The 72089-nt window shown below is 38.0% G+C and overlaps 3 protein-coding genes, 1 non-coding gene and 1 pseudogene across 4 annotated transcripts; 1 reads left to right on the top strand and 4 right to left on the bottom strand.

Annotated features, from left to right (window-relative positions):
• Positions 1–1741: 1741 nt before the first annotated feature.
• Positions 1742–1847, bottom strand: LOC118487051. The gene has a single exon (XR_004880218.1). It is a non-coding gene; the product is annotated as a small nucleolar RNA R71 (small nucleolar RNA).
• A 40648-nt stretch (positions 1848–42495) lies between these two features.
• LOC110908615 lies at positions 42496–47987 on the top strand (annotated as a pseudogene).
• Positions 47988–48845: 858 nt separating this feature from the next.
• Positions 48846–50644, bottom strand: LOC110908614 (UDP-glycosyltransferase 75C1). Its single transcript, XM_022153553.2, has one exon. It carries the CDS (start codon positions 50539–50541, stop codon positions 49126–49128), a length of 1416 nt encoding a protein of 471 aa, XP_022009245.1. The 5' UTR covers positions 50542–50644; the 3' UTR covers positions 48846–49125.
• Positions 50645–59343: 8699 nt separating this feature from the next.
• LOC110908612 (UDP-glycosyltransferase 75C1-like) lies at positions 59344–60968 on the bottom strand. Its single transcript, XM_022153552.2, has one exon. It carries the CDS (start codon positions 60938–60940, stop codon positions 59504–59506), a length of 1437 nt encoding a protein of 478 aa, XP_022009244.1. The 5' UTR covers positions 60941–60968; the 3' UTR covers positions 59344–59503.
• Positions 60969–63859: 2891 nt separating this feature from the next.
• Positions 63860–65631, bottom strand: LOC110908611 (UDP-glycosyltransferase 75C1-like). Its single transcript, XM_022153551.2, has one exon. The coding sequence runs from the start codon at positions 65450–65452 to the stop codon at positions 64109–64111; it is 1344 nt and encodes a 447-aa protein (XP_022009243.1). The 5' UTR covers positions 65453–65631; the 3' UTR covers positions 63860–64108.
• Positions 65632–72089: the final 6458 nt, after the last annotated feature.

Here is a 72089-nt window from a genome sequence, read left to right as displayed (position 1 = left end):
ACCCACCCGGCCACCATAGCTAAAAGTGGCAAACCGATCATCATACACTTCTAAAACAATCCTAATAGACTCAATTAACACCTTAAGATTCAAATTAGGGACAATTAACGAAGTGGGTGTACCTTTGTTAAATTGATGACGCAAGATTCAATCTTGAACGTGTTATTGATGAGGTCATCGGACATTTGTGAAATGTTGAAGAAATTGGCGAAGATTGAGTTAATGGTTGGTGGGTTTTCATGGGTGAGGTTGAGGGCGACGGTGAGGAGGACGGATGGTGAAGCGACGACGTTTTGGAGGAGGTTGGAGAACTTGTCGTTGTTGTAGTGGGAGAGGATTAAGGTTTTGAGTTGGGGTTTTGTGAGGGGTGTGGTGGAGATACGGTGGTGGGTTGAGTGGAGGGCAGGTGGGATGGACGGAGGTGGGCGGTGGTGGTGGTGGTTGTAGAAGTTGTATGTAGAGAGAATGAGAGTACAGGGGAGAGAGAGAGTACATGGGAGATGATGATGGTTTAGGTTTATAATTTTTAAGAAGTTTTTAAATTTTGACACTCTTTTTTGTATTAAATGACTGTTTTGCCCTCACATGGGTTGCACATGATCTTAACTGAAAGTTTTAACCAGGCTAGAGTCAAAGGACCTAAGGTGTAATAGGTTTTACAAATAAAGGACTATGACTATAATTATTAAAGTTAAAGGTCATCCATTGCAACTCGCTACAAACATAATGGATTAAAAGTGTAATTTCCCCTTAACTCTTTTTTTCTATCTTTTGTAGTGATTCAATCTCCACTACAACGTTGTCCGTGGATGAGAGAGGATGTAGAAGAGAGAAAAGGGTGAGTTTTTACTTTGCTTAATAGCAAAATAAGATGAGATATATAAGGGAGGAGGGACGATGAAGGATTTAGCAGTCTTTTCTTTTAAAAACCTAGTGATTTATCTTGTTTTCTTTTTTCTATCTTTAGTTTAATCATCGTTCCTTATATGAATTAGAAACTGATTAGTACGTAGGGTTGTGTTCTTCATAGTTGTTTTGGTCAAAAATCAGTTTAAGGATAATGTAACCAAATCTGATTTGTGAGGTAGAGTGCTTGAATGATGAACAATGAAAAATATAAATGCTTGATGTATGAAATGATGAACATAACGATTTGTACGAGAAAAAGCCCTTGATCACTAGTAGATTGCCAGCATAAAAACTTCGGATAGTGAGAACTATAACTATCAACTATATTGAACAATAAAAATTACAACTTTGGATGTTGATCAAGTGTTTTACAAACGATTTTTTAGAGTATTGTATGTGTTCTATGGTTGGTAATGTGTGTATGCGAAATATGAATTGTGAATTATCTCTACCAACACTTGATCAACCCATTTTTAACTAAACAATTTCTCAGAGTGTTGTGTCTGTTCGTCAGCCATAGTTACACCAGTTGGGGAGAATGGTAGAGCTTTTGAGGTGATGCCTAATATTTGGGCCATCTTCCAGAATTTTATGGCAAAAGGACCGAAGAACCGTACTTGCACATTGCAAGTTTTGACTCAATTTGTCAAACTATTGGGGGGGGGGGGGTTAGGTTTTACAAAGGATGAAGTGAAGTTGATGTTGTTCCAGTTCACTCTGAAAGATAAAGCACGACAGTGGTTTGCGACATTGCCTCCAGGTAGTATCTATACTTGGCAAGAGATGCAGCATATATTCTTGGAAGAGTATTACACCATGGATAGAACTAGTGAAGCTCAGGATGCAATCAGGGCATTCCAACAACATTCAGGGGAAACTTTCCATGAGGCTTTCACGTGGTTTAAGGAGTTGCTTAGGAAATGCCCCCATCGTGGCATTCAGACATAGGAGTTGATTAAAGACATTGTTAGGGTAGATTACACTTTTCGTCCTTTATGTTTGTAGCGAGTTGCAATGGATGACCTTAGGGCTAAACAGGTTTTTAAAAAAAAATAGAATGACATAAATATAAAGAAAACTGATTGGGTGGCGGGTCTGATTTGGCAAGTTTGCGATGTTTTAGAATATGGTTCTATCCATCGGTAAAAGACCTTGTTATTTATCTTAGGGTAAATTACACTTTTCGTCATTTATATTTGTAGCGAGTTGCAATGGATTAACCTTTAACTTTAATAATTACAGTCACAGTCTTTTATTCGCAAAACCTGTTACACCTTAGGCTCTTTAATCCTAACCTGTTTAAAACTTGAGGTCATGTGCAACTCATGTGAGGGCATGTTGGTGCAGTCATCTGTCGTCTTCGTCTTATGTCGAGTCTCGGGTTCGTTGCAGATCTGATCAAGCAGGATGTCATCTTATACAATGATGACATCATCAAAGTGACATCATCATTGAAAGATTGTTACACAATTCAGAATATATGTTCATGTGAAAGTCAAGACAAATGAAGACAAAAGATAGTTTGGTCCAATGAGAGCTAACCGTTTGAATGGTCAAATAGGATGCTTCCATTTGAAGTCACATCGTTTGAGAGAGTTGGCCGTTTGAAATTGTTGTTAGTTTGAGTAGTGACCGTTTGAAACCTTTAGTTTGAAAAGGTGACCGTTTGAAAGGTTTCAGACGGAAGGGTTTTGTACTATAAATAGGATTCAAACGATGTCATTTGTAATGGTTAGGCAAAGTGATACCGAAGTGCTGCCGGTATTTCCTCTCATTGTAAACATTGTTAATTGAATATACAAGAGGTTTAAAGTGTATTTCAAGCTGTTTTTCACATCCGTTTCTTTGTTTCCGCCTCTGAAACGGACTAGAGCTCTTCCGAATGACTCATTCAGGTCGAAATCGATCCTACAAGTGGTATCAGAGCTCAGGAGGAGGAGTTCTTGCCATATTCAGCTTGAAAATCTGATTTTCTACACCTTCTGTTCAAAACCGATAAATTTTACGGTTAAAATCGGCTCAAATCTTCACACTGTGTTCGGATTTGACAATTAACAAAGCCTTAAAAGTTTCAGACTGAAACTCGAACTAAAACTTGATAAAAGTATGGTTTCCGTTTGAAATTGTTCGACAAATGATGATGTCATAGATCTTTCCGTTTGAAACCGGATCCTATCGTTTGAAAATATGCATTCTGTTAGAACTATCGTTTGAATGATCTCTTCCGTTTGAAGATACCGTTTGAATTGTCACCTGTCCGTTTGAAATGTGACATGACTGTTTGAAAATTGCCATGACCGTTTGAAAATTTTGAGTTAATCGTTTGAAGCTGAATTGATCGTTTGAAACATAATTGTCATTTGAAAATGATTCAGCATTTTATGTGATACGTGTCTTAATCTGATCAAATGTCATCATTGGGTTTGAATTAAAGTCAGTTTACATGTGATAGATATTAATGAAAAGTTGTTTGCCCAAGGTTTTGCATGTGAACATGAGTGAGGTCAAATGAAAACATGAATATATAAAGATGTCTGCCCAAGTGCATTGAGTTGTGAAGTTGTGTAATTGGCGGCCCAATGAGACTCATTGGAAATTGAGTTGTCAGTCCACTAAGATCATTCGGCCCAATCAACCTATATTTTGGTGTGCGGCCCTATCAAATAACATCAAGTGTCGGCTATTAAGTCTTGGATATCATGTTATAGAATCAGTTTGCATGTGATCTGTCATGTATCAGTTATATCGGCCCAATCATATAAAGGAACCGACCCATTGAATTGAATTGCATGTGCAATAATTAAATGTGTTAAGAAATTTGGTTCAATCAGCTTGATCATAATATCGGCCCAATCAAGGATTTCTTTTAAAGGTTGACGGCCCAATCATAGAATCATTTGGTGATATAATTTCATCGGCAAATATTGATTTGATTAAATACATTGATTGCCTCAATAAAGTTTGAATGATATTAATGATGTCAGCTAGAATTAGAATTTTGGGTCCAATCAAAAAGTGTTAATAGAGTTTAAAGGTCCATATATTCAGCCCAATCACAAAATAAAATTGTCTGGTGTCGTCAGCCCATATATTCAGTTCAAGTCATAGTATCAGCCCAAGTTCAAAGCTTAACAAGTTTTTGGACTTTGAAACTGGTTTTAGAATTTGTGAAGTATTGTAAAGGTGAATTCTGGTTCACTCGGTTTGAATTCGATTCCAGTTCATAAGAGAGGTGGTTCATTTCTTTTGAATTCAAATTTGTTCAAGGTCGTGTGGTTTAGCCAGGTCTGGTTGTGTGAATTTGATACGGGTTATAGCACTTCGTATAGTTTGACAATTTAGATCTCAGTTCGCATCAAGTTCAGTCCGTATAGTGTGTCAATCTTCAGTCTGCACAGTCTGTCAACCCTCAGTCTGCACAGAATATTCACCAGTTCGAATACCAGTTAGTTTCTAATAATTGATAAGTCTTTAATCTGATCATTTTGTTTGTGTGTTTTCAGGTATTTCCCGAAGTATCATCTGATTCTTGAAACATGGATACTGAGTTTTACAACGCGTTCGCTACAACTCCTGCTAGTCCGTCTGACATTGCTAAGAACATGACAATGGAGAATGAAACCGGAACAATGCAAAAACCCCCCGAAACTTATGGGAATTGAAGATTATCATGGATGGAAGAAACGTTTCGAGAATTGGGTGCAGGCGAATCATCTAAAAGCTTGGGAGAGCATCGAAACTGAATATGTTAGACCATAAAACGCTATGAGAGTTGATAAAATCATTTCTGAATTCAGTGAACAAGAGAGGGAAAGTTACAAAGCAGAAAAAATGATGATCAATTTGCTACAGCAAGCTGTTAAGGAGGATATATTTGTGTTGCTTCAACACGATGAAAATGCTTATTCTATCTGGGAAGCTCTTAAGAAGAAGTTTGAGGGAAGTACGGAGATGCTACAGAGTAAAGCAGCTTTACTAAAGAAAGAGTTTGAATTGTTTACATGCATGCCTGGTGAAATGACAAAGACTCTCATTGAGAGATACTGTCATCTTGTACGCACTATGTCACAGCTGAAGATAACAAAAACTCCGGCAGAGTGGGTAGAAAAGCTTGCTGATGCGTTACCGCAAAAGGAATGGGGTACATATCTGATGATATTAAAGAATTCCGGACAATTTAGCAGGTTATCGATTGCACAGTTTATAGAAAAGTTGGAGGCACAGGATCTGGAGCAGCAGAAAATTGCTAGAATGAACAGTTCAACTCATCAACAAGATATCAAATTGTACTATAAAGGAAATGTTCAAACTGCTGAAGCTAGTCCAAAGATACAAACTGCATTTAGTGCTGGAAATCAGTCTTCGCCTAGCAGTCAAGGATCAGTCAACACTAGTGGATTCTCAACGGTAAATCCTCCAAGTGTTCAAAGTGCATCTGCTGGAAATGGGCATTCGATTCAGTGTAATGTAGCTCTACATCTTCAAAATGGTCAAAATTATTCTGAAGAAGTTGTAAAGCATCATATGGGGTTACTGGTCACTGCATTAGAGTCTTATGAAGGGTTGATTGCCGGAAAAATTGGTAATCCAATGCTGACAAAAGAAGATTATGACCAGATCGATGCAGAGGAGCTAGAATCGATGGACATCAAGTGGGCCTTGGCGAGTGTTTTGAGGAGAGCTGAAAAGTTTAGATTGATTACAGGGAGAACTGATTTCTTGGATGCAAACCTTTCTAACTTAGGATTTGATAAATCTAAAGTTGTTTGTTTTCGTTGCAGGGAGAAAGGTCACTTTAAAAGAGAGTGCAAGAATCAGCAGCCAAGAGGAGAAAAGGAATCGTCTGGGAAAGATGATTATTATAGGAAGACCATTTATCAGCAAATCACTCATCAACCGCATCAACAAAAAGAACCTCAAACGGCACATGGAAGAATGCTCGAGGATGCAAACAGGAAAGCTTATTATGGCATCATTGATCAAGATGATGAGAAAATGGCTGAAGGTTTTAGCTGAGACAAGTTTATTCCAGCTGATTCAAATGTTAAAGCGTTCATTACACATATTACTCGAAAGCCAGAAATGCTGAAGGAATGGATGGAAGTGTTATCTGATGAAGAGAAGAGTGAAGATGAAGGATCTGTTTCTTCTGAAAACAGTTCATCAGAAACAAGTGATAGTGATGAAGAAATTGAACAGATTAATATTGGAAAAACTCACTTATCTTCTGATAGTTTTGAATTTTATTTTGCAGAAAAACTGAAGAAACTGAAAGAGAGGAAAACTGCAAAGGAAAGAAAGAAGTCAAAGTGATTGAGAAGATTGTGGAAGTTGAAAAAAGAGTTGAAGTCGAGAAGATCGTTGAAGTCACAAAACCCTGTCTTACATGTTTAGAGTCTTGTAAACAATGTATAGAAAAAGATGAGAGGTTTAGTGAGTTAGAAAAGTTGAAAGAACAATTGTTGTTTGATGTAAAGAACTTGAAAAAGTCATATGATGTATTGAATAGGCATGTGAATGGTCTGGAGAAGACTAACTCAGAAAGAGAAAAAGCTTTGAAGATGATGAATGCTACAATGATGACAAAGCAGAAAGAGATCAACTTGTACATTGAAGAATGTGCAAAATGGAAGAAAGAGTTGGATAGTGAAGCAGCTGAGAACGAAAGAATCAGAAGACTGCTGCAAAGTTACAAAGGCTGTGACTACATAATTGATAGAATTTATCCAACAGTTGAAGGATTTGAAGCATTTAAAGGTGAAGAAACGAAGCCAAAGAAGAAGAAGGATACTGGTAAGAAATAGGGTGTCTGTTATAATAAGTGTCCGCCTCCGATTTAGGAAGGGTACTCGCCTAGAAAACCTAACGAGGAAGAACTAAAACAGGCGGTCAATATTAAGTTAGAATCCGAGATAACCGATGTTTTACCAGACAATATTGATGTCACGTTCACAGGGTCCGACACAGATCATGAGTCTGAACTGATAAAACGAGTGGTCGATCAGGTGTTAGATAAGGATGAGGAGTCAGAGTCAAAGTCCGAGTCCGAAAGTTCGTGTCAGTCAGTCGGGAGTTCAAATTCGTCCGAAAAGAGTTCAAAATCATCGAAAAAACGGGTTTACAGTAAAGAGTTTTTATTGTCAAAATCTAATTTGAATGACGAAATGTTTGAAGTTGCATATACTTTGAATGATTTTGACAAATTATATTTTGATAAAGAGTTTCCAATAAGAGGTGTCAAAACTGATTTGATAAGAAAGGTTTTCAAACTAACAGAAATTAATATTTCTGAAATAAAAGATTTAAATCTTAATAGTAAACCTAAATTTTACACCTCAAGAGTACAACAAAGATTAAACAAGAAAAAAGGTTACAATTTTGGTTCTGGTTTTCAAAAGAAACCAAACCAAAATCGTAGCTACAAAAAGAAAGGACTTGGTTTTACTCCACCAGAAAACTATAAAAATGGAAAATTTTCTAAAACAAATACAAAATTTGTTTCAGGTACAAGCTCGGAAGAAGAAGCAAAAAGCTCATTCTGGAAACAAACAAATCAAGAATTTCTTGCCGAGAAGAGAAAGAATGGAGCTTATGTGAAGAAAGAAACCAGAACCTGTTTCCGATGCAATGAAACTGGTCACATTGCATGGAACTGTCCGAAAGCGACGAACACAAAACAGGGAGTTTCTGGAAAATTGAAAGAAGTTATTGTTGATAAAACCGAACCACCAACTGAAAAATTTAAAGTTTTCAAAAATTCAACATTTGAAGTTGGTGAGTGTTCGAAGAGATTTTACAGGCGAAGTGTGAAACTTGACAACCAAAAATGGGTTGTTAAGAAATCTGAGGTAAAATCTGGTGATGAATCTGATTCCACAAAATCAGAGGAGCCACAGTTTGATGAGAGTGTTGAAAACTCAGTTCCTTCAATGGATGACGAGAACTTTCCACCATTGAGGACTGAGAATTTTAAAAGAAAAATTGGAAAGTCTGATATCTCAAATCAGAGTTTTTCTGAAAAAGATAACTTTGATGTTGAGAAAGCATTTAATGGTAAAGTGAAGAAAATTTTTGGAAAATTGGTTGATGGAAAGGTGAAAGGGGTAAAAGATTTCTACGCTAAAAAGAAAGCAACTTACACCTCAACTAAATCCGAATTGAAATCACCCAAGGCTGGTCAGGCTTGGGTGAACATTTTCTTTGCTTGAAAAACCTGACTTGCCGGAGATCCCAAGTTTGTAATCGTGGATCAGGAATCGGCATCATTCATGTATTATGAGTTTGTATGAAAAATTCTTAAAATTGTTAAAACTTTACAGATTGAATGACTACGCCGGAGCTTCCAGGTTGGTAAGTGCGAAGCAGGAATCGGCATTCTGATTGGTAAAATGGTTTGTGTAGAGGTGACATACCTACAAGTGGTATTGTTTGGTTATTCTTACAAGTGGTACAGGTTGCTTGATTGCAAACAGTGAATCAAGGACATTAAGTTGTAATTGATTTACTACATTTGATAAAACTGACAAGATGATGAACCATATCCCCGTACTTAAACTAGTGGTAAACTTACAAGAGGTGAAAACAAACTCATTTTCCAAAAAAAATCATTTTGATTAAAACAAACTTAAGTGTTTTGAAATCTAAATGAGAAAATGGTTTGTGAAAGGGGGAGTTCAGATTGTTTACGCCTAAGTGAATGGCGAATTGAGGCGATTTGATATCGGTTGTCATGTTTCTGTACAGTTTGTTTTGAATTTTCTTCAAGTGGGTCAAGAGCTTAGTTAGTTTTCAAATTTCTTTAATGTGTTTGCATTTTAGGGGGAGTAGATATTTTCTGAAAATCCAAAAACATTAGAAATTTTGAAAAAGACAAAAACATGATAAAATCCAAAAATGAGTTTGTTGTGAAAAAGAGGAAATCATAGTACATCAATAGACTGTCACAACATGCTAAAGAATTGGAAAGTTAAAATGTGTTAAACAATCTCACTGCGGATATGCCAGTAGATTTTTGCACATTTAGTAGATTGTGACGAGATATAAACCTAAAAAATCAAACTTGCTTATTCTGTGGGTTAACAAAACTGTTTGGATATATAGGTAACCCCTGAAATCTTGTTTGAAAGGTCCCTTATTCTGAGATACTAGGTCTTTATGCTCAGTGATATCTGGGGTATTATCCCGGGACTTCTGCTGTATGGAAGTACTGACCTAGTCCCCGGATAATGCTTTCCGCAAATGCTTGAAACATAGCATCGCCCTCAGCAAGCTGATGAAACAATAAAGTTGATAGTCGCTGCTGTTGAAACTAAAAGATCCTCTAAAGGGGACACACCGAAAAGTCAAAGCCGTCATCTCTCTGCGTATACGGAAGTATCGACCTGAGCTCTCACGGCCCTCGCATCTAACCCCTATACAGATATCAGCTGTGGTATACTCACCTGTAAGACTGAATATTGGGATCTGGATACGGGAGTATATTCAAGTAGTGGGACACACGGATAAGTTTAAGTTCTTAAAACATTAATATCGTATCTCGGAACAATTGAACTTTGTGTGAAAATTTAAGTGGACAAATATACTGACAATCTAGGTGAATTGTTTAGAACTTAAAATGAAATGAAGCTTAACGGTGTTGGTGATTTGTCTCAAAAACTGATATGATCCTCTTACACGAACTCACAAAATAGTGTATGTAAATATTTCTTCTTTGCATTTCATTTCTTTACATTCAAAAATCCAAAAAGATTTTAGTGTGTTTAAGCATAAATTTTTGATATATACAAAAAGATTTTCGACAACTAATATTGAAGGGCTAATTTTCAAAATTCTGAATGCTAAACATGATGAACAGATGGTTTGGGAGAGTGTGTTGTTTTGATAATAAAAATTATATATCTGCAAATGGTTTATCAAAAATTAACATTGTAAAATCATTCTTTGAATGTATACTGTCTGCAAGTGATTCATTAGATGATGAGATTATTTTTTACATGTTATCATCAGAGAATTTATTTTTGGGTAGAGAATGTGCAGGATATCTGAAGATAGAGTGCCAGGTTCCGATACCTGAAGACTTTGTGATTTCAAGATGCCAGACTGCGATCCCAGCATATCGAAAGGGGGAGTCTGAAGACATCCAAGTAGAGATTGTTCGTAGAGAGTCTGTTGGTGATGATGAAAAGAGAAGAGAAAGATTTGAGGATGCTTACACTGTGAGATATTTCAGAGAGTGTTCAGACTGATAAAGACTGAAGTCGTTGAAGACTCGACACTTAAGACTCGTCAACATCTGAGGGGGAGTCTGTTGGTGCAGTCATCTGTCGTCTTCGTCTTATGTCGAGTCTCGGGTTCGTTGCAGATCTGATCAAGCAGGATGTCATCTTATACAATGATGACATCATCAAAGTGACATCATCATTGAAAGATTGTTACACAATTCAGAATATATGTTCATGTGAAAGTCAAGACAAATGAAGACAAAAGATAGTTTGGTCCAATGAGAGCTAACCGTTTGAATGGTCAAATAGGATGCTTCCATTTGAAGTCACATCGTTTGAGAGAGTTGGCCGTTTGAAATTGTTGTTAGTTTGAGTAGTGACCGTTTGAAACCTTTAGTTTGAAAAGGTAACCGTTTGAAAGGTTTCAAACGGAAGGGTCTTGTACTATAAATAGGATTCAAACGATGTCATTTGTAACGGTTAGGCAAAGTGATACCAAAGTGCTGCCGGTATTTCCTCTCATTGTAAACATTGTTAATTAAATATACAAGAGGTTTAAAGTGTATTTCAAGCTGTTTTTCACATCCATTTCTTTGTTTCCGCCTCTGAAATGGACTAGAGCTCTTCCGAACGACTCATTCAGGTCGAAATCGATCCTACAGGGCAAAACAGTCATTTAATACAAAAAAAGAATGTCAAAATTTAAAAACTTATATAAAAATTATAAATCTAAACCATCGTCATCATCATCATCATCATCTCCCCTATACCCTCTCTCTCTCTCTCTCTCTCTCTCTCTCTCTCTCTCTCTCTCTCTCTCTATACATACCACTTCTACAACAATCATCCACTTCTACAACCATCATCATCCGGCCACCACCACCTACACCACCGCCCACCTCCGTCCATCCCGCCCGTACCAAATTCCTTATTCCTAAATGAAACATCAAAACATAACTTATTCACATTCTTTACACCAAATTCCTTAGTCCTAAATGAAACATCAAACCACCAAGTCGAGTCTTCGATGTTTCTAAGGTGCCGAATCGCGGTCGCTTGACCCATACCCACCCGGCCACCGTAGCTAAAAGTGGCAAACCAATCATCATACATAACTTCTATTTTTATGTCATTCTATTTTTTAACACCACAAACTCCAAATCAACCGCCACCCAATCAGTTTTCTTTATATTTATGTCATTCTATTTTTTAAACCCCTTCCTTATACGAATTAGAAACTAATTAGTACGTAGGGTTGTGTTCTTCACAGTGTATATAAGATTAGGTTGTGTTACTTATCAATCGATAATTCTTTTAGATTCATTATTGTAAAGTATGTTTATAGGTCAAAGTGTCCTTATGTTAACTTTGGAGAGCGGTGACCCTGGATTGGGCCAATGTTTGAAGGAAACAACCTGCAAAATAGTTGGCAGCTATACATTTATAAGGGAAACAACTTATAGAACAATTGGCAACTATATATGTATAAGGGATTTTTCACCCTGAATGGCTCGGCGAACCCGAGCCTTGGTTGCGAAAGCAGTTTTGGCAGGTTCTACGACATGTGAGCTGTGTTTCCAAAGTTGAATGGATAAAATTTCTAGATGGTACCATAAGTTCAAAAGTAATAATTCATAGGTTTAATAATCTCTTGACGATTTTGAAGTTAGATTGTAATTATGAGTGGAGTTATTATCAGCTATAACCGAAATGAGGAACATATATGTTCTTTACGTAACTTCAAAAACTGAAAAGTTGGAACCGATAATTTCTAACGATCAAACAACACAAAAACTCAATAGATTTGAAACATACTCATCTTGATGTTACCAACTTCTTTAATGGCAGCGACGATGTTGTCTTGATCGGAAAGTTGCGTTCGATCTAATCCTACAGCCAAGATCACCACATCTAAAATTTTATCAGACTCTCTTGGTCATACAGATCGCCCTGCCAAAATTTTAAAAGCCTCAACTCGCTCATGTTATAACTTATAACATTAGTAAACTGCTAGTAACAACCTAATAGATTGATTATTACTGACAGTAGCGGGACATATAAAAACAAACTGTAACACTTAGTATTTTAGTGATAAAAACTCTTACAAATTATTTGTATCGACTAATGAGTAGGAATTAATCATAAAGGTTTAGTAAAAATTACAACTCACAATGAACTGCTTTAATCTACTAAAGTATATATCGTTACAAAGAATTTTAAATTCTTGATGAGTACAGATTCTAATAATTGAAAACAATAAAAGTCGGTATAAGCAAGTCAAATACGTAAAGGAAGATAGAAAAAATAACTTTCTTCCTTTTCTTTGGGTGATATTTATAAAAGAAAATATGACCACGTACCAGCGAATGTATGCTTCCCAAATCCCAACCGTCCACAAATGAGTCCCATTCGTTAAGGTGGATCCAACTTTGACAAAAATGTAAATAAAATGTATCCAGATGCACCTGTCAGTTCAATTAATAAAATGTAAATAAATATAATCTAAGTTACAAAAGTAAGAAAAATAGACAAAAAGTGTAGCAAATTTTGAGTGAGTCCACTACACATATAAACATATCTAAATATATTGTTGGTGAATTTAAATCAGAACGTATTGCTGTAAATTCATAATTGCACTTGAAACTTCTTGGTTAGCTTATGCTATAAACAGCTATAGGCCAGTCCTTACGCATAACACATTATTGAAGTATGATGTATATGAAGCAATGGTTCCTGAACCATAATATTTGATTAAAAAAAACAAAAAATAAAACACTAATCAAACTATTAGATACGATTGAAATCCCAAAAAATTATTCCAAAAATTGAAATTGAAATAGGATTTAAAAGAAAAACATTACTCACCTAATCAGTGAACATGAACTCACATACAACACAAAACATGGTTGAAGCAAGAATCAAATCAAAACTGTATACAATAAATAGGTATGGAACATACTAACTCTAATCTGAATGTGAATCGAAGTGCCATGTGAACTTCAAAAAGAACAACTGGTGAAGAGTTATGGTTTGATAACTCACCAAATTGATATATGAGATTATGAATCGATCAAATCCAAACAGAAAATCATGATTCTCCACAACCACAGAGACATCCTACACAATTATTGGGACTGTATGAACATACACATCTCCTCAGGAGTAGAGAATTTATAATCAACATGAAAAGTAAAAGAACAAAATGCTGAAAGTTTAGTTGAAATCAATGTTGATTAACGGAGCCAGAAACATACCTTGAAGATAATGGTAGAGCACAAAAGCAGAATGTCTAATGTGGCGGCGTCGATTATCGGAACCAAAACGCACCTTGAAGAGAATGGCGTCCATAGAAGATTAGGGTTTGAAAGAGTATGGTTATAAATCTTGAAAAAAATGAGCAATAATAAAGGTGTACCTGATGGTTGAATCGATTTGATTGCAGAGGTTGATGGAATACAGAGCTTGAAGGAGAAGGATGAAGAAATGGAAATCTAGGGTTTTGTTATCGAAGCGTACGTGAGAAGAGAAGAGGAGTACATGAAGGAGATACAAATCTAGGGTTTTACAAAAGAAACTTATATGCGTACGGGTCATAAAAACAGAATACGAATCCCGTGTCAACCCATCCAATTTCCCGCCAAAACCACATCTAAGAAGCCCTAATATTGCGACATGTGTCCCATATTTTTTCGTTTATTATATATAACTAGCGGTAAGACCCGTGTGCAAACACGGGTCATTTCTTAGAAAACCATGCATAACATATATTGACAGAGAGTAAAAAAATAATTACTGCAGACTTACAAAATTGATATAAATTAATGATTAATAGCTTTATTCAACAGCAATTCCATTATGTTGAGAACAAACTACTTTACAAAATTACTTTAATGATAGGGTGACTTGGGATTTTTAAAAATGTTTGTTTTTGTACTACTTTACAAAATTACATAGAATTCAAGAAAACGAAACAACAAATTAAACAGATATTGAGTTATTCAAAGTTCTGTTGAATACTAAATGAGATGTTGACCAAAATTAAAACAGATGTTGACCAAAAGTCAATCAGATGTTGACCAATAGTCAAACAGATGTTGACCTTAAATAGATGTTTGGTTTAACGCTACAGATCTGTTTATGGCCAAACATCTGTTTAAGTCTAAATATCTGATATAGAAGGCCAAACATCTGTTTAAGGAAAAACATATGTTCAAGGTGAAACATCTGTTTATGACCAAACATATGTTTAAGCACAAACATCTGTTTAAGTCCAAACCTTTGATATAAAAAGGCCAAACATCTGTTAAAGGCCAAACATCTGTTAAAGGCCAAACATCTGTTAAAGGCCAAACATCTGTTAAAGGCCAAACATCTGTTTAAGGCCAAACATCTGTTTAAATCTGAACAGATGTTTAACTTAATCAGATCTACTGTCTTCTCACACTGTTTTCCTCTTCAAAACAGATGTTCAAACCACTGTTTGTTCTTGTATTTCCATTAGCTATTGACCAAAAGTCAAACAGATGTTCAAACCCTGGTTTTGACAACATGAAACACAACATCATCATGCCAAATACAGTCATATACATCCATCCATTATTCTGAATTCATAAACCCATAAATGCAGAAGAATGTCACATTTGCGATTAATAAACCAAGTTTCTACTAATTGCAGTTACTATTAGCAAAAAGAAGCATGATATCATCTATATATAAAACATAAAGTGCTAATAACAGTGTTTTGTCATGTTAGCTATACATAGCAGCAAAACATCAAGTTAATAATTTAAAAAAAAACATACAATTTCACCATCAAAAAATTCATAATTATAATATCTGATATAAGAACATACTTAAATGTCGTTGTTAAACTAAGGTAACTTGATTTAATATGATCTTCTGTTCCGAAGACACATATGTGAAGTGCAACATATCACCAAATCTCAACTTATTCTCAGTCATAAACTTTCGCCAACCGTCCAACGCATAACGTGGCTTCAAATCATTTAACTCCGACTTAACATCATAAACCTCCACAACTCCAACCATGTTTTGAACTTTCAAAGGATGGAGATCAACAGAAAGACCTGCTCATCTGGCAACTTCAACAGGAAGACGCTACATGTATTGTGTGGAAAAAAATATTAGTCAGACAAATAAACATAAATCATTAGTTTGTTATAAAAAAGGGTATACCAGCCTATAGTCTCCTTTGCGATCAAAATGAAAGAACTCAGGGTCGAGAAGATGTCCAGAATGTTTTTTTGCAGTCTTTATAATCTTATTTCTACAGATAAGCTTTTTCTGAACATTGGTGGCTCTCTTCCCCATGATGAAAAAGTAAACATATACATGTGAATTAAAGAAATGTTGAATATATGAACAAAAAAAACAGTTTATATGAGATACCTTAACTTTGTGGGCAGATGAAGAACATCCAATATGATCACATGTGTCGACAGGTAAGGCAACATTTCCCTTAGTCATATTCTTGACCGTCTCCTTTCTCTCAGAAGTAACTTTACATTTCTTCTTAACCTGTTGTCATATAGTGACTTTAATAACCATAGTAATATAACAATCTTTAACACGGTAAACTTACATCTTGTGTTTTATTCAATCGTGAAGACATGCGTCTCTTCGACGTGCATTCGGCATTCGTTCGTAACTTCTTCTAAATAATACATTATTGGATAAATGTAACATCAGTAAACAACATTACTAATAGTTGTAAAAACATTTAATTCTTATATGTGTTAAATTAAAAATAAATCATTTTAATAATTTAGTAAGTACCTGAGTAACAGTTCTTCCTTCACCTACAGACACAACTTCTTCATCCTCATAGATGTCCTGGTCAACATTAATGAAATAATTAATATAATGCTAAAATAATTAAAACTTTTACTGCTAATGCTAAATACATACGTACCTTGAATGCATTCTCAACATAATCAGCCTTCGATATCTCAAGTACACTATCATCGTCAGATTCAGCTTTCTTCGAAAAGCAAATCTCAATCTCATCTCTATAAACTACTACCTCAAAAACAACATCATCAATTCTGCTAAACACAAGCAAATCATCCTCAAGTATCCCAACATCCTTGCACATTTCAGGCCATCCTCTAGAAAATACAAAGTTTGTATCAACCTTAGACACCTCAACATTCCAATAGGAACCCTTATAACAGATTTGAAATTTGCCACTTGGTGGGCTGTTTACATAAAACTGTTTAATGAAGCAGTCTTCGATTACCTGCATAAAATTAAAAATAATGAATACTATATGTGAAGTATGTAACTTATGAGAATAAGTTCTGACACGTTTAAGATGCAAAAGGATTGAAGTTAAGATCAATAGTCATACCGTAAAACCAAATCTTGCATAACGATTAAACGTGAAATAAGATTCACCACACATCCCATCAACAAAACATGAAAGTTCAAACCCAAAATCACCTAACGCTTTGAAAACCAACAAAGTATCCCTCGGCAGATTGAGATCTTTAACAACATTATCCCAACCGTCAGTTATTATTGGTGTTGAATTTTCTGTTCTGACCTTCATAACCCATTTTTTACCAGACTCATGATAGATTCGCAACTTATTTTTTTGCCAACAATCTCCCCACTTTTGATTAGCAAAGGCTATAGGTACATCCTGTATATAATTTTTAAGTAGTGTAAGAAAATATAAACCATAACAACTGTTAAATATATATCTCAATAAAAATAAATTATGTATATAAAAACATTTCATACCAGTTTCAAAGATTCTGGGTTATCAAGAAACTTGACAAATGTAGTATACATGACAAAACCTGAATCAGTAAAGATGTTAAAACATTGAAATTAAAAAGTTGGCTTCGAAGATGAACATTAACTTTTTGTATTAACAGAGTATCTACTGAAATTAATCATAGAAACAGAGTATGAGTTAAAAATTTTCTGCAAATAATAACTATTTTAATATGTTATCAACAAATGATTCAAACACCTAACTAAACCCTTCTTGAATGTATAGCAACAAACTTAAAATCGTATTTGTAGCAAGATAGGATTTGAATTTTTTTTTTTTTTTTTGAATTAAAATTGGTTAAACAATATAAAGTATTACAATATGAATTTACATACCAGTTGTTGAAGAAAAAACAACAAAACCTCCCGTGATTCAAGTGTAGAAGACGGAGAATAAGAAAGTTGAAACCCTAGAAAATGACTGGGAAGAAGAGATTTTTGAAAGAAGTCAGATGATAGATGTTTGATGTGTAATAATGCTAAAGAAATAATGACAGTTGTGTTTTCGTTTTCGCATATTTTCAACAAATGAAAAATATTTACACATAGACCCCTCATTGAATTTGTTATTACATTTACAAACTTAATAAAAGATGTCTAACAAAATGTGTTTGGAAACCTCTGTTGGTCGTTGGAAATAGTGTAAGTCAAACAGTTGTTAGATAAACAGAAGTTATGACAACAGATGATAACTTTCAGCAGTTATTTGATTTTTAGCTAACATCTGTCCACGTCAGAACCTTTGTTATCATAATGCATGACAGTCAGCAGTCAGCACTATAGTAAATGAACAGTCATTAGGAAAAACAGAAATTATGATAACAGACGGTACCATTTAGCAGTGGATGTGTTTTTAGGCAAGCATAAGTTTCAAAAACAGTTGTTTTCAATCAGTGTAATTCAACAGTGGTAAGTCTAACATCTGCTATTAGCCCAACCACTGTTAGGAATGACTGAAATAATTAAAATGAAGATGCGACAACAAAGATTAATACTATTTAAATTAATGTCATTTAGTCAACAGTGGTAAATCAAACAGTCGTTAGCATACACAGTTGTTTCATCATCAGCAGATTCTTCAAAAAACTACTATCAATGATCAAATTCTGAACATTTGTTTTATTTTTGCACTCATCTGTTCACCATCAAACCAACCCCTGATGCTATTAAACCTCTGTTGACTTACCAAGCAGATGTTCAGACAGAATTCAACATCAACATAATCTGTTAACCATCAAACCAACCGTTGATACTATTAGACCTCTGTTTACTTACCAAACAGATGTTCAGATACAATAAAACATCGACATTATATCTTCGCCATCAAACCAACCCTTCATATTATTAAACTTCTGTTGACTTACCAATAATTAAACTAATTCAAACTAAAAAAAATAAATAAATAAAACTAAAAGGCAACATAGATTCATAAGTTTAAAATTTATTCATTTATTCATGACATTAAAAGTCCAAAAATTACATCACATAATGAACAACATTAAACTTCAAATCTAACAATAACAGCAAGAATGAAGAAACTTTAGCTTCAACTCCATCGATTGCTGAACCTCTCGATGTATGTCCTTCAGCATCGCCATGAACTCCACGTCCTTTATCACCGCACTCTATATTGTTAACAACACAAAGCTCACGAACGGAAGTTGAAGGCATACGCATAAGATCTCTGGAAACCTGCTCTCTAGTGAGCAGGCCAACCTGCAATCCATCAAAACATCTCTTCAACTCTTGAAGAGTAGCCCTGTTTTCATACACCTGTTCCTCGATTTGCCTGACAAAACGCTGCTTGAAATCATCCGATTTTGCATCTGTGAATGAGGCCATTTGAATAAACTATATAACTTGACTTTCCTGAAAGTATGATATCTTCTTAGGAAAACGTGATGAAAAAACAGGTGAAGTGACTATGAGTTTATATACTGAACTTTGTAATTATGAAAACGTGTATAATATATATAAACATGATCTGCTTCATTAAACAGTCTTTTAATGCAAAAACCTTTTTGTTGGTGCACTACATCTGTCGACTTCGTCTTGTATCGAGTCTTACATTGTATTGTATAGTTTAGGGCACGTTTTACTAGAGAATAAGAAGTGTATGTGTATAGGAAGCGGGTTTCGCTCATAGGGCCATTGTCATGGGGTTTCGCTTATTAGTACATGTTGGTTTCGCTTTTTTGTACACATGAGGTTTCGCTCATGTGGTCATGTCACTTGGAGCGAAACCTCAGCAGCTATATATAGGGGTTCATTTGAGCGAAACCATAGAACACAGCCTTGTATTCCATGCCGAAGTGTTGCCGGTGTGAAGAACTGCATGTAATCAAGTGTTAATCAATACAATTAGCAGTTTTAGTGAAGAATCAGTTGTTTCTACCTCCGTTTCTTGTAATTCCGCACCTGAAACGAAGTTGAACGCCTCTGAACGACTCAATCGGGTCAGAACACGATCCTACAAGTGGTATCAGACCTCAGGAGGAGGAGTTCTGCAGAGATTAGCTGGAATTCATCAAGATTTCTTACTTCTACACCTTCTTTCATCATTTCAGAAAGTTTTACCGGTTGAAATTCGCTCAAAATTTCACAGATCATAGAAAATTGGACATTAACAAACCCTGGAAAGTTTCAGACCTAAATACGGACTAAAAATGGATCAAATTACCTTCGGACTAGGTTTCGCTTATTCAGACATTAGGAAGGGGTTTCACTTATTTGTACACTTGGTTTCGCTCTTGTGTCACAAATTGAGGGGTTTCGCTCTTAGTTCACACTAGGTTTCGCTCCAGTGGACATTATTGGTTGAGGTTTCGCTCTTAGGTACAACACAGGTTTCGCTTTTAGTGCACATTTGAGGTTTCGCTTTTAGGACATCAGGGGTTTCGCTCTTGTGAACTTCTGGGATTTCGCTCTTAGTGTACAATCACTTGATTTCGCTTATTTGTCACTGATCTTGGAAAACGTGCTAAGTCATCATGGATACCGAGTTCTACAACGCGTTTGCAACACCGTCTGGTCCAGCTGCTATTGCACAAGCTATGAATTTAGAAAACGAGACGGGAACCACCCAAAAACCCCCTAAACTAATGAGTATCGAGGAATACTATGGGTGGAAGGATAGATTCAAGAACTGGGTTCAGCTAAACCATCTTAGGTCGTGGGAATGTATCTTAAAGAAATATGTGTTACCTCGAACAGATTTACAGGTTTTAAAAGAGTTATCTGAGTTCACGGATCAGGAACGGGTTATGTACAAAGCAGAGAAAATGATGATCAGTCTGTTGCAACAAGCTATCAAGGAAGATATCTTTATACTACTACAGCACGACAAAACTGCAAAGTCGATCTGGGATGCACTTAAAGTCAAATTTGAGGGCAGTGAGAATATGATAAAGAGCAAGAAAGCATTGCTAAAGAAAGAGTTTGATCTGTTCAGTAGTCTACCGGGTGAGGATACGAAAAAGCTGATCGAACGTTACTGCCACCCTGTACGATCAATGTCAATGTTGAGTATTACTAAAGATCGTGAAGAGTGGGTAGATAAATTGGCTGATGCGCTACCACAGAAAGAGTGGGGAACATATCTGATGATTCTGAAGAACACGGGTGTTTATGATGGGTTGACTATATCTCAGTTTATTGAAAAAATCGAGAGTCAGGATCTGGAACAACGGAAGATTGCTAGGATGAACTGTTCGAGTGGTCAACAGGATGTAAAGATGTATTACAAGGGTAGTATTCCAGTTCCAGAATCTGAGAGAAGTCTGAAAATTCAAACTGCATTCAGTGCTGGAGATTCATCAGAAAAAGCTGATCAGAGTTCTAACAAAAGCAGCAGTGGATTTTCATCATTCCCAAGTGTCATTCCTAAAGAGTCAAATACAAGCTTTCAGTCTCAAAACACAAAGACAGGAAATAGTTATGTGATTCAGTGCAACATCGCTCTAAATCTTCCAGAAGGTCAAAGTTTTCCTGAGGAAACTGCGAAAGACCACATGGCTTTACTTGGATCTGTGTTACTTTCATATGAGGGTCTTGTTACTGGTCGGATAGGAAATCCTATGCTCACAAAGGAGGATTACGATCAGATAGACGCCGAAGAAATGGAATTAATGGATATCAAATGGTGTCTAGCTAGTTTTCTTAGGCGTGCTGAAAAGTTCAAAACAATTACCGGGAGAAATGACTTTCTTGATGCTCATGTATCTACTTTAGGTTTTGATAAATCTAAAGTTACTTGTTTCGATACAGGGAGAAAGGCCATTTCAAACGGGAATGCAAAAACAGGGAAGCTAGTGGAGCTCAGAATCCATTTGGTAAAGATGATTACTACCGGAAAGCCATTTATCAGCAGGTTGGTCAAACACAAGACTCACAGACGGCTCATGGTAAAAATATTGAGGATTCAAAGAGAGCGTGTTTAGTAGATTTCAACTAGAGCAATTACATATCTCCTGATAGCAAAGCCTGTATAGTTGATCAAGATGATGAACAACTACCTGAAGGATTCAGCTGGGATATGTTTGTTGATGAAAAGGGTGATTTCAAAGCTTTCATTGCAAAGATTGTTAGAGAACCATACATGTTCGCCACATGGATGAAGTCTATCGGTGAGACAGTGAAAAGTGTGGAGGAACAGTCTGTTACATCTGAAGAAAGCTCAGAAAGTGTTGATATAGGTTCACAAAGTGCTGATGAGAGTGTACAGAATGATGTTACTTCAGAAAAAGAAGTTGTATTTGATCAAACACCGTTAGATTCTGATGTATCAGATGCTAGTTCTGAAAAATCTGTACAGTTTGATCAGTCACCTCCAGATGATAGCAGTAGTGATGATGAGGAGGAAAAGCATATTAACATTGCTAAATCTCATCTTTCTCCTGAAAGTTTTCATTTCTATTTTGCAGATCGCATGGAGAAGCTAAAGGAGAAAAGAGCTGCTAAAGAACAACAACAACAGAAATCTGAAGATGTTGTTCAGAATGAGAATGTTGAATGTGTTGCTGAGAAGATGGTTGATACTGAGCAAGAAAAGGTAGAAGAAAAGGTGAAAGAAGAAAAAAAAGGTGGTTGAAGTGATAAAGACAGTCAAAGTTGAAAAGATTGTTGAAGTTGTCAAGCCTTGCGAAAAGTGTTTTGAAGATTGCCAGGAATGTGCAGCAAAGAATGAGATAATTGCTGAGTATGAGAAGAAGAAGGAGCAGTTATTGTTCAACCTCAGCTATGTTAAAGAATCCTATGATGTCTTGAACAAAACAGTAACTGGTCTCCAAAAGACAAATTCTGAAAGAGAACAAGCACTAACGATGATGAATGCAGTCATGATGACAAAGCAGAAAGCAATAAATTTTTACATCGAAGAAAGTGCTAAATGGAAGCAAGAGTTGGAGACAGAAAAGATCGAGAATGAGAGAATTAGACGTTTGTTACAAAGCTATTCTAGTTCTGATTATCTCATTGATCGTATTTACCCAACTGTTGCAGGTATGGAAGCTTTTCAAGATGAGAACCGAAGAAGAAGAAAAATTGTGGTAAGAAACCGACTGTTAGCTATAACAAGTGTCTGCCTCCAATTTGGGAAGGGTATTCTCCTAGAAAACCAAACGAGGAGCAACTTGAAAAAGCTGTCAATATAAAGCTAAAAACCGACACAACTGATGATTACCATAAAATATTGACGTCACGTTTACCTCGTCCGATACTGATCATGAGTCTGAGTTAATCAAAAAGGTGGTCGATCAGGTGTTGGATACTGATGAGGATGAGTCAAAGTCTGAGTCTGGAGGGTCAAATTCGTCAGTCAACAGTCAAAATTCGTCGGTTAAACGGTCTTACAATAAAGAATTTTTGTTATCGAAAGCAAATTTGGATGATGAAACATTTGAAGTCGCATACACTTTAAATGATTCGGACAAATTATACTCTGACAAAGATTTTCCAATAAGAATTGTTCGTTTTGACATGATCAAAAAAGTTTACAAAATGACAGAAATTAAAATTTCTGAAATAAAAGATTTAAATCTTACTGAAAAACCTAAAAAATACACTTCAAGAGTTCAACAATGTTTAAACAAGAAAAAGGGTTACAATTCTGGTTCTGGATTTCAAAAGAAACCTAACCAAAATCCTAGCTACAAAAAGAAAGGTTTAGGATTTATTCCACCAGAAAACCATAGAAATGATAAAAATTCTAAAACAAAAACAGAATTTGTGTCAGGTGGTAGCTCAGAAGAGGAACAGAAGAAACCGTTCTGGAGACAGTCAAACCAGGAGTTTCTTGCTGAGAAGAGGAAGAATGGATCTGAAGTGTCATATCCAAAGGAAACTTGCACCTGTTACAGATGCAATGAAGTCGGACACATTGCATGGAACTGTCAGAAATATGCCAAAACAAAACAGGGAGTTTCTAAGAAATTGAAAGAAAAAGTTGTTGATGTTGAACCACCAACTGAAAAACTGAAAGTTTTTGAAAACTCAACATATGAGGTTGGTGAGTGTTCGAAAAAGAGTTTTTACAAAAAGAAAGAAAAAGATAATCAAATGTTGGTTGTTAAAAAGGTTGATGTGAATGTCGGCGATGAATCTGGTTCCACAAAGCCAGAAGAGTCACAGGTTGAGGTGAAAATTTCAGTAAATGATGATGAGTTTCCATCACTGAAATTTGAAGAGGTTAAAAATAAAGTTGGTAAAGTTGATATCTCAAATCAGTTTTACAAAGGGAAAAATGAATTTGATGTCGAGAAAACATTCAACGGAAGTGTTAAGAAAATTTTTGGAAAAACGTTGAATGGGAAAGCAAAGGGGGTTAAAGATTTCTATGCGACTAAAAAGGCAACTTACAACCCCACTGCGCAAGAATTAAAGCCATCAAGTCTGAAAAGACTTGGATGGAAGTTTGTTTCCCTTGATAGTCTTAGGACTACGCCGGAGATCCCAAGTTTATATCGTGGATCAGGAATCGGCATCATTCTAGTGTTTGAAAAGTTGCTTGAAAAGTTTTGAATGAAGTTTAAAATTTTACAGGTGAAAGGACTACGCCGGAGCTTCCAGGTTGGTAAGTGAGAAGCAGGAATCGGCATCCTGATTGGTAAAATGATGCATGTAGACGTAACATTCCTACAGTTGGTATTGGTTACTTATACCTACAAGTGGTATTGCGTGTGATTTTACAAGTAGTACAGAGGTTGCTTAAATGCAAATGGTAAATCAGGGACATTAAGTTGTACTTGATTTGCTACATATCTGATTGATAAACAAGATGATGAACCATAACCCCGAATCTTATGACAATTCTACAAGTGGTAAAAACAAACTCTTTTTCCGGAAAAATTATTTTGATTAAAACAAACTTAAGAGTTTTGAGATCTAAATGAGAAAATGGTTTGTTGAAAGGGGGAGTTCTGATTGTTTATGCCTAGTGAATGGCGATTTGATGCGATTTGATGTCAGTTGTCAAAGTTTCTGTACAGTTTGTTTTTAGTTTTGTTTTCAAGTAGGTCAAGAGTTTTAGTTAATTTTCAAATTTCCTTTGAAATGTGTTTGCATTTTAGGGGGAGTAAGAAAATTTCAGAAAATCCAAAAACATTAGAAAATTTGAAAAATCCAAAAACATGATAAAATCAAAAATGAGTTTTGTTGTGAAAAGAGGAAATGATAGTACATCAGTAGACTGTCACAACATGCTAAAGAAATGTAAAGATAAAATGTGATAAACAATCTCACTACGGATGTGTCAGTAGGTTTTTTACACATTTAGTAAATTGTGACGAGATATAAACGTAAAAATTCAAACTTGCTTGTTCTGTGGGTTAACAACGTCTTGGATATATAGGTAACCCCTGAAATCTTGTTTGAAAGGTCCCTTATTCTGAGATACTAGGTCTTTATGCTCAGTGATATCTGGGGTATTATCCCGGGACTTCTGCTGTATGGAAGTACTGACCTAGTCCCCGGATAATGCTCTCTGCAAAAGCTTGAAACATAGCTTCGCCCTCAGCATGCTGATGACACAATAAAATTGATAGTCGCTGCTGTTGTAATCAAAAGATCCTCTAAAGGGGACACACCAAAAGTCGAAGCCGTCAGCTCTCTGCGTATACGGAAGTATCGACCTGAGCTTTCACGGCCCTCGCATCTAACCCCTGACAGATATCATCTGTGGTATACTCACCTGTAAGACTGAATATTGGGATCTGGATACGGGAGTATATTCAAGTAGTAGGACACACAAATGAGTTCAAGTGTTTAAAACATTAATATCATATCTCGGATCAATTGAACTTTGTGTGAAAATTTAAGTGGACAAATATACTGACAATCTAGGTGAATTGTTTAGAGCTTAAAATGTAATCAAGCTTAACGGTGTTGGTGACAGGTCTCATAACTGATATGATCCTCTTACACAAACTCACAAAAATATTGTCTGTAAATATTTCATTTCTGCATCTTGTTGTTTCTACAATTGATGTTAGTTTGCATCTTTACAAGTGGTGTCAGTTACTTTCTTTCAGAAAATCCAAAAAGATTTTGTGTGTGTTTTAGCATAAACTTTCGAAAAAGTCAAAAAGATTTTCGACAACTGATGTTGGAAAGCTGATTTTCAAAGTTCCAAGTGCTAGACATGATGACATTGTTGTGTGGGGGAGTATGTCTTAATTGTCAAAACATGTTTTAAATCAACAAGTGGTTCATCATATGTGTATGATCTGAGGGAGAGTGATTGTTGGTGAATATGTTATGAGAGGGAGTCATCTGACTAGGTCAAAACTGGTGCACTACAAATTGTTAAATTTAGTAAATTTACTTCTGGGTTATTTATTTTTTTATTTATCTCTTTTATTAAATAGATAATAATAATATTAAAAATCAATTTAACTAAATCTATTTTATTTATCTCTTTTGTTTTCATAATAATCTGAAATTGATTTTTTTTTAACTCAAAAGTTTCAATCAGGTTTAGTCAGGTTTCGATCTTGGATCTAAAGACAAAGAGCCAGGTCACAATATCTGTGGACTCTGATTGAAGAAAGCCAAGTTTCGATCCTGAAAATTAAGGATTCTGCAAGATAGAGACTGAGCCAGGTATCAATCCTGGATCATGAAAGCCAGTCAATGATCCTGAAGCAGATATTGCTGAAGAACAAAGAAATACCAGCAAATCGAGAGGGGGAGCCTGAAGATATTCAAGCAGATATGGTTAAAGGGAGTATGTTGATGAAGATAGAAAGAGAGAAAAGCCCAGAGACTGATCAAGACTAAAGATGTGAAGACACAGCATTGTTGTGACTCGATAGTCGACTCGTCAACATCTAAGGGGGAGTCTGTTGGTGCACTACATCTGTCGACTTCGTCTTGTATCGAGTCTTACATTGTATTGTATAGTTTAGGGCACGTTTTACGAGAGAATAAGAAGTGTATGTGTATAGGAAGCAGGTTTCGCTCATAGGGTCATTGTCATGGGGTTTCGCTTATTAGTACATGTTGGTTTCGCTTTTTTGTACACATGAGGTTTCGCTCATGTGGTCATGTCACTTGGAGCGAAACCTCAGCAGCTATATATAGGGGTTCATTTAAGCGAAAGCATAGAACACAGCCTTGTATTCCATGCCGAAGTGCTGCCGGTGTGAAGAACTGCATCTAATCAAGTGTTAATCAATACAATTAGCAGTTTTAGTGAAGAATCAGCTGTTTCTACCTCCGTTTCTTGTAATTCCGCACCTGAAACGAAGTTGAACGCCTTTGAACGACTCAATCGGGTCAGAACACGATCCTACACTTTTCAAAACCCCAACATTTATGGGAAATCCGTAAAATTAAATACCAAGAAACCCAAGGGATAAAATATCGAAATTCAAAGAACAAAAGCAGATTATGAAAATTACAATTAAGCGATTCATTTTCCATGTAAACGCGTTTTTTAAACTCTATAAAAAACCGATGATTCGTTTTGATTCAAAACATCAACAACTCGTCCTATAAATCACTTTCTGTAAAAAATAGTTCCAAATCAGAAAACCTACAAAAAATCTACATGGCAAAGTTCAGTTTCTACCACTGGTCAGACACCAGCGATCTTAAAACACAATTCTCGATGTGGTCACTCAAAAAACAAAGAACAAACCAAGAAGTAAACAGGAAAGTCGACATAATCAACAACACTAATAACAACAAAACCTTGAACAGCATAGCATTGCTCGATGAAGTCCTCCACTCTCCTCCATCAGACTTCCAGAAGAATGCAGAAGAGTTTCTTACACAACTTCTAGAACAGGATCAGAAAATCTGCAACATGCTAACTGACCTGAAATTAAAAAGAGAGCATGAAATCACATGGAGAAAGGCTAGAGTCTACGAAATCTTAGCAAGTGTTAATCCTAGCGTGTAATACTTTATAAATATTTCATTCAAATTCAATATTTTTCTCTGTAGTAGTTCATTTTAATAATATAAACATGCATCTTAACAGTTAATAAAAAATAAGAAACAAACCTAAAATGCAGAGGTCTCTTCTCAACTGGTGTAGCACAACTGACCTTTTCACGATAGAAGATACATATCGTCGGTTGAAGTTGCAACTCTCCCATCAAAGAATGTAACACATGCAACTTTTCATGATGTTGCAACAATTATATTGCAACATCGACATTGAAAGATTGATGTGTGATGGCCAACATCATTGATACGACGATGTTGGAACAATGATACCGGAACGATAACATGTAAACAGAATCATCAAGCATTCGAACAAAATTATGTAATCGAAGAATAGCGGCTAAATCACGAGAGTCAAGAAAGATGCATTTGAGAGAGAGAGAGAGGGAGACACGCTTGCAGATATCAGCGAGAGAGATTTGAATGTGCAGCCAGATAATTATGTCTTATTTATAGAATTTGAATATGGTTTGAATTTTGAATTTTGAATGTGGAGCCAGAATTTGAATTGGAGAAGATGTTGATTAGAGAGAGTAATTGATTGAAGAAGATGATATGTTATATATCTGGAGCCACTGTAATTTTGAATTTTGAATTTGGAGCCATAATATTGAATCGTCAGAGGTTTTGAAGTTTGAATTTTTAATCATCAGTGGTTTGGTTACAGTGGTTTGATTACATTCGTTTGAATGGGCAGACCTTTGAATGGGTAATGGTTTTGATTACAGTGGCTTGAATGGACAGTGGTTCGTATGAGATTTTGAATGGGCAGACCTTTGGAGTCTAAATGTGGGCCAACTTTGAATTTTAAAGTCTTTTAATATTAGGCTTTATGATGTAATAATGAGATAAGAAAAGCCTTGTTGGACACCCTCTCCTGCTGACACATCAGCTTTTCTTATGTCACTTGGATTTCTTCTTTTACAGAAAGTATAGATAGATAATAGATAATAGATTTTTTTTGCAGGATGACAATGTGCTTCTATTTCCTGAATCTAAAGGGCCAATGCTAAAGTGTTATACAGCTATAATCAAGGCATCTCTATTTGGATAATCATTACCATATTCTGAAGTATAAACCACCAAAAAGGCCATAAATTTTAAATATTTACTATGGGCATCAAAATTTATTGACTTGACCCAATTTAGTCTTTTTTGCAGTGTGGGCGTAGGAAGAAGGAGATGGGTGCCCTAGGATCTTTATGGATCAGAGAATACATTACTCTAGTAGAGGGTAAAAAGCGTTTACACAAACTGTATACTAATAATAGATAAAGTGAATGAACAGTATATTTGTTTTAAACTAATAATAGATAAAGTGAATGAAGAGTATATTTGTTTTAAAGGTTTTTTATATGTGTTATTTAGTGGTTTTTTACATGTGTTATGTGGTTCTTTTATATATCTTATGTAACTTGCGTTTGTTTTTTATCGATGTAATTTATGTGTCAGTATTGTTTGATCATATCAAGAATTTTTTTCTCTATGGGTTGCTGTAACGAGTGTAGGTGACGTAATAAAACAAACCGATACCGATCAAATTCCCATCGTGTTAGTATATTTTTGGTCATACCATGATTTTTTTTCTCTATTGGTTGCTATAACGAGTGTCAGTACCGTAATTAAACGAACTGATACCCACCCACCGCGCAACGCGCGGATTTAACAACACTAGTTTAGTTAAATTATCATTATTCAGTTCTTGTTGTGTAACACCCCGTGTTTCCGAAAGTCAAAGTCAGGATTGAAGTCAAAGGAAGAAAAGATCACTAATTGTGATCTGTCTCTCCTTGCTCAATCCCTGTTTGACTTCTTTGACGGTAGTTAGCCTATTTTATGTTTACGTTAGTTGTATTATGTGGAGTAATTAAGTGCAATCGAATTAATCGAAGTTTATTTATCAATGCGAACCGCTTTACGACTGTGAATGATAGGAAGTAACAATGCGATAAAGTCAATTAATCAATAATCGAGCTAATCTAATCATCATCGAACTCGAGACTCGAATTACGCGAATTTTGTTGTTAATATACGTGTGTGTGTGCCTTATGTGTTACTTGTGTGTGTCTACTTTATGTTATGGGTGGTAATCAATCGGAACTCGACTCGAAATCGAAACTCAATCGAACTCAATCGAAATCGAATCATGATAATTGGTGGAGAAGAGATAGCGCGAGATATAGATGATTGTATGTTAGATATAGTGGTTGGGATTAAAAGTAATTTGAATAGGAAACTCTATCGTACTCGCATCATCCTCAATCGAAATCGAAATATCAAAAATCGTCGCACCGAACACTCGAATCGTGCAGCTGAACGATCAGGCTACCAGCCGATCGAACAGCCAGCCAGCCGATCGGACTGCTGTCCGATCGGACAGGCTGTCCGATCGAGCTGTCTGGCCGATCGGCCAGCACTTTCCTCGTATGGCATCCTATAAATACCCCTTGTCACTCTCAAACTTTCTACTTTTGGAAACCTCTGACCGAGCAGCTCGTGCTCCCCTCTTTTTGTCAGATTCCTCCCGATTCCGGTAAGATTTCATCCTAAATCTTGTACTTTCTTGATCTACACGCACTCCTACACCTTTTTATCTTTCAAATCTTGATTTCTAACCGTGAAATCATCAAGATTCAAGTGTTCTAGGATGATGTCATCATGGTGTTCTTGAAGAACTTCATGTTTTGGCTTCAGTCCACCAAGAATCACTTGGATCTAGCCGATTTCCACATGGATCTAAACATTTACACGGTGAAAAGGATTGAAAGATGGTTTTTCCAACTTTCTTTCAACTCTTTTACACTCAATGCCTTCAAACCGGTAGAAACGGAGCTTGTGCCGATTTGCTAATCATTCCGGTGGTTGCATGACTCAAGATCCGAATTCTATCCACGAGGTTCATCGATTTCGGGTTAAATGTTAAACTCTGTTCCGAACAGTTCATCGGCCGGATTTGGGTGATTCCTGTCCGAGCAGGAGAAACCAGTAGGAACGAGGGTTCTATGGTTCGACTCGTTGTCAAAATACCTCGATATAACGACAAACAAACCAGAACAGCCAAGTGGTAGACGAACAGGCTGACCAGGTCAAGATGCTGACCGATCGGACTGATGTCCGAACGGACAGCCAGCCGATCGGACAGTCAGCCGATCGACCAGGCCAGCCGATCGGCTAGCACATGGTCCCACACTTAAACAATTCATTGAAGTCTGGTATTGAACGAACTGATGTACGATCGGAATGCCGTCCGATTGGATTACTCTTCGGATCATGAGATACTATGCTTCAACACTTAGTCGATTTTCAACATGTTCAACGCGTTTGGAGTGCCACCCGATCGAAAAGCCGTCCGATCAGGTGACATCCTGCTGAGAACCTATTTACTGAAGTACCTAACCGATTGGATAGCCGGCCGATCGAACGACCGTTCGATCGACCGACCTGAAAGGTAAAGATACTTCAATCTTTTCAAATGCTACAACGAAAACTTCAAAAGTCAGACCATCATACACAAACACATCCTTCTCAAAGGAAGAAACCATCCACTCGAACAGCCATCTGATCGGCCTACCGACCGACCGGACAGCTGTCCGAACGAACTATCAAGCCGAATGGTCAGCCGTCCGATCGGACAACCGTCCGATTGACCAGCTGTCCGACCCTCCAACACTTGTTTTCCGTTTTAATCGTTGCTTATCGTTATACTATCGAACTATTCGGGCTAACCCTACTCTCAAGTGCTCCCTTTAATCCATCAATCGCTGTGAGTATACTCGAACCCCTTTTTGCTTTAGCACTTTTGGGTGTTACATACGCTACTTATTCTAAATCACAATCGAACACACTACTCAGTTACTTTAAACGCTAACCTCTACCGCATGTATTACATGACTAAATGAATGCTTGTTGTTATGTTTACACGTGGAATGCTGTCTACCTGCCTTAACGACGATAGTACTATAGTTTGGACTCAGTACCTATTCACACGGGGGTTGTTAAGGACAATTACTTGCATGGATTACGGTGGTAATCATGTATTGGGAACTGCCTCGGGCAGTCAACCCGCAGTCATTGGTATCGATAGATCCATGTCGATAATTAATATGCTTCGTTTTCCTCTGTGTACGTGCTGGTTATGCGTAAACTATTTCGAACTATATATGCTATTATCAAACTTGTATGCTCACCTTTACATTTTATGTATTGACTTTATTTTAACATATGTGACAGGTGTTTAAGATGCTTACCTGCTAGGAAAGCGAGGCTAGAATAAAGCTCTAGAGCCCAACAAATAGTTGTCTGTAGTGGTCAAATTATGGGTCTCTAGAAGCAGATAAACAATTGCTGTGTTTATATTTAAATCTGAGTTGTCAGAACAGAATACTTGACTAGATTTTATCTGTAATAATTTTTTGCTATTTGAGGTACGGTATGGGACGTATTATATAAATTGAATAATAATGATAGTTGTTATGGAAACTTCTGGACAATCTGTTTCGCTCAATGCCATGCCCTGATGATTCCGCCATCGGTTGGGGTGTGACAGATTGGTATCAGAGCCATAACTATAGGGAATTAGGCAAGACTCGACCTAGTCCGGGTCGATGTCTTAGAGACCTAGACTATAGTTAGGAACCAGCAGACCGAGCTTACGTGCTATATATATCCTGCTATTTCTCGCTTACACTACACTATCACCGCACTCGAATTTTCAATAATGAGAAGGCAATTTAGTCAAGATTAGGTGTGAAAACCGCAAACTCTCGACTAAATTGCTGGATCAAAGCTGTTTATCAACTTATCAATGATCCTTTAATTTTGCTTTTCAATGACGAACGCCTGTTCAACGGGAGAATTATACCAAATCAGGAGTGAAATCCATATTTTGATGAATAATCTCCTCAATTTTATTAAGAACAAGGAAGAAGTTGCTAAGCTAGGGGTGAAACCCTAACCTTGGCAATTTATTCCGACTTCTGCTTATCTCACCAAAGCCTCGACGGACTCCAGCGACCTGAACTCACGAGTATGACCTAGGGAATGCGTGCTGAATGCCCAAGAATCGAGGCAGAAACACGATCCCGAAAGTCGAAATGTGACGACAAGTCTATTGAGAATAGTCAGATCGCTTTGGGTAGTCGATGTCTAATAGCCGCAGACAATCTATTTCTCGATTTTTATGTGTTTCGATTCTGAGCCCGCAACTGCTGACTCTGATAATTCGTCGATTTTATGAATGTTATGTGTATTTATCTGTTTACATGTTTAAATTTTGGAAAATTATTCGATTTTGCTATCACTTCGATCGACACACACGACTCACATTGCTCTTCTATCTCAATACGCTATCAAGTCGCTGCAAATCTAGACTATATTATGCTATGATATACGCTTATACTATACTCGATATGCTATACACGACCGATATATATGAACGACACGCGAGCTTTGAATGATAGGTTTCTGTATTCTGACTGCATCTGTGATTAAATGTGTATGTGCTTCTGTGTTTATGTGTCTCTGTGCTCTACGTGCCTACGTGCTTATGTGCTTCTGTGACTACGTGAATCTGTGATTATGTGCCTATGTGTTTATATGATACGTGCTTCAACGTGCTCCTGAGTTTTAGTAAGTGGTAGACGTGTGAGGTGAGATTCGATTTTGATGTGTCTGAGACCTACGACGATGTCTGTTGCAGACAATGTTGTCATCTGGACACCGAACCCCACTTACTCGCCAAGAAAAGAGAGACAGACGTCTTTCTGCTATCATCGCCAAACAAGTAGCAAAAGCTGTGAGCGACGTCTATGAAAACGTCAGTAAATCATCTGAGGAGTCGAGAACTGAAGCTCCCAAAGATGCTACTAGGACTGTTTTTAGCTTTAAACAGTTCAAGGCATGCGGACCAAAGGAATTCACCGGTGAAGATGGCCCAACAGTTAAGTTTCAATGGTTTGATTCTATCGAAGTCACTCTACGCCAAAGCGGCTGTCCAGAAAATCTATGTACCCTAAACGCAACCGGCGTCTTCCAGTCCTGAGCTCTAGACTGGTGGACGGCCGAGCGAAACAAACGCGGGAATGATGCAGCTTATGAGCTGACATGGAAAGAGCTGAAAGCCAATATGATGGACGAATTCTGCCCTCCCCATAAACGCCAAAAGCTGGAGGACGAGTTTTGGAACATTAAGCAGAAGGATGGAGACAACGCTGCCTTGACTGCTCGCTTTAAACAGCTTAGCATCATCTGTCCCGATCAAGTCAAGACATCAGACATGGCCATCAAGAAGTACATTCGAGCTCTACCCGATTGTATTGCCGATTTTGTTCACGCCGCAAAGACATCATCAATCGAAGAGACTTCTTGCTTGCCGCCGAGATCAACGACAAGCGAGTAAAAGCTGGTTTCTGGGATAAGCCCTCCAAGTCTCTTCATCAAGCCACCACTGCACCGACCGCCGAAACCGCCACTGCTCAACCATCCAAGTCATCACGCCGCAAGAAGAAGCACAACAACAGCAGCTCCAGCAACAAGAACTGTGCTGTCACTACCACTGCTGCCCCTCCGCAAGCCGTACCGGCTCAGCAGCAGTCTCATCATCGACCAGCACCAGTTACTCAAGCGCCGCCAGCAAAGCGTGCTTACACAGGTCCCCACCCGCTCTGCCCGACATGCTCATATCATCATCCGGTGGGTCTTGCCTGTCGTTTCTGCGCTCATTGCAACTTATACGGTCATTTCACTGCTAACTGTCACTATGGTCCCCGTAACACCGCAGTTCCTGCCACTGCTCATCAAGCTCTACTCCCAGCCCCGCAAGGCCAACACGCAGCTCAGGCACCCGCGATCAATGCTCGAGTCTGCTTTGCATGTGGTGACCCTAACCACTTTGCAAACATGTGCCCGAACAGGGTGGTGAAGCAAGAGCCCCAGCAGCAGCCTCAGCAGCAACAACAAGCAGCACGCGCCAGAACCTTCAACATTAATGCTCGTCAAGCCCAGGTTGACAACGTGGTTAATGGTACGTTCCTTGTGAATGGTATTTATGCATCGTGTTTGTTTGATACTGGAGCCGATAACTGCTTTGTGTCGTTTGAATTTGAGAAGCTCCTTAGTCGTAAACGCTCTTATCTCCCCTCATCATTCTAAGTTGAAGTCGCCACTGGAAGAACTGTCGCCGTTAATTCTGTTTTTCGTGATTGTACCCTCGAGCTCAACAATCACATCTTCCCAATCGACCTCATTCCGATGCAACTCGGAAGTTTTGACATCATAGTAGGCATGGATTTTCTTCGTGAAAACCATGCTGAAATTGTGTGCTTCGACAAGATGAGTCGATTCTCGCTCGCGAATGGTGATTTACTATGTGTCTATGGCGAAACTGCTTCGAAAGGTCTCAAGCTCATGTCGTGTGTCCAAGCTAGCAAGTATCTCCGCAAGGAATACAGAGCTTTCTTGGCTAACATTGTAGTAGCAGAGAAGGAAAAGAAAGAAATGGCGGTAGACCAGGTACCTGTTGTTTGTGAATTCTCTCACGTGTTTCCTGATGATCTCCCAGGACACCCGCCAAGTCGTGAAATCGACTTCCGTATCGACCTCATTCCTGGAGCTAACCCCGTAGCCAAAGCCCCTTATCGACTCGCGTCATCCGAAATGCGGGAACTCTCAAACCAACTCCAGGAATTACTTGAAAAAGGTTTTATTCGCCCGAGCACCTCTCCTTGGGGTGCGCCAGTCCACTTCGTTAAAAAGAAGGATGGGTCGTTCAGGATGTGTATCGATTACCGGAATTGAATAAGTTAACCATTAAGAACCGTTATCCCCTACCTCGCATCGACGATTTATTTGACCAACTGCAAGGTGCTACGTGTTTCTCGAAGATCGATCTACGCTCAGGCTATCATCAGCTACGCATTCAGGAAGAAGATATACCCAAAACCGCCGTTCGCACTCGTTACGGCCACTATGAGTTCGTTGTTATGCCTTTTGGTTTAACCAACACACCCGCGGTTTTCATGGATCCGATGAATCACGTGTGTAAGCTGTATCTTGACCGTTTCGTCATCGTGTTCATCGACTGTGTCTTGATCTATTCCAAATCGAAAGCCGAACATGCGCAACATCTACGTTTGGTCCTCGAGTTACTCCAGGGGAACCAACTCTATGCCAAGTTCTCCAAGTGCGAATTCTGGTTAGAAGAAGTTCAGTTTCTGGGTCACATCGTGAATAGTCAAGGTATCCATGTCGATCCTGCGAAGATTGAAGCAGTTAAGAGCTGGGTTACGCCAAAGAACCCGTCTGAAGTCCATTCTTTTCTCGGATTAGCGGGCTATTATCGACGATTTATCGAAGGATTCTCCAAGATCGCTGTGCCGCTTACCGCTCTTACGCATAAAGACAAGTCTTTTGTTTGGGGGACTGAACAAGAGTCTGCTTTCCAAACCCTCAAGCATAAGCTTTGCAATGCTCCGGTTCTCACACTGCCCGATGGGAACGACGGTTTCATTGTCTATTGTGATGCTTCCAACCTTGGTCTTGGTTGTGTTCTCATGCAACGGGACAAGGTTATAGCTTACGCTTCTCGACAGCTCAAAATCCACGAGAAGAACTATACAACCCATGATCTTGAGCTAAGCGCAGTTGTTTTTGCATTAAAGATTTGGCGACACTACCTGTACGGTACCAAGTGTACGATCTTCACCGATCACAGGAGTTTACAACACATCTTTAATCAGAGAGAACTTAACATGCGTCAACGCCGATGGGTAGAACTTCTTAACGATTACGACTGTGAGATTCGTTATCACCCAGGTAAAGCAAATGTCGTTGCCGACGCGCTCAGCAGACGGAGTTATTTGCTCAGGATTCGTAATACCCAAGCCCAACACGATCTCGAAACCCTCATCCGCGAAGCCCAACATGCTTGCTTTAATGAACACACCTTGAAGAAGGAGAGAATCTATCACGATGGAGCTCAGCTTGTCAGCAAATCGAATGGGATCTTCTATTTTCTGGACCGAATTTGGATCCCTAAGCGGACCGAATTGCGAAAGATTTTAATGGACGAAGCCCACAAGTCCCGGTATTCTATTCATCCCGGTACCGATAAAATGTACCAGGATCTTCGCTACAAGTACTGGTGGCCGGGCATGAAAAGGGATATCGCTCTCTATGTCGGAAGATGCCTGACTTGTGCAAAGGTCAAGGCTGAACATCAAAGACCCTCTGGCTTACTCGAACAACCACCAATCCCTATATGGAAATAGGAGAGTATAGCTATGGATTTCATAACCAAACTTCTGCCCACGTCATCAGGTCACGACAGCATCTGGGTTATCGTTGACCGTTTGACCAAATCAGCCCACTTTTTGCCAATACGGGAAGACTACAAGGTAGAACGATTAGCCCGAATCTACACCGACGAGATCATTTGTAATCATGGTACGCCTCGTGACGTCATTTCTGACCGTGATGCTCGGTTTAACTCGCGATTATGGGAAACGTTTCAAGCAGCTCTCGGTACGTCGCTTAACTTAAGTACCGCATTCCATCCTCAAACCGATGGACAAACTGAAAGAACGATCTGTACTCTTGAAGACATGCTCCATGCATGTGTCATAGACTTCGGTGGCAATTGGAATAAATACCTGCCGCTAGTCGAATTCTTGTACAATAACAGTTATCATACCAGCATCCAGATGGCACCATTCGAGGCCCTATATGGAAGGAGATGTCGATCGCCTATTGTGTGGCACGAGATCGGTCACTAGCAATTAACCGGTCCTGAGCTATTGCAAGAAACGACTGACAAAGTCCTCCAAATTCGAGACAACTTGTTGAAAGCTCGAAGAAGACAGAAAAGTTACGCCGATAGAAGACGCAAGCCCCTTGAATTTGACGTTGGCGACTACGTACTCCTAAAGGTATCCCCTTGGAAGGGTGTGGTCAGATTCGGCAAGAAAGGGAAACTAGCGCCTCGATATGTTGGACCTTTTAAGATTCTGGAAAGGATCGGAAAAGTCGCCTACAAACTCGAACTACCGGAGGAACTTAGTAACGTCCACCCGACTTTCCATGTGTCAAACCTCCGAAAATACCTGGCTGAGCATGATTTGATTGTACCTCTCGATGACCTTCAAATAAACGAAACGCTACACTTCGTGGAGAAGCCTGCCGAAATCATGGATCGCTAAACCAAGCAACTCAAACGCTCGCGCATACCTATCGTGAAAGTCTGATGGGAAGGCAAACGAGGCGCAGAGTTCAATTGGGAACTCGAAAGCGACATGAAGGTGAAGTATCCGCAGTTGTTTAAGTGTAAGGCTAGAGAGAGAAAGTAGCAAAAGGTGATTCACGGTGTTGTGCAGCTTTCAACCTAATTTCGGGATGAAATTCCCTAAACAAGGGGAGGCTGTAACACCCCGTGTTTCCGAAAGTCAAAGTCAAAGTCAAGATTGAAGTCAAAGGAAGAAAAGATCACTAATTGTGATCTGTCTCTCCTTGCTCAATCCCTGTTTGACTTCATTGACGGTAGTTAGCCTATTTTATGTTTACGTTAGTTGTATTATGTGGAGTAATTAAGTGCAATCGAAATAATCGAAGTTTATTTATCAATGCGAACCGCTTTACGACTGTGAATGATATGAAGTAACAATGCGATAAAGTCAATTAATCAATAATCGAGCTAATCTAATCATCATCGAACTCGAGACTCGAATTACGTGAATTTTGGTGTTAATATACGTGTGTGTGTGCCTTATGTGTTACTTGTGCGTGTCTACTTTATGTTATGGGTGGTAATCAATCGAAACTCGACTCGAAATTGAAACTCAATCGAAATCGAATCATGATAATTGGTGGAGAAGAGATAGCGCGAGATATAGATGATTGTATGTTAGATCTAGTGGTTGGAATTAAAAGTAATTTGAATAGGAAACTCTATCGTACTCGCATCGTCCTCAATCGAAATCGAAATATCAAAAATCGTCGCACCGAACACTCGAATCGTGCAGCTGAACGATCAGGCTACCAGCCGATCGGACTGCTGTCCGATCGGACAGGCTGTCCGATAGAGCTGCCTGGCCGATCCGCCAGCACTTTCCTCTTATGGCATCCTATAAATACCCCTTGTCACACGCACTCCTACACCTTTTCATCCTAAATCTTGTACTTTCTTGATCTACACGCACTCCTACACCTTTTTACCTTTCAAATCTTGATTTCTAACCGTGAAATCATCAAGATTCAAGTGTTCTAGGATGATGTCATCATGGTGTTCTTGAAGAACTTCATGTTTTGGCTTCAATCCACCAAGAATCACTTGGATCTAGCCGATTTCCACATAAACAAACAAAGATCTTTCATGGATCTAAACATTTACATGGTGAAAAGGATTGAAAGATGGTTTTTCCAACTTTCTTTCAACTCTTTTACACTCAATGCCTTCAAACCGGTAGAAACGGAGCTTGTGCCGATTTGCTAATCATTCCGGTGGTTGCATGACTCAAGATCCAGATTCTATCCACGAGGTTCATCGATTTCAGGTTAAACGCTAAACTCTGTTCCGAACAGTTCACCGGCCGGATTTGGGTGGTTCCTGTCCGAGCAGGAGAAACCAGTAAGAACGAGGGTTCTATGGTTCGACTCGTTGTCAAAATACGTCGATATAACGACAAACAAACCAGAACAGACAAGTGGTAGACGAACAGGCCGACCAGGTCAGGATACTGACCGATCGGACTGCTGTCCGAATGGAAAGCCAGCCGATCGGACAGTCAGCAGATCGACCAGGCCAGTCGATCGGCTAGCACATGGTCCCACACTTGAACAATTCATTGAAGTCTGGTATTGAGCGAACTGCTATTCGATCGGACTGTCGTCCGATTGGATTACTCTTCGGATCATGAGATACTATGCTTCAACACTTAGTCGATTTTCAACATGTTCAACGCGTTTGGAGTGCCACCCGATCGAACAGCCGTCCGATCAGGTGACATCCTGCTGAGAACCTATTTATTGAAGTACCTAACCGATCGGATAGCCGGCTGATCGAACGACCGTTCGATCGACTGACCTGAAAGGTAAAGATACTTCAATGTTTTCAAATGCTACAACGAAAACTTCAAAAGTCAAACCATCATACACAAACACATCCTTCTCAAAGGAAGAAACAATCCACTCGAACAGCCATCCGCTCGGCCTACCGACCGACCGGACAGCTGTCCGAACGAACTATCAAGCCGAATGGTCAGCCGTCCGATCGACCAGCTGTCCGACCCTCCAACACTTGTTTTCCGTTTTACGCGTTGCTTATCGTTATACTATCGAACTATTCATGCTAACCCTACTCTCAAGTGCTCCCTTCAATCCATCAATCGTTGTGAGTATACTCGAACCCTTTTTGCTTTAGCACTTTTGGGTGTTACATACGTTATTTATTCTAAATCACAATCGAACACACTACTCAGTTACTTTAAACGCTAACCGCTACCGCGTGTATTACGTGACTAAATGAATGCTTGTTGTTATGTTTACACGTGGAATGTTGTCTACCTGCCTTAACGACGATAGTACTATAGTTTGGACTCAGCACCCGTTCACACGGGGGTTGTTAAGGACAATTACTTGCATGGATTACCGTGGTAATCATGTATTGCGAACTGCCTCGGGCAGTCAACCCGCAGTCATTGGTATCGATAGATCCATGTCGATAATTAACATGCTTCGTTTTCTTCTGTGTACGTGCTGGTTATGCGTAAACTATTTCGAACTCTATATGCTATTATCAAACTTGTATGCTCACCTTTACATTTTATATATTGACTTTATTTTAACGTATGTGACAGGTGTTTAAGATGCTTACCTGCTAGGAAAGCGAGGCTAGAATAAAGCTCTAGAGCCCAACAAATAGTTGTCTGTAGTGGTCAAATTATGGGTCTCTAGAAGCAGATAAACAATTGTTGTATTTATATTTAAATCTGAGTTGTCGGAACAGAATATTTGACTAGATTTTATCTGTAATAATTTGTTTGCTATTTGAGGTACGGTATGGGACGTATTATATAAATTGAATATTAATGATAGTTGTTATGGAAACTTCTGGACAATCTGTTTCGCTCAGTGCCATGCCCCGATAATTCCGCCATCGGTTGGGGTGTGACATGTTGTATGTTTAAATTACAAAGATATCTTTTATACTTGGTATTTGCAGGCATAATTCCATGACAAGATCATCATATTTGACAAAATTTTATTGAAAAACGAAAGAAAGATGCATTTTATTACAAGAATTTTATTGAATGTATAGGATCAGCACTATCGCTAACCCGCGTGTCATGATGACGGGTGCACAAGAGAGAAGTGACAACTATGAGGTTTGTATTCTCTCTCTTTTAGTAGAAAAAAAGTCTATATTTTCATGTGTTGAAGACTATTAATGGGCAATTTAAATGAATTAGTTTATATTGAGTTAGTTTGTTTGTAATGTTCTATAACTGTGGGTGTAATAAGTTTTATTAGGTTATATCTGGTTATAATATGTTATGACGTTTCATAACTTACTAGGTGTCATAATGGAAGTTAACGGGTTATTTTTGCTTTTGATGTCATAATCTAAATTTAACGAATAATATTTAAGAAAGCATTCTTAAATTCACAACATGTAGGGGATTTTTTAGTGAAAAATGCTCGGATAGTCTCCGTGGTTTGCCCATTTTTCACCTTTAGTCCCTAACTTTCTAAAATTACACCTATAGTCCCCAAGTTTTTGAATTTTGTTCCCAGATAGTCCCTGGCATGGATGGGGGTTAGTTTTTGGTATTAGGTGTTTGTGAAATGACAAAAATACCCTTGCTGTCAAATTAATAACTAAAAAGTTAAAAGAGATATAATTAATATTTTACAATTTATGTGGGACCCACCACCCACCCTACCCACTACATCTTCCCGACTCCACACCACCACCACCATCTCCACCTTCGACCACCACCACCATCTCCCCCCCCCACTTCACCGTAACCACCACTGCCATAACCATCCCCGCCACAACCACCACCGCCGCCATCATCACCGCTGCCTCAACCACAGATTTTTTTGGGTGCATATGGAGGAGCATTGGAGTTATTAGTCAAGAGGAAGATATTTCTAAGGGAATGTTGTTGCAGTAGCAGCTAGTTGCTCTGTTTTTTATGGTGCACAAAATATGCTTAGCTTTTCTGAACCCAATAGTCAATTGACCAATGCATTGCCTTATTATGCAAGAAAGAATGTTGGCATTGTGAACATTCTCTTTCATTTTTTTGTTTTATAAACAGTTTTAGAAGACAAAAGTTAGGAAATGTTGAAGAAACCCCCTGTTCTGTTTTGTTCTGTTTGTTTTAAATCTGCGATTTTGGAGATGGGTTCTCTGAATGGTCACGTTGGGTCTCAAGTTAAACAAAATTAGTGGATTATGTTTGGGAATTTAAAGAAAAGTTTAAGAAAAAGTTGAATAATAATAAATACCATTGTTTTTCTTTTCTTTGCTCTGTTTTTCAATTTTTGAGCATAATAATAACCCCAATAACCGTTGTTACGGCATGGCGATCTTCAGCGGTGATGATGGCGGCGGTGGTGGTTGTGGCGGGGATGGTTGTGGCAGTGGTGGTTACGGTGAAGTGGGGTTTGGGGGGGGGGGGGTAGATGGTGGTGGTTGAAGGTGGAGATGGTGTTGGTGTTGGAGTGGGGAAGATGAAGTAGGTAGGATGGGTGGTAGCTCCCACATAAATTGTAAAATATTAATTATATTTCTTTTAATTTTTTAGTTATTAATTTGACAGTAAGGGTATTTTTGCCATTTCACACGCACCTAACCCCAAAAACTAACCCCCCATCCACGTCAGGGACTATTCGGGAACGAAATTCAAAAACTTGAGGACTATAGGTGTAATTTTAGAAAGTTAGGAACTAAAGATGAAAAATAGACAAACCACGGGGACTATCCGAGCATTTTTCTCTTAAAAATCCCCTACATGTTGTGAATTTAAGAATGCTTTCTTAAATATTATCGTTAAATTTACGAAGCACCAATGAGAATATATAGTGCTTTTATAATACAATTTGAAAACATATTTGGGTGCAAATCATTATATGTAATAAGTGTGAATATAAACCATGCTGTATTTATATGCACCGATGCAAATCTAAGATAAACCATCCGCCATGGAAGCTCTAAGAACTGTCTCCACTGTTGCTCCACCTTCTTCACCTATCAGAGCTCACTTGTCCAAACCCATTTTCAGTCTTTCATTTTCTCAGAAAAAACCAAAATCACTCTTAACAAACTTAACCCAACTACCAAAATCCAAATTCACTAAGTTGCATGTCAATTCTCCATCTATATCAACCAAACCAACATCCTCACCCGAGCCCGAAGAAGAAACCGGAAGCCTTGATCAAGGTGAGAGGTTTGACTGGTTTTCTCACTGGTATCCAGTCGTGCCTGTGTGTGATCTGGACAAGAGTGTTCCCCGTGGGATCAAGGTGGTGGGTCTTGATATTGTGGTTTGGTGGGATAAGAACGATAACGAATGGAAGGTGTTCGACGATCGATGTCCACACAGATTGGCTCCACTTTCTGAAGGAAGAATTGATCAATGGGGTAGGTTGCAGTGTGTATACCATGGCTGGTGTTTTAGTGGCTCTGGTGACTGCAAATTAATTCCTCAAGCTCCCCTTTGAAATCATAATCTCCTCACATCCTATAAGTATTAGGGTTTGTTATGTAATTAGTTAATAGTTAGTTTTATTAGAATTAGATTAGTGATAGAAGTGCGGGGACTAGATATGACAACTTGAAAGTTAATAACCTACAACATCAAAGAATCGACACATCTAGGGGACACACCCCTTCACTGATCGACGGCAGGAAACAAGTACACAGGGACGCAACTTTTCAAATTGATTGAGAGCCACAAGATCAAAAGACATACCTGTTCGCGAAGAGACACGTCTATTGGATTCGCACCTCTTCAATTAGTATAAATAGGGTTAGATTTCTATTGTAAAAACATCATTCACTTGTACATACATTCAAGATTTGTATTCTTTCAATCAAGGTTAGTTTGTGTTTATTTCATTCGTTGTTATATTCATTGTTTGTCAAGAAGATTCTGGGCAACAGTGGTATCAGAGCCTAGGGCTCAAATTCGTTTCGGAAAACAATCATCAGGCGGGTGGTTGAATTCCCCTAACAATTCTGATCACGCAGGAGGCGTGGATTAGGTTGTTTTTTTAAGTTTTAACACCAATCGCATCAAGCGGGTACGATTGTTGTTCGTTCGTTAATCGTTCATCAGGAGGGTGTTCGATTTTTATCTGATCATCACTGAGGGTGTTCAAATTCTGAATTTTTTTGTTAATTCAAATCACAGCAAGAGGCTACGATTCGGGTTAAGAAGACGGAAGCAAATCTGAGAAATTTGTATTTCGGTTTTGAAGAAGCAATCGCAAATCTGAGAAGTTTGGGTTATTTGAAATTTGCAAAAGGCACAAAATCTGAGAAGTTTTGTGATATCAAAGCATCAAGAGGGTGTTCGGTTGAGAAGTTTAGTCGCAAATCAAGCGGGTTTGGGGCTGATTTTTTGGTTTGTGTTTAGAGAGTCGCGAATCAAGAAGGAAGAAAAAAACGCAGCCAAGAGGGTTGCTAAGAAAAGTCAGAAAACCGTGCGGAGAATCACGATAAGAGAAGTCGGTCGGTTCGCAAATTCCAGGTTCTACGTTCTATTTTTCTGGAATTTATATATGGTTTAGAAATTAGTTTGATTCCACGTTAGAAAGTTAGTGTGAATTTTTGGAATCATAGACTTCGGTTTTAGGAGAAAACCAAAGTTTTGAAAGTGAAAATTGTTGGAAAAGAAATTATGGCGGATTCAGGAGGAGCCTCTCCGTCAAACACGGTAGTGATTAAAGATGATAGTTCATTCTCCCAGTTTCAGTGTCCTATTTTAAAGTCTACAAATTATACGGTATGGGCAATCCGTATAAAAACCATTTTGAGGGTAAACGGATTATGGGAAATGATAGAACCAAAAGAAAATACGCAAGCGGATGAAAAGAAGGATATGATGGCGACCGCTTACTTATATCAAGCACTATCGGAAGATATGATAATACAAGTTGCAAGTTGCAAGAGTGCAAAAGAAATTTAGGATGCCTTAAAGACTAGGCACGTCGGTGCAGATCGAGTGCAAAAGGCACGTCTTCAAACGCTCAAAACAGAGTTTGAGATGTTAAAGATGAAGGAGGAAGACACTATCGATTCGTTCACTGCAAGACTAAATAGTATTGTCACGAGGGCAAGTAGTCTTGGATCAACTTTTGATCAACCGACTTTAGTACGGAAACTTCTAAGTTCTGTACCAAGAAGGTTCGTTCAAATTGTTGCAACCATTGAACAATTCGCCGATCTAGAAACAACGACGCTAGATGAAACAATTGGAAGATTGAAAGCCTATGAAGAAAGGACCGGTTTGATGGATGAAAACCTGGTATATAATCAAGAGAAACTTATGTATACGCGACGCGACAAGAACTATGGTCGTGGAAGGCGTTTTGGGAAGAATGGACAAGGAAGGTTCAACTCATCGCAAGACAAATGGCGTGATGGAAAGTTCAAACAAGAAGATGATGATGAAGATTCATCACATGATGCTTACAAGAATAGAAGCAACCAAAGGAAGTTCGGGAAGGATTTAAGCAAGATTAAATGCTACAATTGCCAAAAGTTTGGTCATTATGCCTCAGATTGTCCTGAGTAAAACCAAAGAGAAGAAGAAACAAATCTGGTACAGGAAGACGAGGAACCAACTCTCCTAATGGCAATCAAAGAAGACTGCAATGATCTACTTCAACAAGCACACGATGGCAAGCAAGATATGGAGAAAGATCAAGGTGCAACTTAAGGATGTTCGAGATTAGGGGGTGAATGAAATCATAATCTCCTCACATCCTATAAGTATTAGGGTTTGTTATGTAATTAGTTAATAGTTAGTTTTATTAGAATTAGATTAGTGATAGAAGTGCGGGGACTAGATATGACAACTTGAAAGTTAATAACCTACAACATCAAAGAATCGACACATCTAGGGGACACACCCCTTCACTGATCGACGGCAGGAAACAAGTACACAGGGACGCAACTTTTCAAATCGATTGAGAGCCACAAGATCAAAAGACATACCTGTTCGCGAAGAGACACGTCTATTGGATTCGCACCTCTTCAATTAGTATAAATAGGGTTAGATTTCTATTGTAAAAACATCATTCACTTGTACATACATTCAAGATTTGTATTCTTTCAATCAAGGTTAGTTTGTGTTTATTTCATTAGTTGTTATATTCATTGTTTGGTCAAGAAGATTCTGGGCAACACCCTTGATGGACCTCCGATAAGTTATAAGATTACTTGCACGCCTGTCTCTGAGAATGTTAAAAAAAATAAAATTTGGGCCGTTGGCGAGATAAAAAAACCAAGCCTTACCCGCCCTATAATATAAACTCATCAATCACATATATAAAAAAGTAAAAAGGTAAAAAACTTATGAGATAATTGTTATAAAACAAATAATACTAAAATAGTTATTTGGTTTGGTTTAAATTCTGGGCTTTCTAAAATTTTATATATATATAATATATAAAATAATAGTACAAATTTTGCAGCACCCTGAGGTTTTTGGCTCTGTGCCATCGGCCACCCGCCCATACTCAGGGCTGGCCCTGTTCACTTGGGATCTTCTTTCCAACAATTATTATGATTTTAGTGATAAACTAATAAAAATCTACCTGCAGGTTCATTCTTTCCCGAAAGCGTGTGTTGCTGTTTATCCAAGCACCGTGCAATACGGAATTCTTTGGTTTTGGCCCAACACTGATGCGAAATATAGAGATATCCTCACCAAAAAGAAACCGCCATACGTCGCTGAACTTGAAGATCCTTCGTTCTCATTCCAAACGTTCAACAGAGATATACCATACGGGTATGAAAGTTGCTACATTTTGCTTCAATTCAACGGCTTTATTTACTACAAAATTATTATACCAAATCATGTGTTTTGTTGATACTTATAGGTATGAATTCCTGATTGAAAATCTCATGGACCTTTCTCATGTTCCATATGCACATCACGGGCTATTGAAGACACCAGAGCCCAGATAAGTATATTCTTTTTATGTATTCCAGTGGGCCCGGGTAAGAGCAGATTTATAGCTGTTGTCCCAAAAAACAATTGGGACGGTCTATTTTATTCAAGATGGAAGCACCATATGATCCAAAATTTGATTGTTGATTCGGATTTGCACCTTCTTCGCATTCAGGTAAGCTAACTATCCCAACTGTGAGTATGATTCATACTCTTCTATTTTAATATTTGAAAGATTATTCAACTTGCAGGAAATGAATTTGATGGAGGTAGGCCCGTTGAACTGGCAAAAAGCCTGTTTTGTGCCGACCAAAGCGGATACTAATGTGGTGGCATGTAGAAAGTGGCTAAAGAAATATGCAGGTGGTCAACTCGATTGGGGAACTAAATTTAATGGATCGCTTCCACCCACCCCTTCTAGAGAACAACTCATGGACAGGTTATTTGCATAAATACCAACCACATTCCGATTATAAATTAATATATAACTAGAAATAACCCCTCCCCCTTCCCGTTGTGGCGGGGCATAAAACCGTTCTAATGTGAAGAAATTAGACCGAAACATAAAACATAGACAATAATAACTAAGTCGATCTAGTGTGTGGCGACAAAGACGATGTAAACACATTGAACAACACACGCACCTTGCGCCATGTTAACTTGCAAAATTTAGAACGAAACGTAAAACGAAAAATTTTCGAAAGATGAAAAGTATAAGGGACCAAAGTTGAAAGTAAAAAAGTTGTGATGTTAAATTGCAAAAGATGAAAAGTTTTAAGGTTAAAAGTAAAACATCAAATAATTTTAGCTTAAAAGTAAAAAAAAAAGCGACAATTTTGAAAACCTCCTAAAGCATGAGGTACAACACCACCTGTATGCCTAGAAATGTTGTAAATTAATAGTAAGTAAATATAAGTGTATTTGATTTTTAACTGATTTGTTGTTTAGGTACTGGAGTCATGTGGTGAATTGCAGCAGCTGCAGTGGTGCATATAAAGGTTTTAATGCACTTCAGATCTCTCTTCAGGTGTTTTCAGTTGCTTTAGTGGCTATTATGGCTGCAACCAAACAAGGGATGTTACCCGTTGCTGCAAGAAATACACTTGCAGTTGCTGCAATTTCGTGTTTTGTGGGATCAAAATGGCTGGCACATTTCATTTACAAAAACTTCCATTTTCATGATTACAATCACGCCTTTAAATGAGGTTGTTTTTACCTACTTTATTTAATATTTAATAATCATGCCGTATTTGGTGACGGATAATTCAAAATATGTGCATGTGACCGTTGGAAGCTGCCAGGTCAAGCAAGAAGAAGTCAAATGTGGGAGTGTGTCTTTCGCTTAGTTTGTTACCAAAATAAATTTGTTGTTTGTTTTCCTAGTTTGTTGTTAAATTTACTTGTAATTTTGCCTATTTAAAGGCCTTTTACTTCAATAAAGAATATAAGCTTTTGATAAAATGCCGTTTATTGCGTGTTCCTATTCTGGTAACTCTGATATTATGGTCTGTGAGCCATGGATGGTTCGAGTGCTACCATCTTGTCAAGTCAGTGTAAATAGGGGACAAAAGAAGTCGAACTAAGATGGCCACAATGATCGAAAGTCTGTTGTTGACTTAGTGTGGATCGCTTGATTGCGATGGCTATGTGTTTTCTTTGGCTTGTCTACAAAGGCAAAGGCTGACGTGATAATATCAATATGGGGCTGGACTTGGTGATTGAATTCGTACCAAACATGTTCAAAATGACTCTGGCCTCCTTTCAACCCATTTCCGGTAACGGGTCAAAATGGCTTTGGGCTCCTTTTAACCCTTCTCTAGTAATAGGTCGAAGTGACTTTGGGCTTCTTTCAACCGTTTCTTTATAGCATTTCTTTTATTTTACTAATTTATGTTGAAATGAATTTGGGCTCTTTCGAACCGTTTTTGGTAACGGGTTCAAATGACTTTGGCTCCTTTCAACCCATTCATTTTTTTTTTTTTTTGGTCAAAGGGGACACTTAAAATTCTGCTTGACTGATGATTGTTACTAGCGAAGTTGAACCCTTAACCATCTTACAACAGTGAAGTTGGTTCCGGAATGGATGTAATATTCACAGATTATGTAAATCTTCAAGTATTCTTTGAACATGTGCACAGGCTGGCAGTTCAGTTTTCTTGATACGACATAGTGACTTCTAGAGTTTAAAAGTCTCTATGAAAAGTACACATTTCGGTGGTCATTTTTATTATTCCTTTTGCACTTATGAAGTTATGATTCAAAATTTTTATGTCCTTATAAGAAAATGCAGTTGAGAAAGAAGTGATGTTTATAATCCCTATTGTAAATTAAAAATTAAATGACATATTCCTATTATAACCACATTCTATAATCTAAATTTTTCAGAAAGAAGGATAGTGATATCAACCAATCTAGCCATACATGTTGGTCTTGACTAAACAAACAAACAAACAAACTTAAAATTCTACTTGTAGCATAAGCTATTGGAAGGGTCGGGGGTAAGATGGGGGAAACCTTTCATCTATCCCAAAAGATAGAGAGGTTGCTCCCATTAAGACTCCCGGCTTTAAAAATTAGCCTTTCTCGACATGTTCGTCATGACTATTCTTATAAATTGTTGTCTTATTTCGAACATCATCGACAAAAGCTTGGAGATTGAGGGCCGATGATCCACTATTACCAAGAGCTTGTCTTGCCAACTCCTTCCATTTCTCAGCGTTTCTCCTCGTCTCTCCATCTTCCATCACTATTTCCACACACCTCTTAATCTCCTTCCCTTCAACCATTCCATCACCCTCCCTCTTTTTCACCTTGACACCTATTTTCCAAAAATCCTCAGTCATCTTCGCATTGGTCGCCTGATCCGACCATTGTGAAAACACAATAGTTGGAACACCAGCCGCCAACGCTTCCACCGTTGAATTCCACCCGCCATGCATCACGAAACACCCAATTGCTTGATTGGTCAATACCTCCACCTGAGAACACCAACTCACTATCATCCCTTGTTTTTTAAGTTCCTCTATCTTGCTCAATTTCCCCACTTGGTCACTGTCTCTAATCACCCATAAAAAAGGTCGGCCACTTTCAACCAACCCTGATGCAATCTCCTCCACCTGATCTATCGCTAAAGTCGCCAAACTTCCAAATGAAACATACACGACTGACGATTTTGGCTTCGCGTTTAGCCATTTGATATAATCTTCCACTGGTTTTTCAAATAAATCGCAACCGAATGAATTGTACGATTGGCCATTTCCATCTAAGAATTCAGATGGAACAAGAGGTCCAACTGGGAACACCACAAGTTTTTCAATTGATTTAATGGCCTCAACTTCAAGTTCATCAAAAGTGTTCACTAGTAGTCTTGAAGATATCTTGAGTACATCAAGATGGTCTTTCATAGATTCCAGAATAAATTTATGTTCCTTGAGACAGGATGGCAACATAAAAGACGGCAAATCAGCGATGGTTAACGATGGAAGTCTCGGTAAATTGATCGAAAACATTGGGTTGTTGTTACAAGATATCAAATCTTGATAGCCGTTAAAATAGTAATAATAAATATCCAAAACAATGGCTGCTTGGCTCCATAGGAGAGTGGATTCTAGATTGTGGGCATTAGCCACTTTTGCAGCCCACGGTATAGCACTGGTGTAGACTAAGTGGTCAAATGGCTGACCTGCTGCAGCCGCGGATTTAATGATTTCCGCGATAGCAGAAACACCTTTAGTAGAAAAATCTGAGTAGAATTGTTGCCCGGTGGTAGTTGGTTGTAGGCCATTGTCGTATCCATCAGAAAATGGGGCAAAGGTTATGCCATGATGGGTGGTTTGTATGTCAATGTGTCGTATGACGGAAACGCTAGTGGAATAGGTGACATCGACATTCAACTTAACAAGACGGTTGGCGAAACGGAGGGATGGGTTAATATGGCCTTGGGTGGGATAAGCAACAACCAGGATTTTGGTTTTCATGTGGTTTGTCATTGCGGTGGAGAGTGGTGGTGATCACAAGATGTCTATATAATGAGAGGTAGCTTCACAAGTTTACATTGTAATTGCCACCAGATTGGTAATTATCACTTGTACATGTCTCATATACAAAGTGACTTGTCTATTTGTAAACTGACAAGAGTCACATGCATTTGAAATGGAATTCAAAAATAAATATTAAAATTAGCCGTAAATTTATAACCAAGGAAACACAAGGACTGCTGCTCTAAGGTTGAAAGGTTTCGGAACTGAAAAGAAAATAGTGAAACTTGGTCTTAAGATGGTATAATTAGTGTTGTACGTATTAATAGTTCGCGGTGTGAATGGGTTAGAATAGGGCCAAAGTTGAAAACCCTAAGAATTTACAAAATTATTATACATGTTATATGAACATGTCATTATGTTAATAGATGAAATGAGAATTGATTTTTAAGACATGCTATTTTGTATTCATGGATAATTATGTTTAAGAAATTGTTAAAATATTGTAGATGAGTTACAGAAATTGGTAAAAGTGGAAAAAAACCAGGTTGGATAAATAAGAAACTTGCTTATAACTAGTAAATGTGACAAACTTCACAAAATGGACACACATCAAATAGGTTTTAACAAAGTTTTGTTAAATGATAAATGCTTTGGAACAGAAACTTGATCCACCACCATATAGACGGTGTTTTGATCAAACGCGTTTTTTATCTCTCGTAATTGTCGTTTGTTGGATGAATTATAGGGATGAGCCATTGATACCAGGAACCGATATCATACCGTACCGATCATTTTCGGTACCCGTACCCATTTATCCTGTTTTTTGGGACCGGTACTGCCACTTATGAAGAGATCCAAATCAGTTGAAGTGAGAATGTGAGATGCAAGCATTTGGTTTTACCGTTTGAGTTTCATTGTTTCAGAAGGTTGAATGGGGATTTTGTACGCGCGTTTCTTGATTTGAGTGATTATGATTTTGTGAGTAATATTGTTAATTAATGATTGACATGAAATGGCATTCTGAATCTGGGTGTATTGTTGTAAGCATTTTTTGTTTCCCTTGTATGCCTGTTTGATAAAATGTTTAACCCAAACCAGGGACTGCCCTTTCTTGTTGGTTACATCGACGTTTTTCTCCAACGCGGTGCTTGTTGTAGCACTGCCCATCCGCTTCATTGTCATCGTGGCTGGTGAGTTGGGTGAGAGAGCTACAAAACTCACACACGTTGCCAAGGGCGCGTCGGTAGATGAGAGAGAATGAGATTGTAAGAGTGGGAGGTGGGCCATGGTTGCATCACACGTTTCAAAGCATCACACGTTTCAAAGCACCGGGCAGGGAGAACTGACAGCTTTCTATGTTGTGGATTGTCTAATTTACTAATATGTTAGTTTTTCAATTTACACATATCCTTCATGTCTTTGAATAATGCAATATCCGATAAAAACAAATGCTAAATGGAGAATGTGAATATGTGATGTCATTTAAATATCAGTTATGCAATATCTATAATCAGTAATAAGTTTTAGTCACCCTTACATTTTTATTTATTCATTAGGTGCTTGGTCTCAAGTTTGGTAAATATTATTTGTTTAAAAAAACTGAAAAAAACGTAAGATGGGCATTTTCATGAAGTGAAAGATGCATGAGAGTGGCCATGTGACGCTAAGGAGGTATACAATAGTTTATGATGGATACATCCCATGACTTTAGACTACCCGGTGTGGGGTAGCGTCCTGTGTCACATAGGCCATTATGGCACGATGGCGCCCCTAACACCATTTTCATCTTGTTAAATAGGAGCGCTATTGATGCTTTTGTTTTGTGCTTGGCGAGCGTCAAAGCTTAGAAATGACGAATAGAAGGTGGTTGACTATTGGCAACGGTCGTTTTTTTAAGATTTTTTTTCAATTTAAATTCCAGTCTCCTTTTTATAAATCCCCAATCTTTACCATGTTTTACCATAACTCACCATCATTCTCACTACAAAATCAATCATCTTTATCATATTTTCAACCATTTTTATGGCGAACCAATGGACCAAGGAAGAGGACATCGCCTTGGCTACGAGTTGTCACACCCTGGCTTTGTGGAAGCGTGGGTTTATTTGGTGTGACTTCTTAATACCATAGCTTAATCATAACAAAGCTATATCAATGTAAAACCATGCAGAATCATCCATTAAAGTCTTAAAACAAAAGTAACAACATTGTCTCAAAGTGTTAACACATGCAACGGGAATTACAACCTACCAAATGAAAACATTGTTCTTAAGACGCAACCACAACATAAAATAAAACACCGTTTAAGACTTGCGACTCGTCCAGGTAAAATCGCAATCCCTAAACGAGGATGATCCCGTAACTCCAACGCAGCGTAGCATACCGTGCCAGATCTTTAGTTCCCTGAAATACATGTAAGTTGGAAAAATCAACAAAAATGTTGAGCGAGTTCATGTGTAGTGAGTAATAAAACCTTTGTAAGTATAAAAATCCTGGTATGTAGCAAATAAGGAAATAAAGAGATTACCAATGGTTTGCAAGGCCATTGATATGTGTGATGTGCAGTAGGAAGACTCAAACCTAGCAGATTTTGCGTTGGGTACAAAGTCACCCCGAGATCCGTTCTGCTGGGCCTGGGGCTGGGCTGGCTACACCCAGATAGATCTACCGCTACTGTCCCTCGGTCCTATTCTGAGGATTAATGGCCTTCAATTCACGCCTACCCACTCACATGATCTAAGTAGTAACCCTCCTTACGCTAACCATACCATGTAAAAAGTACTTGTAATCATAGTAACATGTATTTCACCCCCGCAGTTTAGAAAACTGAAAACAGTTAAGAGAAAAGGGGGACATGAACTCACCGAAGTGCGTCTCTAAAAAGTATCTCCCAGAAAGTCTGCTGTGCGACAACCTACACGTACTAACTTCAATTAGACAACTATTTCGTGATTACACTTCGTATTGATTTGGTAAATATATTCCTTCCCAAGGATGGGGGCTTTAATACATGCGCGTTCGTATATCTTCGAAATATATTATTAAGTCACACTTAAAATATATTTTAAACCTTATCTCCAAAATATAAATATTTTTCCCAAAAATACTATATTTTATTCCATATGATTTTACCCAAAATAATACTTCTAACAAAATACGCATTTAAGTGTATTTTCTGAAAATACGTAAGTTACGGATAAAAATCGGGTGGTAATAATAATAATACCGTTGTAACTTAAATATTTATTGTGAGGGCGTTAGAATTATTTTGGAGTCGTTAATATTCAGTAATATTATTTTTACCCTAAAAATAATATTTACGTAGTTCACAAAATAATCACAAAAATTTACACAAGTGTTGTTATGAAAATATATATTCTAAATATATATTTTTACAAGTTTTATTTTGTGAAAATCTCACCTCCGACACTTGGAAGTTTCGTAATAAGAATCGTGGCGAAAGTTATTTGAGAAAACAAGTTAAAAATAGATCCATAACACTCGTGATAAAAATATTTACAAGTGTTAGATTTTTGGAAAAATTTCGCCAGAGTTTCCTCTGTAACTGGAGGTGGCCACGCTTTCAAGCGTATCATTTTCTTTTAAAATTCAAATCAACAATGTTCCCAACATTAACAAACAATATTTCATCATCAAACTAGTTAAAATAGATATAAATCGCAAAACACATGAACTTGTGGTTTGTGTAAGATATGTAGTAACTTTCCCCATATTTTTAGTAGATCTTTTTATAAATAAACTCGGTTTCTTGAGGATCTTGTTTTTAAAGAAGATTCATCTTTACAACTTCTTGTCAAAAGTTACAAAAATAATTCTTTGTTAAAACTTTTTGTTACACAAGTGTCTACACACTTGTGTGTTCACAAAAATCACATTTGTTTAGGAAAGATCCGGCTTTAAAAATATGATTTCATCTTACACTTGGTTCTTCGAAAATACCCCTTGTAGATCTTTAGATCTACTAGTTTAGAACTCCATTTCATGAGAAAAATTGTTTTTACACAAGTTCATGTTTATGTTTGAAAGGGTTCATCATCTAATAACTTTACGACTTAACATATGGCTAGTTCATGTTTCATGAACATGATCTAGCGCGGTTTGATGACGATCCATTCCCATACTAGCAATCAACAACAATAAATAACCATAATAAAACTAGCTTCAAAAGTTTTACACCATTATTCATCCATTAACCAGTTTGTTTATCACTTTAGTAGACTTTTAGTTTGTGATCTTATATGTTCATGGTTTTCAACCGACAAAATTCTTATTAACCACTTTAGAATAGATCAAGAAGGCGTTTAGAGTCACTTACTACTAGCTCGAGGCTACGGAAGAAACTAGTAGAAAACGGGTGGTTAAAAGCGTCGTAGATAGGTCCTTGGCAATCCGTAAGCATCGGGCTTCCTCGTATGAGATCCTTCACACTTGTAGATAAATAGAATAGCTTGACCAAAATTGGAAAATGGATGGTGGGTGGTGCTATGGTTTCGGTCGTAAGTTCAAGAGAAGGAGAGATAGAAGTGATTTTTCTAAGTGTGGTGTGTGAAGTGTTCAGGAAACCATGAGATATATTTATAAACCAATCTCAAAAATTAACCATAGGATATTATGCTAGGAAGATATAAGACATGAGGGATTATTATATTCTAAATTTGTAAGTGGTTGTCCCCTCATGGGACTAAAATCGTTGGGGGGGGGGGGGGGGCGTTTCCATGGTTCAACTTCAACTAGATGATTAGTATTAGTTGTTAAGTTAGGAGGTTAAGACTAGATATTAGTGTGTGGTGAATTATAACGGGTGTTAGGGTATTTGGGGACCCTAACTGGCTCAGAAAAAGAAAAACAATGTCAATGACAATATCTTTATGTCCCGGGTTAAGTCCGGTTGTTCGGTTGGGTACTGATCCGTTAAAGTGCTTAACAATCATTTAAAGTGTCGTTAATATTATTTTTAGTGACACAAAGAATTCCCGACACTTTGGAAAGTGTCTAGTATTATTTTTCCATGTTTCTGCACTATACTAGTTATATTAAAAGCTGAATTTTTTTGATAAAGTGTAGGATTTTGTACTTAAAGTACGTTTTAGGCACATCCGGTCACTACTACTATCACCTAGTGACGCAGTTCTACAACCCTCATTTCCCTACACTCTCTACTAGTGTAGTAAACTATCTCTGGCACATACAGGCCTTAGAGGCAGTGTTTGCCTGATGCTGGCTATATCAGCGTGTTTAATGGGCTATCCGTTCATTGCGCTACTGTGCTTTTGTGCATCAAGGTTGTCACTAAAGTCTCGTTTGTAAATAATAGAGTGATAGTTAATAAAGTATGATGCAGGCAAGTATATGTATTAGTATTCAAGTAGCAGTTTATCCACAATTGAAAGCAAGCACAGTAATTAAGCAGTAATTAAATAGTAATTAATTCGTACGGATACCTGGTTTGGTGAGGGTTGTCACACGAGTTGAATGCATTATGCGGACCAAGGGCACCTTCAACATTCTGCTCCTACTTGGAACGAGATTTTAACACACTTTCGTCAACAAGTGGGTGCAAACAATCGTAAGTTGAATCACATTACTGGAAGGTTTATTATTATGCGAGCAACTTGTGTGCTTTTTCAGAGGCTCTTTATCAATGCCATGAACCGCGAAGAGAGAATAACTGAAGATCAAGTGATCGAGGCGGCCCTTACTGACTACCAACTACATCAGAACAGAAGCTTTCGTCATCTTACAGCCTGTAGAATTTTGCGTGTCTATTTTAACATTTAAGCCGTTCATTTTAATTAACTAATTGTGTATTGTTTTTAATTAAGTTGGGTTGTAATGTTTTTTTTATTCTAGTTTAATGAAATATTTTATGTATTATATTGTTTAAAACTTATGTTTTTTTATACAATGTTGATTATTTTATAATAAATTTAAATTAATAAATGATTGATTAATGATGACAAGGCTTTATGGGGCTCCATTACAAGCTAGTCATACAGTTAACAATGGAGCCACCTATTTAGTTGGCACTGCTGTGGCATTGGGCTTTATCACACACCACTCAAACTTAGGCTGTAAGGTATGATTGAAGCCCCTTAGGGGCTCCATTATGACGCATCAACGTCATACAGGTGACATGTAGGATAATGGGCTTCTTTGCATTTTCTAAATAGAGCCCCTGGTATGGTTTGGAGTCCCTGCAATCATCACTTAATAATTATTTTTGATTCTACTAATACTAAATAATAAATAAAAGAGTTAAATGTCATTTTAGTTTATGTGGTTTGGGCCATTTTAGTAGTTTAGTCTAAATGTTTCATTTTTCACTTGTGGATCCAAAACGGTTTCATCGTTGCTATTTTAGTCTACTGGGTTAACTTCATTCATTTTTTTGTTAACGAGAAGGACAAGTTGGTCATTTTATATGGCCGAATTGTCCTTCTAGTTAACAGAATTAAATATAAAATAACCGAATTGCCCTTCTCGTTAACAGAAAAAATAGATGAAGTTAACCCAGTGGACTAAATGGCAACGATGAAACCTTTTTAGACCCACAGATGAAAAATGAAACCTTTGGACTAAACTGTCAAAATAGCTCAAACCACAGGGACTAAAATAACATTTAACTCTAAATAAAAATACTCACAAATAATAAAAATAAAATACAATTTAAAGAACTAAAATAAATTAAATCCGAGTTTAAAAAAAATTACATAACCCAAATAATTAAAAGCATATTACTCGTCCTCCTCGTTGTTGTTATTTAGCATGCGATCCATCCAAAGATGTTCGACCAAATCCAATCGAAGATCCAAATGTGCGTCTCTCCTTCGTATCTTAAGGCAGATTTCTTCTTTCTCAGCACATGTTAGGATTGTGTTCTCTGGCTGCACGGTTTCATCATATTCGGGACAAATGGCTCGACCCGGGTACTCCAAAATCATATTATGTAATATAATGCAAGCATACATTACATTTCGCATTCTTTTTTCTTATGTTGTAGGCGATGGTTAGTCAATGATAGTCTATCACTTCTTTAACATCCTAAAGGCTCGTTCGACATCCTTTCTCGCCGACTCATGTGTTTTCTTGTAGTACAATCATTTTTCATCATCAAGGCAAGAAAGACTTTTCATTAGGACAGGCCACTCCGGATATATCCCATCAACAAGATAATACATGTATTTGTAGTGCATGTTGTTCGCATAAAATAATGAATCCAGTGCGACCCCGTCTATTACGTCATCAAAAACATTCGATGAATATAAAACTTGAAGATCGTTGTTTGAACCAGCCATGCCAAAGTACACATGCCAAATGCAAAGATCTTGAGATGTGACTGCTTGTAAGATTATGGTTGGACCATCGTGATAACCTCAAGTGTGTTGTCCTTTCCAATTAGTTTGACATCTCGCCCCAATCTCAGTACGTGTAATGAAGGCTACCCAACATCCCAGGAAAATTGTGTATTCCTTGATGAGCCGTGTATAAAACTCCTCAGATATCATCGTCCATATAGATCAATAAGACCTAAAAATATTATAGTTCCGATACTAATAATAAATATAGTAATAATGACAAATAGTACATATTAGACATATTAAACAATAATAATTATAATATACATAAAAATTATAAAAAAAACAAATATACCTTCACAAAAATTGTGAATACTTTCTCTACACATTCGTGCCGACATCCGTAGATACTCTTTAAAAACTTGAACCGCCTCTTCACCACCGCTATGAGCAAATCGTCAAGCGTACCCGAGTAGGGATGAGCATTTGGTATCAGATCCCGATTCCGAAAATACCGTACCGAATTTTTTCGGTACCGGAAACGGTATCCACTTTTTGGCATTTTCGGTATCGGTATTTTCGGGATCGGTACAATACCGAATTTTACCTTCAAATACCGCTACCGTACCGATACCATACCGTACCGACGTATTTCGGTATCGGTATCGGTACCCAGTTTTGGCGAAATTCGGGATTGTGACGGTATCAGGACGGGATCGGGATTTGCTCATCCCTATACCCGAGCATGTGGGAGAATCGTCAATCGGAACTTGTAGACGTTTTATAAAATTTGAGAGAATTGTGTTGAAATGAAAGAGTTGTGTGTGTTTAAATATAAGTTTTGAGAGAGTTGTGTTGAAGTGTGAGAGTTGTGTGTATTTAAATATAAGTTTATAAAAAAATATTTTTTTTACTTTGTAGCCGTTCATCAACTGTTAGTTGCCATGGGCCACAACAAAAAGCTCGCCATAGCTCGCCATTGTAATCACATTTGAACAATTTGGTCATGTAACTTGAACGTATTGCAACAAAGTTAACAATTTAAATCGGGGAATGGATCAAGAATAGTTAACGATAATATATAAAGTGGTGACACAAGATTTTATCAAACGTTTAATTACATATAAAAGATTCTTTTTATCAATTTAATAGATACTCAATAATAGTCCCAAGATTGATGTGTGATCAGCATAGCACTCAGGAACCTTTTAAAGTAGGCGAGGTCACACCATAACTGTTCAAAATGACTCTGGGCTTCGTTCAACACGTTTATGGTAACGGATCAAAATGGCTTTGGGCTCCTTTCAACCATTTTCTGGTAATGGGTCGAAGTGACTTTGGGCTTCTTTCCACAGTTTCTTTTTTAGTTCTTTTATTTTTCTCGTTTATGTTGAAATGGGTTGGAGGTCTTTCAACTCGTTTCTGGTACCAGGTTAAAATGACTTTGGCTCCTTTCAATCCATTTCTTTTTTTTTCCAGAAAGAAAGAAGGATAGTGATATCAACCAATCTAGCCATACATGTTGGTCTTGACTAAACAAACAAACAAACAAACGTACAAAGTAAAATCCTACTTGTAACAAAAGCTATTGGTACGATCGGGGTAAGATGTGGTAAATCTTTCCTTTATTCCAATAGATAGAGAGGCGGCTCGCGTTAAGACTCCTGACTTTCAAAACCTTTCTTGACATGCTCGTCTTGACCATTCTTATAAATTATTGTCTTATCTTGAACATCATCGACGAAAGCTTGGAGATTGACGGCCGATGATCCACCATTACCGAGCGCTTGTCTTGCCAACTCCCTCCATTTCTCAGCATTTCTCCTCATCTCTTCATCCTCCATCACCATTTGCACACACCTCTTGATCTCCTTTCTTTCCACCATTCCATCCCCCTCCCTCCTTTTCACCTTGACACCTGTTTTCCAAACATCCTCAATCATCTTCGCGTTGATCGCCTGATCCGACCATTGAGAAAACACGACAGTTGGAACACCAGCCACCAACGCCTCCACCGTTGAATTCCACCCGCCATGCATCACGAAACACCCAATTGCTTCGTGGGTCAATACCTCCACCTGAGAACACCAACTCACTATCATCCCTTGCTTTTTAAGTTCCTCTATCTTGCTCAATTTCCCCACTTGGTCACCATCTCTAATCACCCATAAAAAAGGCCGGCCACTTTCAACCAACCCAGATGCCATCTCCTCCACCTGTTCTATCGATAAAGTCGCCAAACTTCCAAATGAAACATACACTACCGATGACTTTTGCTTCGCGTTTAGCCATTTGATATAATCTTCCACTGGTTTTTCAAACAAATCGCAACCGATTGAATCGTACGATAAGCCATTTCCATCTAAGAATTCAGATGGAACCAGAGGTCCAACCGGAAGCACCACAAGTTTTTCAATTGCTTTCATGGCCTCAACTTCAAGTTCATCAAAAGTGTTTACCAGTATTCTTGGAGATATCTTGAGTACATCAACATGGTCTTTCATAAATTCCAGAATAAACTTATGTTCCTTGAGACAGGATGGCAACATAAAGGACGGCAAATCAGCGATGGTTAATGATGGAAGTCCTGGTAAATCGATCGGAAACGTTGGGTTGTTGTTGTTACAAGATATCAAATCTTGATAGCCATTAAAATAGTAATAATAAATATTCAAAACAATGGCTGCTTGGCACCATAGGAGACTGGATTCAAGACCATGCGCATTAGCCACCTTTGCAGCCCACGGTACACCACTACTATAGACTACGTGGTCAAACGGTTGGCCTGCCGTAGCCGCGGAGCTAATGATTTCTGCGACAGCAGAAGCACCATTAGTAGAAAAATCTAAGAAGAATTGTTGCCAGATAGTAGTTGGTTGTATGCCATTGTCATTTCCATCAGAAAATGGGACAAAAGTTAGGCCGTGATGGGTGCTTTGTATGTCGATGCGTCGTATGACGGAAACACTAGTGCAATAGGTGACATCGACATTCAACTTAACGAGACGGTTGGCGAAACGGAGGGATGGGTTAATGTGGCCTTGGGTGGGGTAAGCAACAATCAAAATTTTGGTTTTCATGTGGCCTGTCATTGAGGTGGAGAGTGGTGATCATCTCAGGCAACATTTAACATGTTTATATAGTGAGTGATACTTCACAAGTTCACATTGTAATTTTCACCTGATTGGTAACTATCACCTGATTTTACAAGTATATGGCCCATATGCAAAGTGACTTGTGTATTTATAAACTGACAAACATTCACATGCATTTAAATTGGAATTCAAAAATAAATATTAAAATTAGCCATAAATTGTATTTCATGCAAAAGTAAACACAACTTGTACATGCTTAATTAGTTAATTGTCTTGTAAATTACTGATGCTTTCCATTCTATTCTGTATATGGTATAATTAGTGTTGTATGTATTTATACATGCACAACTCTGGTATTTGTAGAACTTAAAACCGGGTAGGACTCGAGTCTGGGTTTGATAACAAAGTCAAGAAACGGGTAGGGTAGGAACCGGTTCCGGTACGTTCGGGTTTTTGGCTGGTTCTTTTTCGGGTTTTGGCCGGTTCGGGTCTGGGTTTTGACCGGGTAGAGATGGAACCGGGTCCGATGGTTCCGGGTCGGGTCCGATTCGGTTCCTTTTGTTACACCCGGGTCTGGAACTGATATGTACCCGTGGGTCGGGTAGGGTAGGAACCGGTTCCGCGTCAGTCCAAAATCGGTTTTTTTTTTTTTTTGTGCATCTCTAATGGAAATAGATGAAATAAGAATTTATTTTTAAATCGGCCCTTATTTGCTAATATGTACGTTTTACACATATCCTTCATGTCCTTGAATAATGTAATATTCACTAAAAACAAATGTTACATGGAGAATGTGAATATGTGATGCCATTTAAATATCAGTTATACAATAGTTTATGATGGGTACATCCCATGACCTTATAACTTTAAGTGATTTGTTGAATGTTGGTCATGTAATTTGCACATATTTCATAAAAGTTAACAATTTAAATCGGGAAAAAGATCAAGAATAGGTAACCATAAGGAGGGTGGGGGTGGTCATCACTCATCACTCACTCATCACTTACAACATCCAATCAAGTTCCGCCATGTCATCAACCATTTTTCCATCCTCACAACCTTTTTTAGTGGTAATGGTCATCACTCACAACACCCAACAATAAACCCTCACACCCCCTCACATCCATTTATCACTCACACCCCATCACTCGTTGAATTTATCACGCTGAACATTCCATCACTCGTGGACTTTGTAGGTGGCGGTGGTAAGTTGCATGCTTCCACGCGTGAACAATGGCCCATCACGGACCACCCCCACTGCACTAATATATATAAACAGTGACACAAGATTTAATCAACGCTTAATTTCATATTAAAGATTTTTTTTTTATAAATTTAATAGGTATTCAATAATAGTCCAGACGACAGACAAGACTGCCTATTTTCGCAGATACTTAACCAGGAGAGCATAACAAATGCAATCCATTGCCAGTGCTTGATGTAGCATCCATTTCAGCTTATATAATCCTTATGCTAGATTTATACTTCAGTGTTGTTATTTTCCAAGGATTGAATATAGCTCAGTGAAGGAAAAGCGGTTATCAGGATCAACCAGTCACCAGGTTTAATTCATCAGCGTCAAAAAAATTTATACGGCTTGATTATTTTATCCGTTTCCATTCTTTTCTAGGCGTTTACACAGTTATTGCAAGCTCCACAAGAGGATGCTGAGTTGATCATATGTAACCGGTTTCCTGTCTCAAATTGGTGGTGTGTGATATACTGATATGGGTTGGGTAAGCATTAACAGTGGGTGAATCAGGTGGGTTGGGACACGCATTAACTGTTCAAAATTACTTTGTGTTCCTCTCAACCCATTTCTGGTAGCGGGTCAAAATAGCTTTGGGCTCCTTTGAACCTGTTTCTTGTGACTGGTCAAAATGACTTTGGGCTCCTTTCACCCCGTTTTTGGTAATGGGTCAAAATGATTTTGGACTCCTTTCAACCCGTTTCTAGTGACAGGTCAAAATGACTTTGGGCTCCTTTCAACCCGTTTTTGGTAATGGGTCAAAATGATTTTGGACTCCTTTCAACCCGTTTCTAGTGACAGGTCAAATTGACTTTGGGCTTCTTTCAACCGTTTCCTTTTAGCTGTACTTTTATTTTACTTATTTTAGTCGAAATGGATTTGGGCTCTTTCAACCCATTTCTGGCAAAGGATTAAAAAGACTTTGGGCTCCTTTTTCTTTTCTTTTTCTTTTCCTTTTGGTTAAAGGGGACAGTAAAATTCTGGTAACAGTCAAAATGACTTTAGGCGCCTTAAAACCCGTTTATTTTTAGCAGTTCTTTTTTTTTTTTTCTGTTTTTTTAACGGCCTTTTTAGTAGTTATTTTATTTAACCTGTTTCACCTGCTACACATAGCTAGAATCGGAATTTTCAAGTAAATGGGCCAAAATTACTATCTGTATCCAGTTTTTTTTTCAGTTTTCTTCTTGTTCTGCACTTAACCGATGAGTTGTCATATGCTAATATTAATATATCACGTGCAGTTCTTACTAGCGAAGTTGAACCCGTGGCGGATCTAATAACTTTTTTCACTGGGTTCCCTTTGATAGATTCTCACGAATTCTTACTATTTTTTTTTCCAAATCATAAGAGGTTCTCACTAATTTTCTCCATTTTTTCCAAACTGAATGAGTTCCTGGGAACCCACAAAAGTGGCCTAGATCCGCCCCTGAGTTGAACCCTTCATCTTTTACAACAGTGAAGTTGGTTCTGGAATGAATGTAATATTCACAAATGATGTAAATCTTCAAGTATTCTTTGATCAGTCTTCTTGATAGCACCGTTAAAGGGATATGACTTCTAGAGTTCTAAAAATTTTCATGAAAAGTACACATTTCAGTGGTGATTTTTCCTATTTTTTTTTTTTTTTTTGCACTTATGATTCAATTTTTTATGTCAATATAAGAAAATTTAGTTGAGAAAGAATTAATGCCATATTCATATTATGACCACATTAACCTTTGAAAAAGTAAAGTGATACAAACAATTCTCGCCGTACATTTTGTCATGACTAAACAAACAAACAAACACAATAAAATCCCACTCATAAAACCTTTCCTCTATCCCAAAAGATAGAGAGGTCGCTCCCGAGACTCTCAGCTCCAAAACCCTTTCTTGACATGTTCAGCTTGACAATTCTTATAAATTGATATCTTATTTCAAACATCATCGACAAAAGCTTGGAGATTGATGGCAGATGATCCGCCATTACTCAGAGCTTGTCTTGCCAGCTCCCTCCATTTCTTAGCATTTCTCCTCATCTCTCCATCTTCGATCACCATTTCCACACACCTCTTAATCTCCTTCCCTTCCACCATTCCATCTCCATCCCTCTGTTTCACCTTAACACCTGCTTTCCAAACATCCGCAATCATCTTCGCGTTGGTCCACTGATCAGCCCACAATGGAAATGCAACAATTGGAACACCAGCCGCCAATGCCTCCACCGTAGAATTCCACCCGCCATGCATCAGAAAACACCCTACTGCTTGGTGGTTTAATACCTCCACTTGAGAACACCAACTCACTATCATCCCCTGCTTCTTAAGAACCTCTATATTGCTCAACTTCCCCACTTGGTCACTGTCTCTAATCACCCATAAAAACGGTCGGCCACTTTCAACCAACCCAGATGCCATCTCTTCAACTTGGGCCTGATCAAGTGACAAAGTCGCCATGCTTCCAAATGAAACATACACGACTGATGATTTTGGTTGCGTGTTTAGCCAATTTATATAATCTTCCTTTGGTTTTTCAAACAAATCACAACTGAATGAATTGTTCGATGGAACTAGGGGTCCAACCGGAAGCATCACAAGGTTTTCAATTGCTCTGAGGGGTTCCATTTCAAGCTCATCAAAAGTGTTCACAAGTATTCTTGGAGATATCTTGAGTGCATCAATATGTTCTTTCATAAAAGGTAGAACATAATCCTCTTCCTTGGGGCAGGATGACTTCATAAAGGACGGCAAATCAGCGATAATTAACGATGGAAGTCCGGGTAAATCAATCGGAAACGTTGGGTTGTTGTTGTTACAAGATATCAAATCTTGATAGCCGTTAAAATAGTAATAATAAATATCCAACACAATGGTTGGTTGGCACCAAAGGAGAGTGGATTTGAGGTTGTGCTCATTAGCTACCTTTGGAGCCCAGGGTACAACAGTGGTGTAGACTAAGTGGTCAAACCGATGGCCTGCTGCCGCCGCGGAGCTAATGATATCCGTGACGGAAGAAGCACCATTTGTAGAAAAATCTGAGAAGAATTGTTGTAAGGTGGTAGTTGGTTGTAGGCCATTATGGTGTCCGTCCGAAAATGGTGCAAAGGTTAGGCCGTGATGGGAGGTTTGTGTGTCAATACGTCGTATGACGGATTCGCTAGTGGAAAAGGTAACATCGACACCCAAGTTAATGAGCCGGTTAGCGAAACGGAGGGATGGGTTGATGTGGCCTTGGGTCGGATAAGCGACAATTAGGATTTTAGTTTTGTGGTGGGTTGTCATTGAGCCGGAGAGTCACTGGTGGTGATCGCTAGCAGCATTTAAAATATCTATATTCAAATGAGAGGTGGCTTCATATTGTAATTGTCGCCCGACAAAAAGTCACAAGTGCTTGTGAATTGACTTGTGTATTCTTAGGAAAATGACAAAAGTCATGAGCCATTTAATGATATTTGTTTTTGATATTATATGATGGGAGAATCAAGAGTAACATGCATAATATTTGTTTTAGATATTATGTTTTTTTAAATGTGTGAATTATTTGCGAATGTCGGGAGGTCTAGCATACGTTGTCTTAATCGGGTCCGCGCTAGAGAACCCCTCGTATAATAGATCCCAATTTAAACCCCTGTCACGAAGACTCTAACTTGAGATATGGAGGGTAAAACTCATCCAGGTATACTATAGATGGAACTTAAATAAGTGTGGCCAATGCTAGAGCACTAGTGATGGTTGTTTTAGATATTATATGATGGGCTAATCAAGAGTAACATGCATGGATACGCATCACCTGGACGACTATTTCACCTCTTGGTCAACATCTCAAGTGGGTCACGTTTTTTTTTTCTTGAGTCTTATTTTCAATTAAGAGTTGTATTAAGAGTAGTCTCTTATCTTCTAGTAACATATATTCTCTTTATGTATTGAACAATTGATCACGATAAGGTTATGTGGTATGAGGCGCTGAAGAAACGTGTATCTAAAAGATGGATCTTCTCGGAGCAACTTCCACGTTGGCAACTGGGACTATAACATACAAAACAGAACATCGTTAGAACTCGTCGCAGGAATAGAGTTATCCCTGTGACCACCCTCTGGCGTAAGAATAAGGTGGTGTTTGTTTTTCAAAAAAAGATATGTACGGGCTCTTCTGTTTGCACCGCGTAGACCACGCACAAACATTGTCATCTGCAGACTTTTTTGTTTTTTTTTCCGAAGACGTTTCATTAATTAAAAAAACGTCTGCATATTAAGCCAAATATTTAATTGTCATAAGTTAGAGGGTTATTATTGTAACTAGTAGAATATATATAAACCTCTATCAACTTGTAAACCCTAAGGGTGTTAGGAGTGGAGCGGCAAAGTGGTCGGCAAACGGTTTTGCCGATCGGCAAACACCGCCGCCAATACTTTGCCGTTGCCGACAAACGCATGGATCGGGGGTTGCATGCCGACGCGGGGAACGACGTTCAAATGGCTATAATGCCGTTGGGTTATTAAAAAAAATTCATTTTTACCTTTTATAAATTAACTTTTTCAAATCCATTTTCACCAAACATCAATCTCATCCAATTTTACTACATTCCACTCTCTTTTTTTTAAATCTTTTCAAAAAAATGGAAGGCTCAAAGAAAGGTGAAGGCAAGAAAAAAATGGTAGGGTCCGGTTCGAAGTCGAGGGCTCAAGATAAACGTGGTTCGGGTGGTTCTAGTGTCCCGTTTCATCCGCACCTTGGGTTTGCGAATCAAACCCAACCTCCATTTTATTTTAACCAACCTATGCATCAACCTTTCGGTTATGATATGCAACACATCCAAAATTGGATGCAACACGGTCCGATAATGACTCGACCCGGTTATTATGATTACTCCCTAGAAGCCCAAAATGCTTTTGACCCGTTTGCTTTTCAAACCCCAAGCTCACTATCACCGAGACCTTTTTAAACCCCAAGGTCACAATTACCTAGAGACGTACAAGATGATTCCGATGAGGAGTTCGTGCCGGAAACCCAAGAACAAGAGTTAGATGAGGATGAAGATGTTGCGGTTGAAGAAAATCCCGTGAACGAAAATGTAGCCGAACCGGAAAGAAAATAAAAAGCGAAACGGGAAACTTGGACGCCTAACAAGAAGAGGCGTTGGCAAAGGCTTTTGTCCATTGCACTTTGAATAAAAAGAAAGGCAATCAACAAAAGGCGGATGGGTTTTGGAAGAAAGTTCTAAACCACTACAATGAAACGGTCGGAGGAAGTAACCGAACCCACCACCAAGTTCGATCAAAATAGATGACGATGCAAACAAAAATTAACACATTCAACGGTCGATATCATCAAGTGGTAATTTTTTTTATACGGTTTATTTTTTAACGAAATATTTGGATTAAGTTGTTGATAATTTATTATTTTAGGATTGTTTACGTCCTAGCGGGAATGACGATGTTTATGTAATGAAGCAAGCGCTAAAGGATTACAAAAGCAAAGAAAAAATTGATTTTGCTCATGTTGCGGCTTGGGAGATTGTTAGAACAAATCAAAAGTGCTCGCCGGTACCTTTGTTGAATGAAGAAAGCTCCGGCTCGGGTCAAAAGAGAAAGTCTTCGGATTCGGGAAATTATACACGAGGATCACCGAATGTCGAAATCTCGAGCGGATTCGGTGTTCCCGACATAAACGAGGATCCTTCACCACCACCAAGACGACAGACGAGAAAGGAGAAAAAGGACAAAGGGCCATATTCAAGAAATGAAGATCCAAGAGATATAACACACAAATTCGAAGAGTACAAGGCCATGAAAAAAGAGATAATGGAAATTAAACGTATACGAAAAGAAAAATACTTGACCTTGGCGGATGAGCAACGAGAGGTATTGCGACAAACAATGTTCGACAAGGACTTGGAGACGTATAATCGGCCTACCGACAATGTTCACCGTGCGATGTTGAAAATCACACTCGCTAGAGAACGTGACATCGCAAAAAAAATATGGATGGCCTTGTGATTTTTAGTTTTTTTTTAAAGTTAGATTTTATTTAAAATGTAATGCTTTATTTTTATTTAAAATGTAATGGTTTATTTTTATTTATAAAAAGTTGATGTTTTTTCCATTTTATCTTAAATTTAAAAAAAAACAGAAAATAAAAAAAAGTTTGCCACTCAGCAAGTGTTTAAACCATTGCCAACAATTTTCAGCAAAGTTTAAACACTTTTGACTGATTGACATGGCGCACTCTGATTGGTCGGTTTTTTTGGTTTGCCACTATAAAGTGTTTAACCACTCCTAACACCCTAAACAACCCCCACTCGCCGCTGTCAACTAGCCGGCGATCAGCAATAGCAATCGACCTTTACCCTTCAACCAGCCAACACCACAAGGAGAATATTTATTTATTTATTTATTTATTTTTGAACGGTAAATTTGGATCACTGACGGACCAATGGAGTATCATCGTGCCACCAGCGGAACCACCCGATCATATCCATCTCCACTAGGCATGATGCCTATACACCAATTCAGGAGGAAACCCAATAAATATAGAAAAACCTCTTGTGGGAATCGAACCCAGGACCTATTGATCTCAAAGCTTTATCCCACCCTCAAAATGCCACTAAGCTATAAAGCTATGGAGAAGGATAATATTTATTATATTCGAAATATAGCAGCAAGTGGAGAATCCCCTAGTTATTTTCGATTTTCACATCAGTGGGGTAGCTATTATTGTTTTCAAAAAAAAGACACAGACAACAAAAAGAATAAGTGGCGGCAAGGAGGTGATTAGGGGTAAAGGTCAAAAAGAAACATTATTATCATTCTTTTCGAAAACAAAAGCAAAGATCGCAACAGCCGTCACGTTATATGACGAACAATCGACCTGCAACATCTGACGAACCATCGACCTTCAACTTGCCTACCTCAGGTATCAAAAATCACTGTTTTTACTCACCATGACAATGATTACTGCTTTCAGCATTCAAGAACGTACATCCCATAATTCTCACAAGTTTGCATTCAATTTTACACCAAACAATTATGGCTGCTGGAAAGCCATGATGGAACCGTTTTTGAAGGCCAATGGATTATATTGTTATGTTGACAACACGTTATCTTGCCCGGAAGAGAAAATTACAACTGGTGATGCTACTACTACAAACCCTAATTTTACAAACTGGATTGCTAATGATGCACACGTCTGCATGATCATTATATCCACCGTTTCCGAGTCTTCGTTTCAACACATCCAAGGAGACACGGCTCGGGAAGTGTGGTTAAGTCTAGCACGTGCATATGCTCCTTCGAATTCATCTCATGAGTTCACACTAAAAACGCAGCTTTTAAAGATTTCAATGAAAGATGGTGAAAAGGGTATTGATTTTCTTAGCCGTGCTCAAGAATATGCAACGGCTCTTGCAAATATTGGTGAACCCGTCAAAGACAAAGATCTCGTCATTCTTACTATAGCCGGTTTACGTGAGGCTCGGAAGCACGGAAACGCCAATGAGGTGCCGTCTCCCATCCCGGGGACTGCTAGGGGACGGAAACGTGCTGCAGAAGGGGACAGGGTTTGGAGACGTGCAGGAAACGCTTCCGTCAAGTTTCCATTTATTTTTTTTGGTTTAAAAAAAGATTTTTTAATCCTATTCTAAAATAGTGCCCCCTCCTGTTCTGTTATACCAAGCGACGATCACTTTTAAAACCCTACACTCCCTCTGCGATCCTCTTCTTCTGCGATCCTCTTCTTCTTCTTCTCTTTTCCTATTCAAACTCCAAAATTATGGCTTCTAATGAAGAAACACAAGGATCATCATCATCTATAGATGAACCTCCATTGTGGGATTATGTGGAAAAACTAGAAAAGCAAGGTTCGGGAGGAACTTGGAAATTCAAGTGCAAAGTTTGTGGTGAAAATCGACAAGGATCGTATTCAAGAGTTAGAGCACACTTGCTCGGTATAAAAGGTATGATTTTGGTTGTTGTTTACTAGTTTGTTCAAACTTTGTTGTTGATTGTCTACTAATTAGTTGATTATCTACTGATTAGTATGCTCTAAATCCCACCAATAGCAAACTTTGTTGTTGATTATCTACTGATTAGTTGATTATTGTTGATTTGTATAAAAGGTAGTGGGATTGCTATCTGCAAGAAAACAACACATAGTGATAAAGTTGCAATGAAAAAGTTAGAAGATGCATATGAAGAGAAAAAAAACAATTCAAAAGCGAAAGAAGTCGAGTTGCCATGTGAAGCTGGCAATCCCTTAAAGAGGAGAAAACCCGCTTCAAATCCTATTCAAAAAGCTTTTGGTGCGGAAATAAGGGACCAACTTGATGAGAAGATAGCAAGGATGTTCTATACTGGAGGTTTACCTTTCAATCTTGCAAGAAACCCGCACTACCATAGGTCTTTTCAGTTTGCTGCAGAGAACAAAATTGAAGGGTATGTACCTCCTAACTATAATAGGCTTAGAACAACCATGCTACAAAAGGAAAAGGAGAATGTGCACAAGTTATTGGAACCAATTAGGTTATCATGGAAAGAGAAAGGTGTCTATTGTCAGTGATGGTTGGACAGATCCTACAAGAAAGCCTTTAATCAACTTCATGGCTACCTCAAGTAATGGTCCTTTATTTCTAAAGGCGGTTAATTATTTTGGAGAATTCAAAGATAAGTTTTTATTGCTAATCTGATGAAAGAAGTTATCAACGAGATTGGTCATGAAAATGTTGTGCAAATCATCACCGACAATGCATCAACTTGTAAGGCGGCTGGAGAGATTGTCACGAGTGAGTTTACTCACATCTACTGGACACCATGCGTGGTACATACGCTTAATCTTGCATTGAAGAATATATGTTCACCAAGGAATGTGGGAACCAATCAAACAACATATGATGAAATCAAATGGATAACAGAAGTTCACATGGATGCGGTTGCAATAAAAAACTTTATCATGAACCATAACATGAGACTCTCCATTTTAAGCAAGTTTACTCCTCTTAGATTGCTTTCGGTTGCTGATACTCCTTTTACTTCAATTGTTGTGATGCTAAAAAGATTCAAACTTGTCAAACGGGGTCTACAAGCTATGGTCATAAGTAATGAATGGGCTTCTTATGAGAGGATGACACGGTGAAAGCTAACTCTATTAAAGAGAAGATTTTGGATGACGATTGGTGGGATAAAGTATCATACATTCTTAGTTTTACTGAACCGATATATGATATGATTAGAGTTTGTGACACCGACAAACCATGTCTACATTTGGTGTATGAGATGTGGGATTCAATGATTGAGAAGGTGAAGGCCGAGATCTACAAGAAAGAAAAACTTCCCTTATCTGCTCGTAGTATCTTTTATGATGTTGTGCATCAAGTTTTAGTGGCTTAGTGGACAAAGAATAACACTCCTCTACATTGTTTAGCACACTCTTTAAATCCAAGGTATATGATTTAAACTTTACATGCTTGGTTTCTATTATGTATTTATATTTTTACTTTTAAATGTTGTAGATATTATAGTGACGCATGGTTACTTGAGGATAGTAAAAGACTCCCTCCTCATAGGGATAGAGAAATTTTACAAGAGAGGAAGACTTGTTTTAGGAGATTGTTTCCTAATGATGATGAGCATGATAGAGTCTTGGATGAGTATTCTTTGTTTTCAATGAAGGTTGTTCCTTTTGAAGATTTAACATGTATTACAAAGATGGATACTATGGAACCCAAGTCATGGTGGGCTAACTTTGGTGCTCAAACCCCTTTTCTCCAAACTTTAGCTTTTAAATTACTTGGACAACCTAGTTGCTAGGATCGGAGGCCCTCATGACTGTGTTTGTTTGTAATACTTGTATAATAAATGAATGTTAAACAGAGATCTAACGCAGCGGAATTGAAAACAAACTTTGTAAACACAATCAAAAGGAAAA

Source organism: Helianthus annuus, chromosome 14 (assembly GCF_002127325.2).
Source record: "Helianthus annuus cultivar XRQ/B chromosome 14, HanXRQr2.0-SUNRISE, whole genome shotgun sequence".
NCBI classification, from domain to species: Eukaryota; Viridiplantae; Streptophyta; class Magnoliopsida; order Asterales; family Asteraceae; genus Helianthus; species Helianthus annuus.
This window is presented reverse-complemented; position numbering and strand designations above follow the sequence as displayed.

What these genes read in the sequence shown, in the direction of transcription:
- LOC110908614 (XM_022153553.2), bottom strand. Translation starts at nt 50,541, where the DNA reads ATGACAAACCACATGAAAACCAAAATCCTGGTTGTTGCTTATCCCACC.
- LOC110908612 (XM_022153552.2), bottom strand. Translation starts at nt 60,940, where the DNA reads ATGACAGGCCACATGAAAACCAAAATTTTGATTGTTGCTTACCCCACC.
- LOC110908611 (XM_022153551.2), bottom strand. Translation starts at nt 65,452, where the DNA reads ATGACAACCCACCACAAAACTAAAATCCTAATTGTCGCTTATCCGACC.